This window comes from Hydra viridissima, unplaced genomic scaffold, assembly GCF_058129835.1.
Source record: "Hydra viridissima isolate aposymbiotic clone 2 unplaced genomic scaffold, HvirCarnegie_v1 scaffold_12, whole genome shotgun sequence".
Taxonomy (NCBI): domain Eukaryota; kingdom Metazoa; phylum Cnidaria; class Hydrozoa; order Anthoathecata; family Hydridae; genus Hydra; species Hydra viridissima.
The window spans coordinates 13,343,092-13,415,180 of NW_028324311.1; the positions used below are offsets into that span (position 1 = coordinate 13,343,092).

The 72,089-nt window shown below is 29.5% G+C and overlaps 4 protein-coding genes, 1 long non-coding RNA gene and 1 pseudogene across 8 annotated transcripts in view; 1 reads left to right on the forward strand and 5 right to left on the reverse strand.

The window, feature by feature from the left end:
- LOC145194529 (protein HIRA-like) overlaps nt 1-2,032 on the reverse strand; it is an 11,498-nt gene extending 9,466 nt beyond the window's left edge. For both annotated transcript variants that reach the window (XR_016445455.1, XM_090068270.1), the window contains exons 1-7: nt 1,950-2,032; nt 1,691-1,753; nt 1,083-1,193; nt 826-916; nt 452-546; nt 164-342; nt 1-5 (exon numbers count right to left, since the gene is read on the reverse strand). The exon at nt 1-5 is cut by the window's left edge and continues 241 nt beyond it. Coding sequence is in view for 1 of the 2 variants with exons in the window: in XM_090068270.1 (XP_089924396.1) it covers nt 1-5; nt 164-342; nt 452-546; nt 826-916; nt 1,083-1,193; nt 1,691-1,753; nt 1,950-1,986 (581 nt within the window). In the remaining variant the exon portion in view is untranslated. The remainder of the gene's footprint in view (nt 6-163; nt 343-451; nt 547-825; nt 917-1,082; nt 1,194-1,690; nt 1,754-1,949) is intronic.
- Nucleotides 2,033-14,603: 12,571 nt separating this feature from the next.
- LOC145194528 (unconventional myosin-XVIIIa-like) lies at nt 14,604-37,864 on the reverse strand. 2 transcript variants are annotated; one of them, XM_090068278.1, is made up of 38 exons: nt 37,581-37,864; nt 36,623-36,703; nt 36,368-36,513; nt 35,479-35,670; nt 35,021-35,197; nt 34,485-34,692; nt 34,012-34,154; nt 33,641-33,808; nt 33,380-33,521; nt 31,676-32,148; nt 31,509-31,589; nt 31,074-31,200; nt 29,728-29,878; nt 29,440-29,587; nt 29,146-29,347; nt 28,634-28,734; nt 28,326-28,391; nt 28,099-28,227; nt 27,640-27,783; nt 27,453-27,542; nt 26,559-26,678; nt 25,027-25,120; nt 24,780-24,907; nt 23,752-23,906; nt 23,337-23,553; nt 22,986-23,087; nt 22,472-22,582; nt 21,563-21,622; nt 21,279-21,416; nt 20,940-20,987; nt 16,734-16,847; nt 16,172-16,288; nt 15,909-15,992; nt 15,689-15,769; nt 15,544-15,600; nt 15,168-15,265; nt 14,930-15,017; nt 14,604-14,805 (listed from the first exon to the last, which is right to left on the reverse strand). In XM_090068278.1, exons 1-38 carry the CDS (start codon nt 37,630-37,632, stop codon nt 14,650-14,652), a joined length of 4,989 nt encoding a protein of 1,662 aa, XP_089924404.1. In that variant the 5' UTR covers nt 37,633-37,864; the 3' UTR covers nt 14,604-14,649. The 2 variants fall into 2 exon arrangements, with proteins under 2 accessions (XP_089924404.1, XP_089924403.1); XM_090068277.1 differs by lacking the exon at nt 37,581-37,864 and having other exon boundaries at nt 36,623-37,578.
- An 11,588-nt stretch (nt 37,865-49,452) lies between these two features.
- On the reverse strand, nt 49,453-51,491 carry LOC149881365 (uncharacterized; annotated as a pseudogene). The gene is made up of 2 exons (XR_016446056.1): nt 51,362-51,491; nt 49,453-50,846 (listed from the first exon to the last, which is right to left on the reverse strand). The product of XR_016446056.1 is annotated as an uncharacterized LOC149881365 (transcript).
- A 2,391-nt stretch (nt 51,492-53,882) lies between these two features.
- Nucleotides 53,883-55,406, reverse strand: LOC149881366 (macrophage metalloelastase-like). Its single transcript, XM_090069819.1, has 4 exons — nt 55,197-55,406; nt 54,896-55,099; nt 54,452-54,698; nt 53,883-54,301 (listed from the first exon to the last, which is right to left on the reverse strand). The coding sequence occupies exons 1-4, from the start codon at nt 55,248-55,250 to the stop codon at nt 54,057-54,059; spliced, it is 750 nt and encodes a 249-aa protein (XP_089925945.1). The 5' UTR covers nt 55,251-55,406; the 3' UTR covers nt 53,883-54,056.
- Nucleotides 55,407-67,803: 12,397 nt separating this feature from the next.
- LOC149881367 (uncharacterized) overlaps nt 67,804-72,089 on the forward strand; it is a 7,341-nt gene continuing 3,055 nt past the window's right edge. The window contains exon 1 of the long non-coding RNA XR_016445335.1: nt 67,804-68,107. This is a non-coding gene — a long non-coding RNA (uncharacterized LOC149881367). The remainder of the gene's footprint in view (nt 68,108-72,089) is intronic.
- LOC149881368 (uncharacterized) overlaps nt 69,283-72,089 on the reverse strand; it is a 4,850-nt gene continuing 2,043 nt past the window's right edge. The window contains exon 1 of the mRNA XM_090067981.1: nt 69,283-72,089. This exon is cut by the window's right edge and continues 2,043 nt beyond it. Within this exon, the coding sequence (XP_089924107.1) occupies nt 69,333-72,089 (2,757 nt within the window). The 3' untranslated portion in view covers nt 69,283-69,332.

Sequence of the window (72,089 nt, forward strand, 5' to 3'; positions counted from 1 at the left end):
TCTGCCTGTGTAAAAAAATTAACATATTGAAGCAAAAATTAACATTACAAACATTTTAAAAGGATATTGTTTAACAGTAGGTGGAAAATTAAAGATGTATCAAATAGAGTAGAGTAAATCAATTATAATACTATAAATAACTATTAAATTGTTTTTTTTTTACTTGAGAGGCCAAATACTTCCCAACAGGATCAAATGTTACACCTTTAACCAATCCATTATGACCTTTTATTGAATGAACTAACTGTGGGAAACATTGTGCATTCCAGATTTTAATTGTGTTGTCAACACTTCCTGTTGCAATATAATTATCGTCTGGGGACCATGCCAGATCAAGAATGTCTGCAATATATTTAATAAGTTCATACAATCTTGAAACACTTAAAATCTTTGAAAAATGCTGAAAAAAAAAAATTTAAACAAGCCCAAATTGTTCACATTAACTTATTACCTCCAAGATGACCTCGCAACACATGAATGCAGTTCCAGTTCTCTACAATTAAAACTGTCCCACCAGTTCCAAATAATGTTGAAGAACCCTTCTTCCTAATTTTTTTAAAAAAGTAACACAACAAAATCTATTTTAAAATTTATCAACAATTACTATCCAATATTTGTCAAATTTATTTTTAAAAAAAAGAAAAAAAAAAAAAGAGTTTGAAAAGTAAAACTATGCTTATGATTTAACAAGTTAACATCAGAGGGAGACTGGGGCTAATAACTAATACTAAAATTAGGTAGCAGATATAAAAGTAAATCAAACTAGTTAAAGGAATTTATCATTGATATACAAACTAATAAAAAAGTACTTATGATAAAACAGACATGGAAAGTTCCCAGATCATCACCAGTTTATCATCTCCCCCAGAAGCTAGATATTTTCCACTAGTTGACCAACGCAAGCAATTCACACAACCTAAATTGTTTAACAAAAAAATAATGATAATAGCAATAATATAGGGTTTTTCTTTTTAATTTTTAGCTAGACTATGGACAAATGTTCAAAAAATATTATCTAAAAATTCTTAAATGGTTTTGTATAGTATTTTTCAACCTAGGTTTTAAAAAAACTAATTCTATACCAGTATGATCATCCATTTGACAGAGCATTCTGGGAGTAGTTGGATCAGCCTCTTGCTTTTCATCAATAACTGGTGCAACATTCCATATTATTATAATTCCAGAATCCTCGCCTAAAGAGAACATCTTAATTTATATAATTTGTGCCAAGATTTTGGAAAAAAACTTTCAGCTTTAAAAGTTCCTTCAACAAGTAATTAAATGCTTTCCAGAGATGATGATGATGATGATGTGAATATCTGAGCTGGTGTTGATGATGTTTTAATGTTTTTTGTTTTTTTTTCTGATTTAATGACAATTCCTTCTCTTAGTATCATGGAACTGATAAACATTTATGTCATTTTAAAAAATATTTTTAAATTACAAACTGAGAATTTATTTTACTAAGTGATTTATAAATACTTTTAAAAATTACTTATGTCTTTTTAAAATTTTTAAATCTAAAATTATCATCAACAAATACTAGTGATGATTTCTGTGCTGTCAAAAAAATGTTAAGTTCTTAATATAAAAAATCCTAAAGCTTTAAAATCCAAAAAGTATATTCAGTATTTAATATTCTCTCTTAAGATAGCTTTGTAACAAACAATAAAAAAAGTATAATTCACACCTAGGCCACCAGTTGCAAACCTTGAGCCATCAGGATGAACATCGATGGAAAAAATAGCTTTGCCTGAAATAATATTAATCAATTATGTAATCAAGTAATGTTTTAAAATTGATTTGCTTGAATAAATTAGTACTTCTAGAGCTTCAATTGTATTATACTCTTTTTAATTTTAAGTTACCACTTAAAAGGAATGGACAAATTAGTATGCAATCTAAAAAAATATTGAAAAACAAATAGAGTATAAACAATCTAAACACACCATTATGGTTCACCCAATCAGGCTTTAAGAACTTCATTGAACAATTTTTTATTTTATGTAATCTTTAAATCTAAACGAAGCTTTGAAGTTAACATAAACATAAACAAGTGGTTGGGTTTATTTTATGCATAAATATCAGCATTAAATTTTATCCATAGATATTACCATTAAAGCATTAGGCAATAAACCTTATTGAATTCATTAAAAGTAAATGGTTGTACAGAGAAAATGGTTAAATCTAGTCACTACCAGACTTCACCATTTCCTGTCCTTTAGCTACCAGAAGTATGTTTTTTTTCGTCCTTTAGCTACCAGAAGTATGTTTTTTTTCGTCCTTTAGCTACCAGAAGTATGTTTTTTTTCGTCCTTTAGCTACCAGAAGTATGTTTTTTTTCGTCCTTTAGCTACCAGAAGTATATTTTTTTTCGTCCTTTAGCTACCAGAAGTATGTTTTTGCAAAGAGATTTCTCTTGGAATAAAAAATCCACTAGAACCTAATACAATTATAATGAATATGTTTTTAGGGGAATTATAGTTTTATATAAGGCTTTTTTTCCTCCAAACAAAAAGCTGAAACGGTGGCAAATTGTAAGACATTAAGATAATCGTCTAGAATTTTAGCACAAGTTACTAAGCATTTTAGAGTTTTTATAAACAAATATATATTTAGTTAAGTAGTAATATAATTTTTTCACTTTATAAGGCTTTCGTGGAATAAAGGACATCTTCTTTATCAAAATGTTGGGACAATAATCAGAATTTTAAAGCACTATGTGGTTAGGTCTACCTGCTAGATAATTAAGTACCATTTAAGGATAAAATTGTTGGTTACTAATCCGTTCGTAAATATTTTCGATGATGGCTTACTATAACAGCATCATTACAGGAAATTAACCCGTGGACCCATCACAAAAAAATCTGTTTAAGAAAAGTCTAGGGTAAAAAACTTTAAAGCACTTGACAAGTTCTGATAAACCTCTCAAAACGTGTAAATGTATATATAAAACCATTCTGAACAAAAATTTAATATTTGTCATTTAACATTTAATTAAATTTTAATGATTGAATATTCCTTCTATAAAACATTATTTGCGATCATTTAAGATTATCATTTTTTTCTACACATTATGAATATTAGCTTATAAGAAGACAATTAATATTAAAGAAAACAAAATTTTCTTAAATATTTTTGATTCCTCGATGGGAATATATTGGTAATTCAAGTCATAAACGACTTTAAACTTATGTAAAAACATTGAATCTGTTTTTTGCGGTAAAAAAAATATCTGCATTTTGCGGCATTTTAGCGGCAAAGTTTAAATTTTGCATAAAAAATTTTTTGAAGACCTTTTTTTATTAAATTAAGTAATATAAGTGATTTATATAGAGCAAACGATTTGGTAGCATTTAAAGAAGAAAAAAATTGGAGGGCTGAAGAAAACTGGTTCTGAAAATGTCTTAACTGTAATCGAGGAAGAACAATTAGTTGAATGGCTTGGTGCATTCTATGATTTTTAGGGGATCCTAAAACGAAGGAGGATTTAATTAAGGCTGTTTTAAACGTACGATGAATTCGTAGATCTTCCGATACTCCACCGCTTGAGAATTGACTTCCAACTGAATATAAAATCATTCCTTAAAAGAAATATTGGAAAGTTCCTCCAGACAGCAGAATCAAAGAATTTTTGAAAATGTTAACAATTTTTTAGAATGGTTTGCTTTATGTCCTTGATCATCCAGATGCTTTCTACAATATTGATAATACAAATTGAACCCGATCATGAAGAGAGTTCTTCCAAGGAAAGGTGCAAATACAGTTTACAAAGCTAATTCATCAAAACCTAAAGAAGATATCACTGCCTGCTATTGCTTTGGAGCTGATAGTTCTATATTAAAAACTCAGTTCATTATGAAAGAAAAGTTTACTTCAATGGGAGATTTTTATTATGCTTCTGGAACTAAAAATGGTGATTTTCTATTCACGCAAACTGAATTTATATAGCAAAACCGAAGCTCTTTCAAAGATTATACTCAGAGAATTGATGAGAAATAGAAAGATGTTTCACGCCCTAATTTCATATTCTTTTATTTAAAATAATAAAGACTGAAAAAGAGGAAACAAAATCTAAGTCATCTGAATCTTTATCTAAAAAGAGGCGTGGAAGGCAAGTAAAATTTCAGTTGTATTTAGTGAAACTTTGAATAATTTGAGAAACTAAATAAGAAGTTTTTTTATTCTTATAAGCTAAAATGTAACAAAAGAAATTTAACCTTAATCTTTTTTAAACTTATTGCATTTAGCCTTATAAGAGTTTTAATATGGTCATTTTTAAAATACCGCAAAAAACAATTTCTTTTACCGCAAATCGCAGATTTCATACCGCAAAAAATAGATTTGTTGGTTAGCTTCATTTTTTAGTAAAACTGTTATGGTACAATTAAAATGGGAATAGCAATGTGTAGATTATTTTCTTTACCGCACATATCGGTGTAAGTTTTACTTGAAAAGAGCTTGTAACTTTTGAGTTAGAAGCTCTTTTCTTATAAAACTTGCACCGAAATGTGCGGTAAAGAAAATAATCTACACATTGCTATTCCCATTTTATTATTACTGTAAAAAAGCACTCAATTAAATAATAAAATGCTCATAAAATGACATTTAAGTGATTCTGTGTTTAGTTTTTTAATTTGCATGATTTTGATCTGTAATATATTATATATTTTTTATCATTATCATTATCTTTATTGTCTTTATCTATTCTCTGAAGAAGAATATCAGTTCCACCCAAAAAGAAATTCAGGGCACAACAAATGCTCGATATTTTAGAAGAAATTGATTACAAGGGTAGTGATTTGGATAATGATTCTAAAAATGATGACTTTAAAACTATGGTTCAATATAGATTTTTTTTAAAACTCCAAAGTTAAGGTTACTCCCTCCATATACATTTTTTTGTTCTTAAAGTTGACGTAGTTTGTGAAACGTAGTTTGTTTTTTTGTCTTTTGGCTCAATATACAAAGTTTTTGGGATAATAATTATAAGAAAAGAATGTTAGTAATTCTTGCTGAGATTTATTTTTCCGTTGAGTAAACAGGCATAAGTTTAATTATTAGCTAGTTAATTAAAAGAGTTTATTTGTATACCAATTCGAGGAAGGTTAGAATGCAGCCCAGTCTTTTTGCGACCTTAAATTTTTTGGTGAAGAAACAATCAGTAAAAACCAAGTTGAAAGTGTTTAAGAAATTCAGATTCTTTGATACAAACCTTGCAGATGAAAAGGGAAGAAAAAGTATTGGAATTAGCTGGATGAGCCCCCCTCCTCCCCCCCCCCCCCGACTACAAGAAATCTAAAAGTGCCCAAATTTTCATCAATTTGCTGCAGGAACGTCTATCCAGCTAAAAAGTACAGTCTTTTTTTATACGATCTTTTCTTTCGTGCAAAAAGATCGTGCAAAAAGAACCATATTTTCTACCATAATGAAAAATGCAAATTCCACATGAAGACCACACTGAAAAAACGATCAAGCAACATTTTTATTGTTTTGAGTAAATTAGATTTTAAACTTCAAAACACCATAGCTCACTTATTTGTTAAGCTTTTTTAATCATCTCTTTTTTAGTATCTACTTGAGCAAGGTCTTTAATAAAAGAAAAAGTTTTACTGTCAACATGACTTAGCAATGATGTTGTTGTTATTGTTTTACCGATGGCATACCTTTTTGGTGCTTGATCATTTTTCCGTTTTATACTTTTTTTTTTTTTTCAAAAAATGTTTATATAGTAGTAAATTACAATTGAAGACTCCACGGGAAGAAACGGCAGGGTCACATTTTGAAAGTTTCGACTTTTTACAATTTCTACCTTTACTAACCATAATGGCATATTTTGTATTTGAATTCAAATCAAATAAACGATTTGATACATATTTAAAGTTTTTCTAAATTTTCCTAAAACTTCGAAACTTATAAAGGTTTAAAAGTTTAATAATGATTTATCTCAAAATGAAAAAATGTGACCCTGCCGTTTCTTCCCGTGGAGTCTTCAATTTTAACTGGTGAAGTGTAAAGTGTATGTATCGTTTTGTCTAGAAGAAGAACCAATACAATAAATTAAGGAAAACTTAATCTTTATTAACTAGAAATAAGATGCGTTTTAGTAATGGTGATCAGGATTAATTAAAAAATAAAAGGTGATTATTTTTAATCATCAGTGTCTGAGCTGCTTCCTTCAGAACCGTCTGTGATGCCTGTAACTAAGGTTGAAAGGTTGTCAAAGAATGCATGGTTTTTTTTAGGTCGACAAAAGTGCTTGAGAACCTGGAGATCTTTATACTTTTCTTTGCTGACCGCCAGATCAGTTGGGTAGAGCTGCATCAGCGTTGGAAGATTTCTAAGAACTGATCCCTTCTTCTGGGGTTTTGCTATTATAGAGGTTTCCATTGAACCATTCCAATTATTTCTATATGACACCAATTTGGGATGCTGAGCCTCAAATCGGATTTCCTGCACTGGCCTTGTGGCAAAGGGACATGTTGTTTTAAAGTTTAGTTTCATGTGGTTAGTGAAGCTCAAAAACTGGTTGCGAGAAAAACGAATAAAATTGTATGGTGTTGGTTTAATTCTAGCTTCTTCTAGGACTCTACACCAGTCTTCTGGCAACTCCACATTAGCCTTTTGGTTTACCAGGCCCATGTCTCTGTCACACTCCATGTAAGAGTGTCCTCTGATGGGGAAAATCAGCTTGACAGTCTTGAAGCGCTTGTAGGTGTGGATCATTGTGTAGAAGAAACAAATGATGGTGAAGTTTTTGTTTTGTCCAGCACATCCATCACAAAAAGCCTCCAGGTCAGTGACATTACTCGAAAGATGATTTGTAAAGAAATGATACAACATTGATGCAACGTCATCTGCACCCTTATTTCCTTTGGTCTCGTTGTAGGGTATCCAAACCCTATATTGAAGTCCATAACAAAAACTCTGCGATAAGTTTCGTAAGTTATCTCTATGTCAGGATGTGTTTCTCGGAAGAGGGCGTGCATTTTGCTGATATTAAGCTCTGCTGAAAGATACAGCTTTCTAGTTTTAACAAGAGAATCTCTTCCTCTGCCCTTCCCGTTTAATTAAAATTAGTCCACACTTACTCAAAAAAAATGATAACATTATTAATCCTCCTTGTGGTTGTGCTATTAAAAGTTATAAATTAGTGAATATCTTTCCATAAACAGTCAGCCGTTACGACTACACAGTTAGTCTAAGTTAGTAATGTTAAATTAAAATTATTATTGAAATTGAACTGTTTTTTAGTATGGTTATTAGTTTATTAATTTAACTGTTATAAGTCGGCATTGCTCTATCTGTATAATATAGGTTGCTAGACAGTGTGAAAAAAGGGTGCGATACGCAAACATCAACTCGAAAAAGAGGTTCCACTGGATGTTTAGCAATCGTACGAAAAAAATACGGTATTACTACAGTCTACAGCTAATCTAAGTAATAACAATTTATGATATTTCTGTATTACAAAATTATACGTGACTACATCTAGTAATATGAACTGAATGTGAATCTAGCAATACCAGATCTTGTCATGATTAACTTTGTAACACAGAAATAGCTATATGTAAAGATGCGTTTTCAATCATTTTTAATTATGATAATATAAATTATTATAATAATTATCACAGTTACACATTTTTTAACAGGCATACTTTGTGTAATAATTATATTTTGCTACGTACCTGTTGAGGTTAAAGCTTTTTTGGTGGTTTGTACTCTTCTGTTTGTGATGCCAAACAAGGCAATAAAGGCTTTGAAGCAGACTTTCTGTTCTACATAAGTTCCACCACGCAGGACTCGTACATGATAAGAATAGCTAAATTCATGGAACTGAGTTTTCCCTTCACGACGAGTAGGTCTTCTCTTCAACACTTTCTTTGTCGTAATAAGAGAAGATAGAAATGAGTCTTGTTCATCTTTTGAAGGGTAAGCATTGAACGCTTTAATAAGAGCTGCTCTGTCTTCTAGATTTGTTTTTTCGAAGCACTTCAAAAATGTGCACTGGCAGTTATTGCCTATTAGCTTGAAATTCCAGCTTTTTTGGTATTTTTGGATCTTTTTTATAACCCAATGATTTTCTTTTCTTCGGCTTGTCCGTCACTTGAGGAAAATCAGATACATCCGCCATTTCAACAGGTTTCTTTATAGTTTTCTCGATTCTGATTGGTTTAGCATTGTCACATGTTTTACAGCGAGCAATGTGATCGTTCTTCTAGTGGGCAAATAAACTAGAAAGCTAATTATTTGTGTAATTTGATCGGTTTTCTAGTTATATAGTCAATTATTATATAGTTAAACTGCAGCCGAATATAACAGGGACAAAAACCCAAAAAAAGCAAAAATGTAGTTTGATTGTTTTACCAGTGTGGTCTTCACATGTTGAGGGTCGTATTGAACCTATTTCCAATACGGGTTGGCAACAACTTCCTCAACTTCCTCATCCGTCATATTCTACCACAGAAGCACCTTCGGACTATCACGTCAGTTGATTGCTGAAAAATTTGCTTAGAGACTAAGTTTAAGACAACTTCGGAGATTGCCGTCTGACCAATGTTAACCTCTATGAATAGCAACTGCTTTTAGTCTTGGAATCGACAGACTGCCGCACAGTGAGTCAGAAAGTTAAAAAAAACGGCAAAAATTATATAATCATTAAATATGAACATGCAATACATCAATACTAGTACTTTTGGGTTAGAAAGTCAAAATTTGTTATTAGAAATAAATTTTACGCGTACCTAAGACGAGTATTACGCGCGTTAACCGTTTCAGTGCCATTTATATGCGCAAACAATAGTTTAAATAAAAAATTTTTTAGGATTCTAAGCAAATTTTTTCGATCTTAAGGTGACTTTCTACTCATCCGTTTTAAGGTGAGCTTTCACTCATCCGTTTTAGCTACGGGACAGGGAAAGGGATGGGAAAATTAATCACGTGAACATGCGCAGTTTGTAATTTGATTTTAAAAATTACTCACTGCGCATGTTCACGTGATTAATTTTCCCTTCCCTTTCCCTTTCCCGTAGCTAAAACGGATGAGTGGAAGCTCACCTTTAAATACCATAAAAAACCACGTATACAATATATATCACATTTTTTCAAATAATTTTTACGTGTATTTAAGGCGCGTACTACACACTTGTATGCTTGTTAGAGTCTAATGCGTACAAAGATAGATATAAACAAAAAAATTTGGGTTCCTCAAACCAAAACACGCACATATACTAATTAAAATAAAAAATTTGGATTGAAAATCAATATACCGTATTATCTTATCTCACTATTCTATGACCAAAACAAAAAAAAGAAAAAAATTTATTAGAAAAAACAGCTTCATTTTCTTATTAGGTCATTAAAAAAGACGAAACATCAGGGGGAAGTGGTTTTCCATTTTCAGATTTGTGGTTTTTGAAACCAATGCGGTTAATGAAACTAATATTTTGAGGGGCTACCTTATTTTACTTCTAACTTTACCTCAAACTCGACCAGTCAATTCATTTCAGCTTTAAGATGTTCACTTTCATTTCTGATAAACTCTTTCGTTTCTTTTTGATATTGGAGATGTTGGGGTGCATAATAATGTGTACTAGAGGGCTTGTTATTCAACCATACAGTTTCCTTGATAATGGTTAGTTTAAGTGGAACTACAGCTGTCTAAAAAGGACTATGCTCGTTAACTTGGACGTCGCCAATATTTGTATCATCATCATCATCATCATCATCATCATCATCATCATCATCATCATCATCATCATCATCATCATCATCATCATCATCATCATCATCATCATCATCATCATCATCATCATCATCATCATCATCATCATCATCATCATCATCATCATCATCATTATCATCATGTATCAGTATATTTTTATTTACACACACTTCGGAGACACCATCAAAACCCCCTTTAAAGTGAAGTACAACTTCTCTCCAACTTTCCCCCACTCTCAGCAAACATTCTCATAGAGTTTTGGCATTTAGTAAAAGTTAGTATCCTTGTCAGAGTAAGGCTAAACATGCTCTGTAGAGAAGTTAAAGCAGATATTTCTGTCAGAACTACACCCTCAGGATAACATTTTTATTTTTCATTCTTAATTTCATGAAGTAAAAGGTAAATATCGGCATTCTGTATTATGGATGAATTTCTGATGTTTGCTTATGTTTCAGAGGTTTTGAGAAGGTTCACTCACGCCACTTTTGGTTTTTGAGGTTTGAAATTTAGCATGATTTGTTTGAGTAATTAACACGAAATTTTACATTTGACTTTTTTTAAAAGGTTAAATATTGAATTGGGGAAAGTTCGATTTTTTTTTCTGCTTTAATATATACCTATCAATGGGAAAATGTTAAAACTTACATGGAATCTGGTAGAATTTCTTAGTTTTTTAACAAAACTCAGATTAAAGAAATAAAAAAAAATCAATATGAGGTACTTTTTTTAAGATCTTAGGAATGACAAATCTAAAATCAAAATGCATTGCCAAAAATATTGTTTATAGTTACCAAATATCTGAAATATATGCTTCAAATTAAATTTTGAACTGTTTTTACTTGTATCAACCTTAAAAGAGTAACACCAGAGCGAGCATGTGTGCGAGTTTCGCGATAAAAACTAAATAAAATAATGTTCCAGGAATAGGTGCAAAAATTTATGAATCCTTAAAAATTAACTAAAAAGCAATTATTTCCAGTTTTCTGGTGGTATTAGGTACATTATAACTCAATTTATTAGTTCCTAGCAACTGTTTTTGGGAGTTTTTTGCCAGTTTTTTTGAGTTTTGACTTATTGTGGGCCAAGCACTTTAATTAAACAGTAGTTGAAGTAAATAGTGAATATAATCCGGAATAATCATTTAAAGATGTTTTTGTTAAATATCGCTATTAATTTTATTGAATTCAAATTTGTGTAAAAAACCTCTATCTGTATGTACCATTCTAATAGCCTGAAAACTACTTTAACTTATTGTGAGAAATTTCCGGCCAGATTACCTGAATATCATAATTCCCTTTGACCAATTTTCAAATTTTGTCAATTTGACCCGGGACGTTAACATAATTTGACATAATTATTAGGTTTGACATAATTATTAGATTCGTTAGGATGTGAATATCAGCAAAATTATAAAACTCCTTTTCGTCAAATATTTGCAGTTTTTTAAATTGTGTTAAAATTCAAATTATAGTTTAAACGTAGGAATGCAACAAGATATTACATGCTTTTAAAACATCTTTGGCGTATTTTATTTATAAATTTGCAAACACAAAAAATTTCATGAGCCATCTGATGGCAAGTTACAACTTGAACAGGAAGTTGCGTGTCTTATGAATTGATGCTTTATTACTAGTCTAATATCTACTTTTTATTTAAAGTAGGAAAATGAATTTATAATTAAAGTTTTTATTATTTACATTTTGGTTTTTGTTAGCTTAAGTACAAGTATAATGTTTCATCCAGAAGACTGGACCAAAAGCACTGATACTGCTATAACCAGAATTTTTACTGTTTATCAATGTAAAATATGCTGGTTAATAAGCTTATGTGATAGACCCAGAGCAAAAAAATTCAAACAAAACCTACTAGTCCAACAATACATTAATGCATCTTACTAAAGAACTTATGTATATAAAACGTTTTAAATATATCCCTATATAACATCAACCTCTCTCTTTTAAATGTTCAAATCTTAATTTTAGCTTAACATTATTTTAAATAGTTCGGCAATTAAAGACAAAACCTGTATTGAAGCAAAGCTAAGAAATCCAGTTTTATCCGTTGACTGTGCACTTCATAATTTGTTCATTATAGACTAGCAAGAATTTGACCTCAAGAAAAGAGATTTAAAGGTGAAAAAAATTTCCCCGTAGTTATGTGCGCAAATACTAAAGAATTTGTAAGATTGCTCATTGAGATTAAAGGAGAGAACCAGTTTAATCAAACAGTCTAACTTGATGGAGGAAGAGCTTTCCTGTAGCTAAGTTAAATTTGTATCTTTAAAAATTTGTCGAGACTAAAATTAATTGCGAGATTTAAGCAATGTTACTAATATCTCAACATATATTAGATCTGTTTGAACCTTATCTCAGAGTCGAACTCAACTCTCAAGTCTCAACTCTTAAAGTTCGTTCTCAGAGTCTGGGTACGAACTTTAAGAGTTGAGAAAAGTTATCAAGAAGACGAAAGGTCAAAAAGAATTTAAGATACGAGAAAAGCTCTGTAAAAGAGCGTTTGGTACCAAAACTTTTTATTGGCTTTGGTACCGAATATTCTTAAAAGTCACTACAATGTTTTCGCATTAATGAACAATATTGACTTGGATATCGAAAAGGAAGGAACCATCTAAAGAAAAGACTCTCCGGACTCTTGGTTCCTTAGAGTATCAATATTAAAAACTTCTCTTGGTCAGGGTCAAAGATTAAGACGCCAATGATTTTTTCATTGCTATCAATTTTTTATTGATATGTAAAGACTAATGATCAGTTAGTGATAGACTGCCTATCACCAAAAGTTGTACCGGGGGGAAACATTAATCATATTTAAAAGTATTTAAGAGAAATGTGGTGGTAAAAAAGAAATAGTTTCAACAGTATTGAAAATCATTACAAAACACTTGTTGAAAACTTTGGAATCACTGTTTTGTTAAAAATTTGTTATTCTGAAAGATGTAGTGCTATCTTTTGAGCAATAAGAGGGGAAGGGTATGATGACTACTCAAAGCAAGCTGTAGAATCTATTCAACTACATATTTTTTTAAACAAATCTTGGAATAGATTCAAGATTTTCAATAAATAACAGCTCTTGTCCTGAGTATCAAAAGAAATTTATCAGTTTTAATTGACCTTATAAATGTGGTAAAAGATTCTCGCGAAAGATTCACGTTGTTGCAAATAAAACTTGATGAACGTTAGCAAAATATGTGATGAGTGAGTTGGAAGGCATAAAACTGACTTAATTCAAACATAACGTTTTGTTAATCTACTTTTTATGTGAAAAAGAAAATTAAAAGAAAAATGCATTTAATAAAAATATAATAAACTCTATTTCAGTTATTCTATGTTAGAAGAAGTTACGTGTATTATTCATAATTCAATTATGCCATGGTTGAGAGTAGTAGCATGTGTGGCATTCATAAACTTTAATTATAATTAAAACTTTCAAAATAATTTGCAAAACTAAAAATAATTGGCAAAGAGAAATTTTATGATTTTGCCCACATAACAAATCTAAATCTACACATTCTAACGGATCTGACGATATAGAGGAGACAGGGGCTACCTGGTTACGGTTTTATTTTTGAGCTCTGTGGGTTTCTGGGTGAACTTTTTCAAAGTATCAAACTGCAGTTCAAAAGAATATGAATTTGGCAAGGATGTTCAAATGTCAAACATTACAAAGAAAATGGTTGGTGGCTTAAAAAGAGCCTCCAGAAAAAATGTGCCAATTTATCCCGACCTGGAGTAAGTTGCGTATACTTTAAGGGTACGTTAGCACTCCATATAAAAAGAGGTAAGTTTAGCAAGATTAAGCATCTATTTCAAAGGCATCTTTTTTTATGAGAACTCTTGATAATTTTTATCCAACAATATTTTTTGACCGTAAGTTTTATTGCCTTTGAAATGATTGAACAGACTTTCCTTCTATAAAAATAACATCAACAGCATTTTTTGAAAAATTTTTAGAATTTGCAGGCCTGTCTACTTTTCTTTAATAATTTCGCATTTCTGTACATTTGCATTATTAAATAGCTTTAGCGAATTTACAGCCAAAACAAAAAATTGTAATTTGGCACATATTGCCAACTAGCCACGCGATCTTTGTGCAAACTAACTTCAAAAGTTTTTTGCTCACAAAACGGCCAATAAATCTCCAAAAACGCGATATATTGAGAGACGCAAAATGTGACTGGTTAGAGTGAACCATACAATATTTACATCTATTCGAGTTTACTTGTAGCAAATGCTATTACTTTTTAAAATTGAAAAAGTAATAGTCACAAAAGTTACGAAATTAGTAAAAAAAACACACTAAAATCGCTTATAGCTCTGGTACCTCACTGAAAGATGAATTAGTTAAGTAGGAAGCTTCCATGTGAATCCTGGTGGAAAATTGCAAAGATAAACGCAGTGTGTCAACTTACCCCTGTAGCCAACTAGCCCCGGCCTCCTCTATGTCTTAGACAAAGAAGTTTCACACCGATTCCACGTTTTGGTTTTATCTTTCATATCAAAAAAAGAATAACAAAAATAAGAAATATATTACTAGACACAGCTAAAAACGATCAATATTTTTTTCGTTTGCAACTTAAAAACTTTCAGAGGTTGATAATTATAAAATCTTTACACAATCCAAAAGCATGATTAAAAGAAAATCTCTATAAATAGTGTAAATATAAAAAAATAAATAGTGTGACTATAAAAATATAAATGGCGGAATTATATTAGATATAAAATATATAAAAAGAGGTGCATTGCACTTTATATGTTAGGAATGACTAGAAAGTAATGAAGAACTAGAAATGTATTTAAAAGTTTTTCATTAGAATTTAAAAAAAGGTAAAATTCTTTGAGAAACCAAAAAAAAAAGAAAAAGGAATGGTTTAAAAAAAGACTATTCTTTTTAATCATTTTACAAAGTGTTGTTCAGATATCATCATTTATATCATTACGTAAAATATCATCATCAGAGGAATTGCAATAATCGATTAACTCTTGCAGTTCTCGTATTCGTTTTTCCGTGGCCGTTAATTCGACCTTTTTTCGTGATAATTCATCCTCAACCACTTGTAGCCGGTTTTCCTTCAGTAATAAAACGATCAATTATAATACCGAAAAATAATAAAACAAACGAATGCGCAACAAACACAAAAAAACAAATTAAAACTTAAAAATACAGAAATATTATTAAGAAACAGAAACAAACCAGTTCCTCTCTTCTTCGTTTATGCTCAGATTCCTGAATTTTTGCACTCTCCAACTCACTGCGCAACTCATTACAAAGACGTTCAATTCTAGTAAGCAAAAATATAGCTTTTGTGGTACATCACACTAAAACACATATCTAGAAAAAAAAAACCCGAAACAAAAGCAATGTAGCTTGTAAACTAAAGAATTCTGAATAATAATTCTGATACATTATTAAACTTAAATATTGGTTTTACCTTGACGAATTCTGTTGCGTTCGATTTAAATTTTTTTTAACTTGATCACATTCATCTTGTGATCGTTCGAGTTGGCCTTTTAAACGTAAAACTTGATTCTATAATCATACTTAAAAATGAGTTGTTGCAAAACTTTGAATTAAAATAAAATAAACAATAAGAAAATCAATTTGTCTCAAGTTCCAATTTAAAACTTTTATTTCTAAAACAATATAAACCAAATGTACAAAGCAAAAATCCTCAAAATCCTCAAAAATCTTAATAATACATACATACATACATACATACATACATACATACATACATACATACATACATACATACATACATACATACATACATACATACATACATACATGCATGCATACATAAATACCTCGGCTTTCGTTCGTATAGCTGTTTCCAACTCTAGCTTGTTTTCCGAATCTCGAAGCTGCAACAATAATAACAGGTGCAACAAAAAATAAAACGATTGAAAATGTTTTTTTACAAAATGTGTAAATAAATATGAGAATCCTTACTTTCATTTCAACTTTACTCAACTCCGTTTTTGGAACTTTCGAAGTTAAGTCCGAATCGATTTTTTGGGTTAGCACATCAACCTGTACGTGTAAGTAAAAATAATGACACAAGAAATGATTCACTAAAATAATTCACACTAAAACTTTCTAACAATTTTCAATCGCGGTCGGACTGCGAACCGCGTGGTAGACATACCGTTATATATAATGGTAGACATACCGTTCGAGATAGAGTGTTCTTTTCATCTAACAAATTTTGATAATCTTCTCTCAGCTCAATTATCATTTTTTGAGAATCTGCTATCTAAAAATAAAAATATTAAACTTCATTTGTAAAAGTCTCAAAGTATATAACTCATATATAAAAATCTTAACAAATGTAATATAGATCATATGTAAAAAAGCAAATAACCTTAAAGCATTCATTAATGACTCCATTTCAATTTAATTTCAAAAGCATATATCATAAACGAAATTTAGTACCTGAGAAACTAAATTTTTATTATTTCGAATTATTTCTTCGAGCTCGTCGTCATTCTCCTCCATTCGTAACAAGAGATCAGCGTTTTCGCGTGCTAATAAGGAACACTTCTCTTCTATCTACCCCGTAAAAAGAGAATTTTAATTTCCAAATTATTTCACTTAATTTATGAGTCACTTTTTTCTACGAAATGTTTTAAAGTTTACTACCGTGGTGTGACCTAAAAAAGTCCTATGCTTTAAGAAAGTCCTAAATTAAAAATTGACAAATTTCGTATATGTAAAAGAAACATTTGCGGAAAATAGCTTGTTGTTTTAACTAGATATCTAGTTAGATAAAATATCTAAATTTTTTTCTCTAAATGCTTATTTTGTGTATACGAAATTTGTCATTTCTTAAATTAGGACTTTCATAAAGCATAGGACTTTGTTACGTCACACCACGGTATTTACAAATAAACAAAAAAAAAAAAAAACAAAAAAAAAACAAAAACAAAAATAAAAATAATTAACTTAAAAATAATTAAAGATGATAGGTGGATGAAGAACAAAAATGAAAACTTACAGCCATTTTTGATTGATTAAGATTATCAATTTGATTATTAAGTTCTTTTAAATCATTTTCAACTTGTAATTTTGCTTTAAGCGCCATGTTTTTCGAGAACTCACAATCTTCTAACTGTAATTTTGAAGATAAAAATTTAGATAACAACTTTTTTTTCATGTTGATCACATTTGTTTCTAAAATCTGGAATGATAGGTACTGTATAAAATCTGGAATGATAGGTACTGTATAATATATATTTAGACTAAGTATGTTATCCATGGTTAATTTATTTAAAAAAATAATAATAATCTTGCACAATCTAGAGGATCCCTGGGTGGAAAAAATTGTACCCAGGCTATGGCACATCTTTTTGAAACTGTACAGACCTCTAAAGTAAGAAAATAACACCTAGAAAAAAAATCATCGAGATCCAAGAAAAACATTTTAGTAGAGAACAAAATGTAATTTTTTTTATCCCCACAGGTACCACTTTTCAATTCAATCATATATAACTCCTTCCATTATTTAGTATTTTCAAACCTTATATGTTCTCATAGAAGAGATTTTATTTAATGGGTATTATGTTCTCCAAGGACTAATAGGCACTGTTGGCACCCATTAGTCCTAGGAGAACATAATACCCATTGTCTGAACATAATACTAATCATCATAAAAAAGACATATATGTAAATATACATATACCTTTTTTATGAGTATTATGTTCAGATAGTAGGTATTAATGTTCTCTTAGGACTTTCTATGGCCTTTTTCCTTAGGTCTTTTTTCTTTTCAAAACCAAGATGCCAGTAGTTGAAGTCACAAGGCTAAAAAAAGCTCTAGGGTTAAGTAACACCCAAGCAGAAACTGCTTTTAGTGTTCTTAGGAAAATCTGAGGGAAAAAATTTATTTTGAAGACAACCTTATAGATGTTAAAAATATTCAACTGGATAATCAGAGCATTTAGACTACTGAACAAATGTTTCTGAGCTAATTTATCAACTTTTAGAAAAGAGAGAAACATCCTATAATAAAAATTGGGATCGATGGGGGATTGATGAGGGATGATTGATTCTCAATTTCTGTTTAAGTGTTCTTGAAAAAAAATCCTGCTTTATTAATTAATTTTTTTTTTTTTTAATTTATTTAAATTTGTCATTTTTATCATCAGATTTAAACCAATTCATAAGGCAATTTTAGAGTCATTCATCTTTGATGTAAAATATAAAAGTTTAGACATTATATCTGTAATAACTGTTTTTTGCTGGGTATGATCAGAAAAAAATGTTTATCAGTACAGAAAAGCTTGTGAGATACCCAATCAAAAAAAAAAAAAAAAATCCTGTCACCTTCAAGAACTATGTTAAAAATTCTTTGTTAGATCTACCAGATGATACATCTGTTGCTGCAGCTCTTTCTGAATGGAACTATACCTATTTTCTAAGAACACAATGCTATCAAATACATTAGGATAAGCATTGGATCAAACTATACAAGGATGCCTTTGTTAAGTAGGTAGAGAGTTTGTCTTAAAGTGCATCGACCTTCATGTACCTGAGTTTTTAGATTCAATAATATCCTGGAATAGATCTTGGGTTTCGGTCAGAACAGGCTAAATCTGTTCGCTACAACTTTAAACAATTTCATAAACATGAATACAAATTTCTAAGTTGTCATAAACTTAATCAATCCAAGCTGTTAAGATCTGTTATTGTCTACAACAGCAGATGTGCACATTTAATGATATGTTGGGAACATGGCAATTGAAAACATTGAATTATTTATTAAGTGTAAAAGAAAAATTTAAGCAAATTTGACATACATGATTCTCAAGAGCTGCTTTTGAATCTATACATAATCAATAAATCTTTAAGAATCCACTTTATTTTGAAAATTTATAACTCATATCTACTTATGAGTATGTATCCAAACAGATGATATAAAAAATAAAGATTTTGTTATATGTCATTTCAACTTTAAAACATTATTTATGGGTTTATTTGACCAACAAAATAATAAAAATTTTTTAAAGATTACATTTTTTTCACTTATTTTAAAATGTTTAAAAGTTTAACTGAAAATAAGTTAACATTTCAGAATTTTCATTGGACATATTTGGAGATTGCATCTTTTATAGGATAGTCCTTATAAACTTGCTGTTACCTTTGATAAAAAACTTGGCGATAAACAGTTCTCGGAAAGAATAATACCTAATAAATTAAATCTCTTTCAGTGATAACATATTAGGTTTGTAAATACTTAAATAATAATAGTCAAGAAGTAGTTTATGATTGAGTTAAAAAGCAGTACCTGTAAAAAAACAACTTATTGTTTTCTGTAACAAATTTTTTTTTCTTATATCTCTTTTTTTACTTAGATTTTCTAGATGTTATTTTCTTACTTTAGACGTCAGTACAATAATGCATATAGCTTCAATAAGGTATGCCATAACCTGCACATTTTTTTCATATCTGAGGACCCCTTTCGATAGGGTGTGCTTAGCTTGTTTTAAGCGTACCATCTTTTCAGTTATAGCGTTTACTTAATAACGTAATTCATAGTTTTTGGAGTTATATTAACTGAAAGTTCCCCACAAGTACAGCACACAAGTACATCATGTACCAATTTCAAAAAAAATCAAAAAAAAAAGAGTAAAATCTCTTTTTAAAATGTTTCTGTAATAGCTTTAGGAAACACTAATTTCTGGAAACTTGGACTTGTATGCATTGTTAATATATCAACCTTTGAAATAAAAAAAAATTGTACTCTCTGGGATAAATTAGAGTAAAATAAAATTTAAAAAAACCCTGTTTTTCCCTTTTTTTACAATTGAATTAAGATGTTTGTTTTGTTGTTATTATTTATTGGGAAGACTTGTTGAATTATGATTTTATTGCCGTCTAAAAAATCATAACTGTCTGTTGCATACCCTGGTACAGCATTTCCTGTTGTAAATTTTCCTCTAATGTATACTGGAAATTTACATGAAGTAGCAAAGTCTCCAAAGTCTCCAAGCTCTATCATATTTAACATTTTATTTATAATATCATATATTTAAATTCATTTAAATTTATAAAAGCTGCTTAACAGACTCTTATTTTGCTGGAAAGAATGAAAATTTCATAAAATTGCAACTTTAAGTTTGAATTCAAATTTTTGAATTGCTTAAATATAAGCTTTCTAGCTTCTTTACAAAACCTTGGCCTGAAGCTACAGGTGGAATCAAAGAAGCCCAAAAATTTTTATATTACTATTTACATAAATTTTTTATACATATAATTTACATATAAATACAATAATTTACAACAAATATGATGAAAAGCAGTCTAACGAAATGATAAAATTTAAAATCAAAAGAAACATATACCAAGCAGAAAAGTTATTTTTAACATAACCTTAGACAATGGTGGAACAAGCAATATTTATTCAAACCAAAGAAAATTACAGATATTCTTCAAACTTTTAATGTTTTTCTGAAGATGAACTGCTAATTGAAGTTATTTCATTTTCAAGTTTTAATTAAAACAACAACATTTACTTTGTTGTTGGCAGAAGTTTTAGTGAAAGCTCCATAGGTCAGTGACTTATGGGGTTTCTGAAAAAAAGCATTTTTAAAGGGTCAATTTAGGCAATATCCACACACCTGATTCAATTTCTACAAATAGTCAGTTTCTGAAAAATAGTGACTTATGTAATATAGATCATAAATTTGACTTAATAGTGGCTGATTCATTTGGGTTTTTACAAAACTACTTCACCAATTAATAAAACCATTGCATGAAAAAATTTCTAACAATTGTTAAAATAAAAAACCTATCACATATAACATCATAAAAAAGTTGAATAAAAATCTGATAAAAAAAAAAAGGTAACAACAGGACAACAATAGGACAACCCTTTTCTAAAATGTTCATTTTTTAACTTTCTAACAAAACTTTTTTTACATAGCATTTAAATATGTTCCATCAGAAATATTTAAAAATTTTCATTTAAATTTTATTGAGTCATGCTGGAAAGACTTCTTCAAATCTTTAAAAACCCACATATCACATTGGTTTATATCAAGGCTATAAGATGATTGACTGATCAATGAGACTATTATGAGTTTTTTGCTGTCTATATTAGGCGGCAATAAAATCATACTTTAACAAGTCTTCCCAACAAGTAATAACAGCAAAACAAACATGATAATTTCATTATTTTAGCAACATAAAATTAAGTTAGTACCTGGTTTCGAAGAGCCTTTAACTCAGTGATATCACTATTTTTCATACTCTGAATGAAATTTTAAAAAAATATGCACAGATTTTTTCTTTCAAATAAATGAGTTATCAAGTGGAACAAAAAAAAACAACCTTTTTTTAAATGAAAAAAGTAATAAAGTATTTTTTTAAAATTTTACATAAAATATACAATATTATCAACCATAAAAACAAGATATTCTTTGCCATTAAACACTTATCATTGATTATTGATAGAATAATTACTTTAATAATAAAAACTTAATAAAAAACATTTGAATTATTTATAAAATATAAAAGTAAAATTTAAGCAAATCTGACATACAAGATTATCAAGAGCTGCTTTTGAATCTTTATACATAATTTTCATTTTCTTCAATTCTTTCTTCAGTTTCTTTTCTGCATCTGATTCAATTTTAGAAGCTTGCAGTTGAAGAACAAGGTTATCTGCCTCTCTCTTAGCCTAAGCATAAAAACAAAAAATATAAACTAACATTATAAAATACAAAACTTGTTTTAAGATTAAGAAACAACTATAAAAATTATGAAAAATCATAAAAAAAATGCATAAAAACATAACAAAATAAAAAATAATAGAAAATGATTAACTCGTTGCAATTCACATTTTGTTTGTGTTTCTTCTTCAAGTTGATCCTCAAGAGCTCGAATCTAAAATAAAAATTTTAAAAAAGTGAAAACTGTTTAGGCAATAAAAATATTGCCACTGTACTATTACTATGTATCAGTGGAACTGAAACTCAGCAATAAATTGGTATGTAATACTACTTAGTACCAGTCTTGAATGTAATATGCCAGGTATTTTTAAGTAATGATAATAACTAATAATATATTTGGATTGCAAAAAAAAACTTGCTTACACTAAAAAAAGAGTACTTGCTTACACTAAGAAAAAATTCATGTTTGTTTACTTTTGCTGTAGCTGGATCAGGATTGTGAAGAGGCAGGAAAATGAATTCATCAAATGCATACATATATCTTTATTTATATTTATATTTGGACACTACTAATGGACTTAGTTTCGACTTTCATGCAAAAGATGGTTTTCTATTACAAATAAAAGCAAAAGTCTATCACACGTTATTGTTGTTGAATTCTAGCAGCTACACAGTAGCAAAATTTTAACATAATAAATTTGAATGAGAAAAGTGAGAGTACAATGTTATGTTGAATAAAAAACTGAGACTTTGTTTTACATAACTTTCATTCACCAGAATCAGACTTTATTTCAGCAGAAAAAAGTTTATTGAAACAGAAATATATCAAGATTATAGTACATAACAAAAAGATTTATAAAACAAAGATACATTACTAAACAAGCATAGATACTATTTTACCATCTTATGATCAAAATAATCAAAAAGACCAAAAGACCTTTAAAAGAGCTGGACACATGTTAAATGCTATTCAAATGACAAAATATGGGAAAATTAAGTAAATTGTTAAATATTATAAATTCTATATATTAAAAAAGAATACGTAACAAAAGCATAAAAATACCTTTTTAAGATAATCTGATCGCAGTTGTGAAATTTCTTCTTCTTTTAATTCAAGATCTCGCTCATATTTATGTTTTTCGTTGTGATTCTGCATTTGAAGCTTTACTTTTGTCTATAAATTAGACTTTCACATATAAAGTTTCATTATACATTTTAATATGCAAATAAATTATATCGTCTCGCCAATTTTTTTTTACTTTGTAAAAACATGTTTTTTAAATTGAAAAATATACAAACTTATAAGTTCTTCTTTTTAGAAAAGATTAGGTGTTATTTATAGTTTGTCAATGATTTTTATTATTTTATAAATTAGATATTTAATAATATATAAAAAGTTATTATTAAATATTTTTAATTTCAATGATTATAATTTCCTATTATAGGAATAAAATTAACTTTTTATAGTCAAAAACTTTGTCTTTTTAATAGCTAAAAAACACAAACTTAAAAGTGTGGGTTTTCACAAAATATGTCACAACAATCAGTAAATAAGCACATTTTTAGTAAGAATTTACCTGCTCTAACTGCTGAATTGTTCCTGCAAGTTCATCCATTTCCTCTTCCTGATCTTGAATCTTCAGCTCATTTTCACGAAGTTTTTTTTTCAAAAAGACTGTCTACAGAGATTAATATCACAAATAAAAAAAAATTGCATTCTCGAACTGCAAAAAGTTGTTGGAGAACTTTTTTTGGTTTAGTTTGTAAATATATTTAGTTATATAAATATATAGTTAGTTGTAAGCTTAACTTAATGTTAAAAATATCACTTGTTTTTCCCCTGGAGAAATAATCAATGAACTTCTGCACATAAACATATTTTTGGAATTAAGAAATTTCAGAAGTATAAAAATCAAAGTTCAGCATACATCATCTATATTATCATGTGAAGAATAGCCATCAACATCTTCACACAAACTTCCAATCTTCTTTTTCAGCTCCTCATTTTCTTCATCTTTTAAAGACAGACTTCTTTGCAGGGAATATATTTCTGCATTTAACATTTCCTGATCTTTCTGAATACTTTCTTTGAGTTTTCTCTCTTGAGCTAGTTCTTCTTTTACATTCATTATCTCTTCATCAAATCTAAAAAGGATAATATATATAAATATTTTATGTTTGTAAAACTATTCATATAATTCAAATAAAGTTGTCTCTAATTTTCTTTCATTTATTGAAGTAAAACTATAAATGAAACTTCACCACAGAGACACAGTTTACAAATAAATTTTTATTGATAAATAACTTTATGAGAAATCTTAAAAAAAGAAAAATTAGACAAACTTTTTTTCTTTCTTCTCAAGTTCAAAATTTTTAATTTGTTCAGTTTCCAACAAAAGCATTACATCTTCCAACTTTCCATTCAGCTTGGACATTTTTTGTTTCATGATTGTCATTTGCTGCTGAATTTCATCACAGTTACTTCGCTCTTCATCAAGCTAATGAAATGTAAAGAGAAAAATGAAAATTGAAATTAAGAAAATTTTTGTTATATCACTTGAAAAGAAAATGACATTTTATGTATCATTCAATTTTGACAGGCTACTTACACTTTAGAATTTATAAAAAAACAATATAAAAAAAAAAAGAAAGAAAGCTTAATATATATATTTTATTTTTGATATGTATAACTTGCTGTTATGTTATAAAATAATATAAAAAAAAAAAAGAAAGAAAGCTTAACAAATATATTATATTTTTGATATGTATAACTTGCTGTTTCATAAATTTTTGACAGGCTACTTACACTTTATACAGTTTATAACAACTAAAAAACTTTTTTAAATATGAAAGAATATAATTTTAAAAAAAAAAAAAGCTTTATATATATATAAAGAAAAAAAATTTAAAATATGTGATAAAAATCATGAACATTACTTAGAATTTAGAAAAAGCATAAAAAATAGATCAAATTTTAAAAAAGCTTTCAAACCATAGCCTAAATATCATATACCTAATTTAATATGATAATATGTGATATGAATAATAATAATAATAATAATAATAATAATAATAATAATAATAATAATAATAATAATAATAATAATAATAATAATAATAATAATAATAATAATAACAATAAAAATAATAATAATAATAATAATAATAATAATAATAATAATAATAATAATAATAATAAAAATAATAATAATAATAATAATAATAATAATAATAATACTAATAATAATAATAACAATAATAATAATAATAATAATAATAATAATAATAATAATAATAACAATAATGATAATATGAATGATGATATGTAAAAGAATAATTAAATCAACAACAACAACAAAAAAAAAACCAACTGCTTTTTCTGCACTTCGCTTTTGAATAGAAAGCTCCTCAATTTCTTTTTCATGTTCATTTATTAGAGATCGTTTTACATTTTCACAGTTTTGCCATACAGCTTTAAATTTCTCTTTCCAAATATTTTCTATTAGATAGTAAAACACTAATTAGAGTAAAACATAAAATAAGAAAAATATTGATAAAGAACAGATATATTAAAACTAAATATAAAAATGATTAACACTAATTGCAATAACCTCATACCATAACTTTCATCACTAGGCTCATTAAGAATATTTGCTGGCAATATCTCCACTTGTTGCACATCCCTTTGTTTTTTTAAAGATTCATTCTCCATCTATATAAGAAAAAGAAAAAACATGAATTAAAAAAATAAGAGACATTTAAAAAAAAATATTAAAATACTAAATAACAAAACATTTATGTAAAACAATATTTTTAATGTTTTGTAAAAAAGTTCTAACATTAAAAGCAATTATGACTAAAAGCAATTATGAGCAATTATGCAATATTATTATTTAATATAATAAAATAGTATTAAATAATAAATATTTAATATAATAAAATAGTATTAAATAACAAATATTTAATATAATAAAATAATATTAAATAATAAATATTTAATATAATAAAATAGTATTAAATAACAAATATTTAATATAATAAAATAATATTAAATAATAAATATTTAATATAATAAAATAATATTAAAGCAATTATTTAAATTAAATACCTTGTACAGATTAGAAAAAAAAAAAAAGAAATTGCGTAACAATTGTAAAAAATGCAACAAAAGTTGTAAAGTTGTGATAAAATATGATAAATCAACAATTAAACATAAAATACATAAAAAAATATGATAAATCAACAATTAAACATAAAATACATAAAAAAATATGATAAATCAACAATTAAACATAAAATACATAAATAAATATGATAAATCAACAATTAAACATAAAATACATAAAAAAAATTAAAAGATAACATAAAAGTATAAAATGATTAAATACATAAGTATAAAATGATTAAATACATAAGTATAAAATGATTAAATACATAAGTATAAAATGATTAAAGAAACATTGTTTAAAGAACCATCATTTAAAAAAAAAACATTCAAAGAAACACTGTTTAAAGAAACATCATTCAAAGAAATATCCTTTTAAAAAAAAATATTTAAAGGAACATTATTTAAAAAGGAAAGAGTTATTAAAGTTAATGGCTTGTTGATAAATCAGTCTAAAGAGATAATTTAGGATCTTAATAGAGCATTTGAATAGTTTAGTTTCATGATAATGCATAATGGTGTAGAAATAATTTGTTATCATGAATTTACAACAAAAAAAATAGAATTTATGTAATGAAATTTAAATGACATAAACCTAATATGATTTCCTAATGTTTTTACATGACACCATTTTGACACCATAATGCTTAGTATAAAATAAAACTAATTAAAAATATTTTTACTTGTTGTTTGACATGAACACTAATTTTAAATACTTTTAATAAAAATATAACTTAACAAATATTGATGTTGATCATCTTAATCTTCTTTACTTTAGGAGAATAATTTAGGTTATAATTTACATGATTACATTTTTTTATATATTAAATAAATAGTACTATTTAAAATTTAGTGTTTAAGGTTTCCTTCCAGAGAACATAAATATGGTCTTGTTATATTCAAGTGTAACTTATGTTACATGAGAATCCATATGATATAAATTAATCTTTAATCTTGACAAAACACTATTAAAAATTAACCTGACCTTAATTTTAGTTATTTTCTCTTCCAGTTGCTTTCTTTTATCAGATTCTAAATTAAGTATTTCATCTGTGCCTGACATGGCTGACTGAATTTCTCTTAACTCAGCTGTTAGTTCATGAACCTAAAAAAAAACTTTTCTTTTAATTTGTTTGATTAATACATAAGCACTATATATAACCAACCACTGTTCTCTAAGGTGTTTTAACTTAATAGCACTTAAGATTTTAGTTTGCAGTACAATCATGTTTGTACAGACTTGTACATTTTTGATTCAGCAGAGTAACTTTAACCAAAAAAAACAAACTTTTAAGTTTATTTTTTTTGGTTAAAATTACTCTGCTGTCCAAGTCTGTACAAACATGATTGTACTGCAACATTACCTAATGTAACTAGTACCTAACGTACCTAACATTACCTAATGTAACTGGAACTCTTATGATTTTAACTTTTGGTTTCTATGAAGTTATTTAAAACTCTTACTTCCCTTTACCCTTAGAAAGATATGTATAAATAAAATAGCTGAGTATAGATAGATAAAATAATAAACTACTACTACTACTACTACTACTACTGTTATTATTATTATTACTATTACTATTACTATTATCACCATCATCATTACTATGAATTTAGATAAAATCAAAAATATTTCAGAAATTATATCTGGTTATAACTTTACTAACAATAAGATGTATTTCCTACAGTGTTAACACTCCACAGGGGCTGCTGGGCTCCTTACAGCTCTTTTTCAGTCAGATTAATAGTAACTTAGCATTATAAAAAATTAAATATCACAAAGCTCAAGTTAACAAGTGCTTATAATTTTAATTTTTGGTTAAATTTTCTCTATTATAGTTACTTGATAATCTTGCAAACATCTTAATTACTTTCTTACTTTTTTCTTTAATTGCAAGTTGCAAGTCTCATACTCGTGGTTTTCTTTTTGGAGCTGTTCAATTTTTGAATTTAGTTTCAAAAGTTGAGACTAAAAGAAAAAAAAAAATTACAAAAAAATAAATTTTACCGATAATTTTTAGAATTGTAGAAAATTTCTTATAACAAAGAAAATCTTAATTTCATACAGTTTTAGATTGAAGCTCCTCTTCAGTTCTGTGCATTTGAAGTAAAGGCAAAACTTTAATGTATAAGCGCCACCATGACCAATTTTGAACACTCATATATTTGCGAACATTCCTTTGTATACATTGGATTGCAACATTTTGAAGCTTTGTTTTAAATACAAAAAAAAAACAGTATTTTATTTAATAGTAATAATATTTATATTGTAAGTACTATTAAGAATACTTTAACAACGAATCAAAGTTAACAATGTGCCTCAATTAATCAAAATTCAATGAATCTTATGTAGAATGAAAAGAAAAAAAACCAAATATAAAGTGCATATCTTTTTTACTAGCCAGTTAAACAAATTCATATTGGAGTATGAAAGTAAATAGGAATGAATAATCAAGTAAAATATTAAAATTTTTAGACAAAATGTATTGCTAATGTAGATGCACTATTACTCAATAAAAACATACAACTAGCTTCTTAAACTTGATGCGTGCAAGAAAACCTTTGCAAAGACATTGGAAATCAGATATGATAATACTCAGTTGATCATCACGAATGTCTTCTAAGTGAGCAAGACAACCAGCACGAAAAAATATCTAAAAAAAATTTTTTATAAAAAAAACTTAAACCAAGTTAGCAAAAATAAAAAAAAAAAAAAGTGAAAAAATTGTGTACAAAAAAAAAAAAAATGAACCTGACTTAAACCAAGTTTATAGCTTTTTTCATTTAGATCAAGCTTTGTAACCATTTGCAAAACTGCCTGGAAATGATATATTACAAAAAAATTGAAAGTTCAATATATATACAATATATATATATATATATATATATATATATATATATATATATATATATATATATATATATATATATATATATATATATAATATTTAATATTCATAGAGTTAATTAATATATTGATCCAAAATGATGCTCAAACTGAGACAGGAAAAGCAAAAACAGAGATAAGAGAAGTAAAATACAGCTAGTAAATATTTGTACCAGTTTTTCATCCAGCACAATGCCTAAGTGCTGATCTTCTTTTTGAAGTAGGATGTTAAATCTTTGCCGAAACTCAGGGTATGGTATATGTTCAGGGTAACCTAAACAGTTTTACTCTATTAGAAATTATCCATTTAAAGTGAACATTTTAATACTACTTTTAATGTTTTTAAATTGATGAACATTCTTTGTATTTATCCATTAAATAATCAAACCAGATTCTTTAATGCAGCCTACTGATTTAAAAAAATGCATGCTTATATATTTGAAAAAATAATACTAGATCTTTTATAAGGTTAGATTTTTTTGCTGCAAAGCTACTTCAACTACATCAATAAAAGACACTGAACAATTTTAAAAAACTGACAAATCATTTTAATTCATTGTATTATTGTTATTATACAAAATGCTTACTAAATTTAAGCTCCTCAAAGTTTCATAGTAAAAAAAACTACAACGTTTTAAAAGTTAGTTGAAAAAGCTTATTTTAAGTATCTATTATTTTAACTCACCTTGCCTATGGAGTCTCATACTTTCCAAAAGATGACAACTTTGCAACTGTTGTCTTATAAAAGGAACATCAAACATTTGAGTCTCTCTAACATTTCCTTCCACATGATTATTTAAAGGATCAGTAATGCCTGCATCTTTTTCAGGTAGTAAGCAAAAAACAAACGAGACATGAGATGTCTCAAGCAGCTCTATTAATTTGTCCTAAAAAATGTTTGATTTGAAAAGAAATAAAAAACCATAGTAGAAAAATGTTTAAAAACTACTGTTTTAAACGTATCAAGGAAAAAAATTACCATTTGTAATTTCATTTGCAAAATCATAGAGTTTTTTATTAAAGAAGCTGGCTGATTTGTTAATCGCCTAGGATTAGCAATACTTCCTAAAGATGACAACTGCATGACACCACTTGTATGACCTGCATACAATTCTGTGACATGCGTTCTACAAAAAAAAAAAAAAAAAAAAAAAAAAAAAAAAAAAAAAAAAAGAACAAAAAAAAGTTTGTTTGATTGAATTAAAAAATTTTGTTGAACCATCAACCTATAAAGCATTTTTAGTTTTTTTTTCAATCAAATACTTACTTGGTTGATTCAATAAGGACCCCATACGCCAATTTAGTTGCAGGATGTTCTCTGCCTCTTTGAAGCCAACCACTTGCATTATACTTCAATTGGACAGTGTTTTGATAATGCAGAATCAAGAAATATTCAGATGAAACAGCAGTAACAATACCTATAAAAGTATTTTTTGTGTGAGCAATTAGCATGTTAACTTTTCCCCCAATAAACATTTCCTCTATGTTTCTCAATTTTTCAGAAATTTCAATTTTGAAAAGAAAATCATGATCGTCATAAAATTTTCTACAGAACTGACTATTTTGTTTAGAAAAATGTAATTTTATTTTCAAGAATCCTTTTTTTTAAAAAAAAAATTTTTAATAGGATATTAATTTTAAGTTTACTGAGGCACAAATAAATTTTTTAAAATAAATTTTATACCTTTAGATAAAAGTTTAAAGACTTTTTGTTTTAACATTAAATAAATGCAATTTACAGGTAGCCTGTTAATTAATGAATAAAATCATTCATAAAGAGAATTAAATAATTCATTGTTAGATTTGCAAGTAAAAAAAGGAAGAGGGCAGAAGAAGGTGCAACTGTTAATAATTATTAGGTGTCAACTAATAATTGAAATTACAATGAAAGTAATTTAACTGATGATTCCAGAAACAACAAAATAATAACAAAACGTGAATCTAAACGTGAATCTCTTGAGAGAGTAAATTTATTCAACAAGTCTGCAAAATCCTCATGTATTATGGCAATGTACGAGGACATGTTATTTCTCCTCTGTATATTGTCTACAAATCGGACTCAATGGTTTCACTACAGTTACTTTTTCAACTGGTTTGAATCTTTATTTTGAATTTAAAAAAATTTCAGGTACATTTATTCTTATTAGAGACAATTTGTTATCACATGTTTATCACATGTTCTGTCATTATGTAAAAACAATATTAAATTAACATACAACATCTAGTTGAAGCAAGAGATTAGACAGAAAGTATTAGTTATTATTGGGGAAAATATTTGATTGATATTACTAATATACAAGCAGTCAGTTTGAATAAAAAAATCTAAAAATTAACTGATGTAAAAAATTTAAGATAACCATTTCCAAACAGCAGATATGTTTTGATTAAAAATTGTCTGACAGTAATACTTAGTAAAGATGTTTATGTTTTACACTTGCAACGTTTAAATATACGATTTAGTAATTTAGTCCAGGCTCTTTTTGAAAAACTTTAATGATACACACACATATATACATAAAGATAAGTAATGTAAAAGATTAACTAAAATATTAACTAAAAAAACTACACAAAAGTTTAACAAAACAAAGGTATATCTTACATTTAAGTACTCACCTTTGTACGAGTTGTTTAAATTTATCTTTTCCAACGCAGCTTCAGTAGAGTTTGGGCCGAGTTTCTCTTCATTGGTTAAAAGTAATCCTTTCTCATCTAAAATGCTACTTCTTGAAGAAATGTGGTCCTTCAGATAATTGAAAGTTTCATTATTAAACTTACAGAACATGTAGATAAAAAAGTGTTAGAGGAAGTTGCTTATCTTTTATACCATAAAATTGAGTAAACAATATGTATGTGATTTATTGAACTGTGTATAACAATTAAAATGAAAAATGATAATTTTTAACAAATCTGTTTTAGTTTACAAAAAAAACATCTACTGCAACATTTTTAAGTGCAAATGCAGGAAAAGTAGATTACTTTATTCCCAATACAAATCATATTTTTTATGAAATTAGGACTAAAAATTATAATTGTTAAAAAAAACATTACAGATGTTAATTTTTCCAAAGCAGAAATAGTAATAGCAGGTGATAGAAGACTTTCTATATCAAAGCTGCACTCAATATTCTCCTAAAAAAATTGAAAAAAAAAAAAAATCAAAAGCAATAAGAATTTAAAAACTGAAAAAAAATTGAAAAATTGAAAAAAAAACTTACCCGATTATACCTTTCAAGTTTTCGGGTAAATCTACTTAAATGGCTGAACCACTGCATTTTTTCACAACAATAATTTATACACATATCCTGAAAGTTGCAAGATTCTCCTATCAGTGTCTTTTCCTGAAAACCAGGCATATCTAAAACATTGATTCTTGAGACAACTCGGTTAGATGTGTTTAGTGCACGGTTAATAAGTCGAAATAAAGCATTAAATGATTCAATATATAATCCAAAACAAAAAGCCTCAAGAGCATTCAACAATGCTTCATATGTTGAACTGTCGTTATCTGAAGATGAAGAATTGCTTTTAAAAGAAAGTTTATCAGCACCATCTTTGTTTACAACAGAGGAGTGTTTATGCAGTGGCAAGGAAAAAATTATTCTTGCAAGGTTCTCTTCTGTTGTTCCAAGTAATGAAGCTGCACGAAGGGCTGATGCCGCATCCAAAAAATAGAAACTTGAATCAGTAACTAAAAAAAAAACATCAAAATATATTTTTCCAATGTTTCTGAAAAGAAAAACAATTAAAGAAGTGTTATAATCAGAGCTTCAAAGACCTTAAGAAATTTTGAAACTCAACCCTCCAGATTTTTAAGCACCAGAAGTTTAAGTTTCATTCATAAAAGATATATAAATTTTATTTTAAGTTAAATCTAATAAAGTAAAATCTAAAAAATTTATTCAATCTGTAAAAATTGTTTCAACTCTGAGCTTTGAGAAGAAAAAAATATATAATGGGTAAATTCAGCAATATTTTTACATTGGTGGAAATTGTTGCAGGTTAAATTTATCAAATAAACAAAAAAAAAATGTCAAAACTTGTATTTTTTTTTGGCATTCAGAACTCCACATTTTGGCATCCAGACCTCCACATTCGCCTTCCATTTTTCTGAACTTCAACATTTTACCTTAACTAAACTCTTAGGTTATAATTTTTTTTGTTTAATTTAACTGTTTTTTTTTTTTTTAAATAGTCAATATAAGATCCCTGCAGTGTTTCCCAACTGATTTATATTAAAATCTCCCCATAATTCTCAATAAAGAAAATGAAGTAGTATTTTATTTTTAATTTATTTTATTTGCATTTCATAATCAAAATTTAAAAATTATGGTTTCTTGAACACAGCAGGTGAACTTCGTATAAAATGAAGTTGTGCAGTTATGAAATTAATCATTTGTAATACTCTTTTCTGTTAACTATATAATTCCTTTAAAGTATATAATTGAATAAATTTTAGAGAAAACCATGAAATGGTTTTTAATTTTTTTTTAAAAAAATTTTACTCATTTTCTTTCTTTTTAATGTCTGATCATAATAAATTATACTTATTTGCAGACTTTAACATAAATTTAAAATCTTAAATTAGATCTTATCAATTTGAATTTTTCTTTCTCTAGTTTTGTTTTATTTTTTTTTTTTTCTTGGAATAAAGTCCTCTGAATTAAATCTTCTAAAAGTAAATTTAACTTAAATTTTAATTTTAACTTAAATTTTAATTTTAACTTAAATTTTAATTTTAACTTAAATTTTAATTTTAACTTAAATTTTAATTTTAACTTAAATTTTAATTTTAACTTAAATTTTAATTTTAACTTAAATTTTAATTTCAAATTATTTTATTTGCACTTCATTACCAAAATTTAAAAGTTATGGTTTCTTGAACGCAGCAGGTGAATTTCAAATAAAAATAATTTACTTACCTTTTGAAATACCTGCTGCTCCAAGATGTAGTATGGCTGCAAGAGGTGCAAATATTCCCATAATTTCATCATCTGAAAAATTTAACATTTGCATGGAGCAGTGTAACTGATTCCAATTATCTACATTGAATCCCCCTGCAGACTGATTAAAAGTTGAAAGACATTTATCACTTTGTACGTAAATATTTTAAATACAATAATGTAAATAAAACAAATACATTAACATTTTGTATAAACTTTTGGATCAACTCTTTTACTTACCACTATGTTTTTATTGATCAGTAAATTAATTTTTTCAGGTAGAGCATCAAGAAGTAAATCAGCTTTCAGTTTTCCATTACAGCTGAAAAGTAGATGATAAAAAATATGATAAGCAGAAACTTTCTCTTCTGCTGTGTGTGAAAAGTAAGACTTTCCAAGGAAGATGTGCTGTTAAAGAAAATTAAGAAGGTATCACTAGAAGAAATAAGAATTTTCTAATGACAACAGTCATGTTTTAATGCAACTCATAATGAAAAATCTCTATTTTTTGCAAGCGATTTGCTTACATTTTATATAAAATGTATTAGTTAAAAAAATCCTAAATTTTTCTCACAAAATATAATTTAAAAGATAAATTATTTACAACCCACATGCATATTACAGCCAACTATAAATCCAGAGGAGCTATACTCTAGAGTAACTAAATTTCGAAAAGTTGTTGCGTTTGTAGAAAGATTTGTCTTCACATTTCCAAATGCTTCAATAACTGATATGGCTGCTTCTATTTTAGAAGCTAAGTATGAAAAATAAATTACAGAAATAAAAATCTAAAACTTAATTTCAAAAATACATGTTTATGTAAAGTTTATGCAATAAAGATCTGTTTATCTGCATATATTAAGATTTTTTTTAAGTAGAAAAAAAAGTTTTTTTTGCACTTTTTTTTTTGAAGATTTTAAAGCATAGATATCCTATTTATTAACTTATATATTCTATTTACATTAACTTGTAATAAGTGAATTTTACAAAGCAACAAAACTTAAAAAGTTATTAGATTTGTAGATCATATAGTAAAATTTAAATATTAATTTTGTAAATATGTTCAAATGTTTTTTTTACTTACCGGTCAATTTGCTCTCTTTTGAAACTGTTGTACATAAATACTGTACAACCTTTTTAAAGTTAAAACTTTTTCCTGAACCAGCATTTCCCCAGAATAAAATTGATTGGTTTGTATTTGAAGCCACCATGTTTCTGTATGCTGATTGTGCAACAGTGAAAATATGTGGTGGCATGTCTTCTTGCTTACACCCTTGGAACATTTGCATTACCTAAAAAAATTTTTAAACTGTATAAGATTTTAAAACATTTAAACAAGACAGAAAAAAAAATTCTGTTTTAGCAAATAAATGTGCCAAAATTTGATGAAAAATAAAACATGAAATTTCTAGTTAAATATGAAATTTGTAGTTAAAATGGTAACAAAAAAAATGTTGCTCATAAACCATCTCACATGATTAATTTTAATTTCTGAAAAAATCTAAAAATATCTTCAAATTTATCTTCACATTTGTCTCATAATTTTTCAAGAAAAACTAAAAGGTCTTTTAAAATGGTTGTTTTTAAAATTCTGATATAGAAAATCTTTTAAAACATCACCTTTTCTGAGTAAAGTTCCATTTTCTCTTTTGGTTTTATAATAATTAAACTGTCATCAGCAAATGTGTGGATAAGGTTAGCTGCATATCTTTGTCGCAGTGTGTGTAAACAACTAGATTCATTCAAATAAGGCAATGAAGATAGTTTTTCACATTGGTTAAAGGAGGGAGGATTTACCTGAAGTAAAACTAAGTTTTTTTTTATAAGTAAAAAAAAAGCTTGCTACTTTTTCATTTGTTTACTTCATACAGTAAACTATGGCAAAATAAAACTGATTGCATCAATCTAAACTCCTATTAAAAAGTAAACAAAGTATTAATTCACAAAGTAAAAAAAAATCTCTACATATTTATACTTGTGTATAAATGTGATAAAGTTAAAAAACCTCATCCAGTGTCAATAAAAGTAATATTATACAATGCACAAAACATTTTTTACATAAATTCATTTTTAGTAACCTGCTCTACTAGATGTTCCTCAACATCAACAATTTCACCTCCATTTTCCAGCTTGACATGGTACTTATTCATTGTTTGTGAAAGATTGTTCTCTTTACAAACTTGACCAGCAAAATAACCATTAGGATGAACTAACCATACATTTTCAAGATTCAGTAAACTCTTAGGTAGTGAGTCTTCATTCTTATTTTTCTAAATATAAAATAAATTTACTTTTTTTAAACTTTTCATATGAACGCCAAATTGAACACCAAATCCACTTGCATATTCAAAATTTGTAGTGCATCTTAAACACCTTATCATTTACTTTTATCTTTTATAAATAAATATACTTTATTATTATTCGAGATTTCTTATTCATTTTTCCAACAACAGTAAAATGATTAAAAAAGTTTAAGTTGAATTTTAAACTTACAATTTTTCAAAATTGTTTAATTGAATTGTTTTTTTTTCTTAACCTTTAAGTTTTTGTAAAGACAGGGGAGTCTTATTAAGAACTCTTCAATTACTGGAATATTTTGTCAATCTTTCAATTTTTTGGTAAACTGATAATATATTTTTACAAATATTAATATACTATATTTAATGCTCTTTTTAGAGTTAATAAAAGTATGAACTTTAGTGAATAAAGTATTTGTAAACTCTTTGTTCTATTATTTATGATTTTATAATAAAAAGAGAGACATGAAAAAATTTCAGTTTCAAGAATTTATTAGTTTTATGGTATCCTTTTTTGATGAAACATTGTTTTTAGTAACTTTTCAATAAAACATTGTGCACTATGCACTTGTCCAAGTTAGTAACAATTTTCTAAAATTGCCAGCCATCATTTATGAGTTTAAACTTTAAAACTATCTTTTCAGTACACTCTATAACTGAGCTTTATTACCTTCAGCATTTTACTGTGAATACTTGCTGATCTAGCTAAAGAAGGTGCACTTTGTGGAATTTGGCTATGACTCTGTGTAGCAGAAGATCGTGAGCTGAGTTCAGCAAATTCTGGTATAGGAGCCACTGTAAGTGCAATGGTATTAGCTAAATGAAAAATTACTTTTTGTGTGAATAAATATAAATTCCTAATTCAAAAAGATTATTTACAACACTTTTAAATAACTATAATTTACAACACTTTTAAATAACTTACCTGATGATGCTATCATTCCAAGGATATCCTTACGACTAAAGTTTTCAACATTTATGCCGTTCAGTGCAATTAGATGGTCACCTGGAAGTAATCCAACATTTAAATTATTAGCTGATGGTTCTACTAAATGAATCATTTGTTTGTCCCCTTTTTTTACACTTGATGATCGTCGAAGCACAATTCCAAAATCACCTGCCTTTGTTCGAGACACATTTATTGTTCTTGACTCATTATCCATAGAATTAATTTGTAGGGTAGGTAATTTTAAGTCTATACTATGTGACCTATTTCCTGTGGCAGATGAAATACTTGATGAAAAGCTGTGAGAACAAAATGAGTCTGAGTCATTTTCTGTTAAAACTGATTCAGAAAAACTTACAACATCATCTGTTAGTTTTTGATGATTCTTTACAAAAGCAGGAGAAATTTCAAGTTTAACACTTTTAATTTCAGAGACTTTTTCATTGAACACATTATCCAGATTATGAGATCCTTCTAAAGGTTCACAAGGATCATGTATATCGTGTGAACTTTGAAAAGTTTCATCAATTCTTATCCCATCAGAATCTGGTGATTCTGGTACTTCAAAATCTGGAGAACTTTTTTCTTTTTCCTTTTTGTTAAACTTAAAAAAATTGAAATTTCTTTTATTTGTTGTTCCTGCGAGCTGTTCATTTGATCCTTGCACAGCAACACTGTCTGAACTTACAGTATCAATATCAGAAGATAAACTTACTTTTTTCTCTTTATCACGCTTAGATCTACGAAACATTTTAATGTTTGTCTTTTTAGCTGTTCATAATGCCATTTATTTTTATTACTATTAGCTGTTACTACCATGTAAGAAAAAAAAGACGAATTTTTGATAGTAAATTTTAAAAGTGCACTATTTATAAATGACATATGCATACATATACTTAATGTATACAAAAGATATAATACATGCTAAATGTTATACCGGTAGCTATATAATTATACTCATGGCTTTTGATAAGCTGTCCGCCCGTCATAATTCTTGTTTTGAAATTAATTCTGCTTTAACGATCAATTAGATTACTTTTTTATCTATACATCTTTACAGTTTTTTTTGCTTTGAAAAATGTAATCAGCTTAGAGGTTTTCAGCCAACACATTTTACTCCATAAGGTTAAATACTTGAGAAAAGTAAAATGCTTTTTACTTTAATTGAGAAAATATGTAGTTAAATATAACAACTTCTCTAAATACGCGTTTTTCGATCCTAACGGAATAATATTAACATGAAGTTTCTTAGAAACGGAAAACAAAGATTCTGAGAATATTTTATACAACGCAGTTTAGATGTTCAATATAGGAAAGCTTGGTGGTCAAAACATGCATATATAAACATTTGGATGCATTTTGTTTATATCTTTTGGTCATTAAAAAGACTTTAAATAGAGTTTCAAGTTTGGAGAATTTATTATCCCTGTTTGTAAGGTATATAACGAATGATAACGGAAAAATGTGACTAACTTTGATGACATATTCTGTTGTTAAAATGTATCATTTATTGCAGCGTTATTAAAAACTTTATAAAGCATATTTAATTCTTGATTAAACAGGTAGATTGTATAATTTTATTATTTTAGATCAATGCATAAAATGAATGATAAACAAATCTTTGAGAGCGGATATACAAGTATTATTTGGACAGTATTTTATTTGGATAGTAAAAATCTGAAGGCAGAATGTTGATGGTGAAACATTTTAAATACGAGAAAATCCAAAAAAGTATTATTTATATAATAATTGGATATGCTGAGGAAGGATTTACGTTACGAAAAAGTCCGTGAAAGTGGTTGGATGGTAAAATTGACTACAAAGAACAATCGGCTTTTGAAAGTCATGTTTAACCAAAGATAGAGTTTCACAACGCTAAGCAGCTCAAAAATTCAAGTGCACAAAAATACGTATATATCCAAAACGTTGAAAAATAAGACATTCAACAAAAGAAAGAGGATGCAAAAGATTCCAATGCGAAGTGGTGAACAAAAAGCAACAGTCCAAACAAAATGTGGCGGTCTGTAAAGAAACTCATTTTGAAAATTGATCATCTTGGACGACGAATCTTATTTCTCTCTATCACACAGCATAATAAGAGGGAATAACAAATTCTACTCAACCGATGTTTCTTACAGTCCTCAAAGTGTAAAATATAGGTTATGTTGTTAAGTTTGATTAAGTACTGCCTGTTTATATCTGCATGACTTATCTCTAAGCACGCCGATGATCGAAAAAAATCATTTTGATGGCGAATATTTCAGCTTTTTGATGATTAGTGTTGGTCGATTAGAGAAAGTGGTTATGCAGTAAATCAGGAAATCTACTTGAATGATTGCATTAAGAAGAAAATTATTCTTTTCATCGAAAAAAATCATTTGATAACGAATATGTCAGTTTCTTGATGATCAGTGTTGGAACAAAATGATAAGAATGTCAATTTCGTGGAAAAAAGGATAACCTTGCAAACTTCCCAGAAATTCGTGCTATTGAAGATTTTTGGAGGATACTGAAAAGAATCGGTAAACTAAAAATCTCAATCAATTACACAACAGAAAAAAAAAGATATTTCTTGGAAATTTTGACGATAATATTGAATTCGTCCATTTTTTGAATTTCATATAGTAGGTTCTTAAATTGGAGTATTTTCTGGTCCTTATTGTATACTTAGTGAGCAAGTGAAGGGAATTGATTAAAATCAATTCGATTTCAGGTTGGCCAGCTAATTTACAACAGGATGAATTTAATTTTTTTTTCTTGTGAGATCTTTTTTCTCTTCTTTTTAAAGTAGTGTGTTTTAAAACTCTAAAGAATTTATTGAAGATGTTACCATTATTATAAACACTACAAATATTAAAAAATAAATACAATAATTGAATAGTTCTCATTTTTTGTTTTGTTTTTCCATTTTGTAGTTAATACTTTTTATAAATAAAATATTTTAGTGTTGGCAGTGTGTCTTTTTCAGAAAATTTATCTATCTTTCGGCAGGTGTCCGCTGTACATAACAAATTTTTTTTCAATCCTATTATGAAATGAATAATTTTATTTCAAAATGTTACACAAAAATAAAGGTTAAAATAACTGAACAGATATTTTTCGTTTTCGTAACACCTACTAAATTACTTTAATAAGAAGATTTATTGCGAATAATATAACAATTTATTAGTAATAATGATAATATAATAAGTGATGTTAATCACTGTAAAGGATATCAAACAGTTAATAAATATAACAGTTAATAAATATAACGAAGTTTTAACTGTTGATTCCTGAGATATTTTTAAAATCAAAAAAGATTGCTTGAAATTTTTAAAAATTTTAAAACATAAAACTAAAAATAGATAATTAATGATTTTGGGAGCAATCTTACAAACTACATAATATAAAAATTGTCACAAGGATATTTAAGAGCATAAATAATGACGTTATTTCCTTTTCTTGATAATAAAATAAGTTATTTCGTTTTGAAACAAATAAAAAAAAAATGCATGTGCATTTGAGTAAAAGTATAAAATGCCACAGTATGTTCATAAATTTAATGCCACAGTATGTTGCCTTGTTTCTAATGCGGTCAGTATGTTGCAGTCCGGATGTTGGATTTAGTACCTCAAGAGAGTTTTGTGATGTGTTATTATTTTATCGGTAAAAAATAAATAAATGATTTTTCAACAACTTGATTATGAATAAAATGTTCCATAAAAAAAAGCTGTTAACGCAACAGACAGTAATAAATTTTCTATTCTTATTCACTGACGACGATCAATTTCTTTGTGTCTAATTTACTTTTTTTTTTCTTAGTCTCTCTTCATTTTAAACTATAAAACTTTATAATTTAACAATAACTCCCCTTACTCTAGTAAGTTCTGTTTCTTCGAAATGAAAGAAGTCTTAATACTTTTGAAATCCTAAAACTAAAATATTTTCCACAGAGAAGTAAAAATTTTTTATAAAATATCCATATATTGTAGTATCTTTGAAGTCGGAGCAGCCAAGCTTTGCAGCACCAGATTAAAACTTATATCTTTATAGGAAGCACGTTCCTTACACCGATCAAGAATTAGTTGTGATTAGAAGAAGAGCGACTTTTTTTGAAGAGATAGAACATCATATTAGCGCTCAATTGTCACCAACCCCAGTTCCGGATTTCATGAGAAGTTTTACAAGATCAAGAGACTCTGCACAAACAAAAAACTCAACACGTTGTTGATACTGATGATGATACTGATGATACTGATGATGATACTGATGATACTGATGTTGATACTGATGATGATATGTATAAATAGACGAAAGAATGTATTCAATCTAGTCAAAGTCCGCAAATTTACTTAAAATTTAGGTTCACTTTTTTAACAATCCCTGGTTCAAATACAGCTTCACTAAACCTGCCATGGTGACATTCTGTAGCAATTTTGTATTTTTTTATATCTTTTTATTCGTTTCTTTATATTTGTTTTGATTTTTATCAAGTTTTCAAGAATGTTCTTTTTATTTATCCTAGGAAATTATAGTGCACACATGCTTATAACATTCTATTTGTAAGCACCGAAGTCTCGGAAGTGTCGTATGAACGTTACTACCATCAACGATACTTCGAAGTTGATTTCGCAAAAATTAGTCCTTATGAGACCGATCCCAATCCTCTATCGGTATTGTAGGGTGGGTATCATAAAAAATGATCTATCCAGTGACTACACGATACTTTCCGTACCGAGATTTTGTTGCTTACTTATTTGTTCCGTTGTTGCTAGCTTTATCAGTTAACTGTAATTTATAAAGATATCAAAATATTTAATATCGTCTTGTCATTCTTTCAAAATATTCAATGTCGTCAATCTCACCGACTAGTTAAACTAATTTTAGGTCCTACAAAATGTGTCCGGAAATTAAAAAATAAGCGAAATACATCAACTGAATATTTATTAAAACGCGACTTGTTGGTGTCCAATCGTAGAACCGAATTTCAATAATTTTAGTAGAACCGGAACTGTCTAAAAAGATGGAATATTAGAAAGAAAAAAATTTAATTAAATCGAATTTTTCTGAATTGAAATTAGAATGGAAAGTTTATAAACTTAATATCATAGAAATGTTGATAAAATTGTTATAATCGAGCTTAATAAAATTTCATCTGCAGAAGAACCCCAACCGAATTTATTTTATTAGTATTTGTTAGGGTTCGGAAAAAGTGTCTGCGCAGATCTGCGCAGACGAAAATATGCGCATATCTGCGCAGACGTCGGCGCCGACGTCTGCGCAGACACTTAAATGGAAAAGAAAAATTTAAATTATCTGAATCAAATGTCTGAAATTATTTTTACATAATTATCTACTTTTTACGAGTTTTTCGTTGTTTACCTGTTTCTTTTTGGTTCGAGCTACGTATAATCAATCGATATAAGCTTTTGTAAGTTTTTCTTACTTCAATTTAAAGTGATTTAGAATCAAGAAATCGTGTATTTTCGTCATTCAAAGTATTTAAAATGGAAAACATCAAAATTTCGAATTATTTGACAAATGTTGATCGAGAGAAGCGTTCTGGCACATGTTTAGCATGCAACAAAACTGTTCAATGGTCGAAGGAACGCCTTGCAGCGCATAAAAGATCAACATGTCCATACGCCAGTGTCGAGGAAAAAAGATTGTTTTCAAAGCGTAGTTATAAATCGTCACATCTAATCAATGATTCTCAGCAAGTTCCGTCAACGTCTGATTCACCGACGCAGCGTCTACATCCACCAATTAATGAAGAACTCAAAAATGATATCGACACGAAGCTTGCTAATTTCTTTTACCGTACGGGTATATCATTTTGTTTATCCGAATCGGAGGCCTTTAAGGATTTCGTTAAGTCGCTCAAACCATCGTACGCATCTGTCATCCCGAATGCTAAAGCCTTATCAGGATCTCTGCTCACAATCAATACACAAAATGTTCTACTTCTGTAAATGAAATTTTGAATTCTGAAACAAACTTAACACTGATGTCTGACGGCTGGACGAACATAAGAGGCGATCACATAGTGAATTTTTGTATTAAAGATCAGAAGCCTTTTTTTTTACACCCGATCAGAAGCCATTTTTTTACACCTCCATAAATACATTCGGAATCATTCAAAATTCATCTGCAGTTGCCGCGGCAATCTTATAAGTTATTGAGAAGATTGGCTCGCAAAAATTTACCAGTTTCATAAGCGACAACGCTCCTGTTATGAAATCAGCGTCGAGGATCATCGAGGAGAAATATCCACACATCTCGGCTAGCGGATGCGGAGCTCATGGAGTCAACTTGCTTGTGAAGGACATAGTTTCTATAGCTGGGGCCACAAAAACAGTCAAAGATGCAGAAAAAATTATCAAATGAAGGAAATTCAACCAAAGAATACATCTGCTGATGTTATGGCGTTGATAAAATCTAACCCATTTTTGGACCGTCTCTCTAAGCTTGTCAAAAGCATTGAATTTCCTTCCAACGTGATCGGAAAGCTAGAAAGTGATGAAGCTCCTTGTCTCTCGTGTATGATTACTTTGGTCAAATGTACAATTCATATATGGACGATAAAGACATACAACAAAAAGTGCAATCTCGCCTCGATTTTCTCTTTACACCAGGTATTGGAATTCCTTTCATATTAACGCCCAAAAATGCCGCAGAAGGTTTATATTTGAATGAAGATAAAACCGATTTTATCACTGCAACAGTTGAATTCGCCGAAAAGATAAAACCTGAAATTGCTGACACTGCTGAGGATGAATTGATTGCTTTAATAGGAGAAATGGCTGCGCTGCCTGAGAGAAGAAAGGAAACAATATTCAAGATGAACGCGCGAAATTATTGGAACATTATCGGTCGTGATAATTATCCTGCTCTTTACGAAATTGCTAAGCCTATTAACGAAATGATCTGCTCATCGGCTACAGCAGAAAGAGCTTGGTCTACCTTTCCATTTATTCACTCGCGACTAAGAAATCGTCTTACGAATGAGAGAGGTGAAAAGCTGGTATTCTTGTATACCAATATCGTGCTGATGGACACAAATGACAAGACTGATTACATTCTTGAAGAAGGTGCAATTCTCAATGAAATTGAATGTCAAGAAATCACCGAATAGGCGCCAGCATTATACTTTTTTATTACTGTAAGAATCTTTGAAAACTCCTATTGTTACTAATCACCAAATTTATAATAAAGTTAAAATATTACTTAAAACATTTTTTAAGTTTAAAACTTTTATTTGTTGATTTCAAAAAATCGTCTGCAGAGCAGTAAATTTTGTCGGCGCCGACGTCTGCGCAGACGTCTACGCAGACAAATTACACTGTCTGCGCATATCTGCGCAGATCTGCGCAGACAGTCCGAACCCTAGTATTTGTATAATGGGAAATAAAATTGAGTTTTTTAAACATATTTTAGAAATAACAACCTAATGATAAAAAAATTTCACATTTCAATCGATTAGACGCTAATATATTCGTGTAGCTTGTCGATGAAAATACAGTGGGTTGCATAAATATAAAGTCACTAGTTTTTTTATGCGAAATTTTTGTTTTTATCAAAATTCTCTTTGAAACCAACTAATTAATACGATTAAAGGCGTATTACATGTGTTAATTAATTGATTCTCTATCGAATGGTATATAATTCGAACTCGTTAAGTTAACCAGTCTTGAGTAATTATTAATTCAATAAGAACATACCTGTAATTCTAATGTAGCAAAAATAAAGAGTCAACTAAAATTTAATAACTTAAGTTGAAATATCTCAACGAAATGTTATCCGAGCAATCTAAAATTTGGTGGTTGATTTCGAGATTATATCTTGAGTTATTTGCATTGGTATATATTTGGGAAAGTAAAAAGAAAAAATTGGGCAGAAAAGCTGTTTCAGTCAACATATGATGGCAATTGTAGGTCTGCTAAAAGATAAAACAAAAAGCTAACGATAAATAGCTCGAATGTGCTTGGTAGGCTTTTAAAGCTAACTTCAAGAGACCAAAGTTCTTAGTTTATCTCAAAGTTTATCTCTATCGAAATGACCCTAAAATTTCTTACCGCGAATTTGCTGAAGGGTTCACAAATATGCCTGGTAACGTTAAAATTAGTAGATGGACTGTACGAAAATGCCTAAATAAGAAAGGCTTAGATTGCTATGTCGCTGCTCGAAAACTACTTTTGCGTGTCTAAGATCGCCATAAAAGATTAAAGTGGTGTAGAGAAAGACTTCACTGGTCTGTAGAAGACTGGACCAAACTCGTTTTCAGCGACAAATCCAATATTGAAGTGATAATTCGCAAGTCAAGATTAATTATCAAGAGGCTGTCTGGTGAAAAGTTCAAAGAGCGTTTTTGTGTACCAAGGATACAAGGTGGAGGAGGATCAGTTGGAATATGGGGATGCTTATCCCATAAAGAAACAGGGTCATACAACATATTAATAACAGCAGAATTAACCAGTACAACTACAAAGAGACCCTCGAAACTTATGCCAACAGCCAGAGCTTTTTACGGAAGACGACAACTATGGATTTTTCAGCCCAATGACGCAACAACTCACACTACAGTCTTGGTTAAAGAGTGGCTTGATCGGAAAAACATAACGGTCATGCCTTAGCCAGCTCGTTTTCCAGATCTTAATCCCATCGAGAAATTTGGGCTTTGATAGACAAGAGATTGTTCAAAGAGAGCATGGCCAGTGTTGCACAATTACAGCAGGCCTTAAAAAAGCTTTGGAAAGAATTTCCAGGAGAATTATGCATCGGACTAGTTGAATCTATGCTTTGACGTGTTCGTGCATGTGTAAAAGTTCGTGGTGCGCATACAAAATACTAAAATGCACCCTGACTCTATATTTTTCGCTCCGTTTTTTTGTTTTTTGTTTTTTTAACAGTTGTTTATATTTCTCATAAAAAAACATCTTAATTTTTTTTTTGGAATTAATTTTTTTTCTTATTTTGTTTATAATACCACTGTTAACAAAATTTTAAACAATTTAAATTGTTAACCTTTTTGTTTGCTTTAAATTTTAAAAAACTTAAAAAAAAAATCATTTATAAATCAAGTGACACTATATTTATGCAACCCACTGTATTAATACAGCAAACACTGAAAGTAATTTGTATTCCTAGAACTCCTCTGATGTTGACAACGAAAATGGAAAAAGCTGAACTGTTTACTGCTAGAAAAAAATAAATAAATGGGACAGCAAAAAGATGTCAATGTGAAGTAGAAAATTTGAAAACATGTAGCAAACTAGTTTGAACAGCTTTAATTTGATTTGTTTTGTCAATTGTAACCATATGTAAGGTGTAACATTTACGTTTTCTTTACATAGGACCGACGCACAGTGGAAAATTGTAGAGCAACAGCATATCATAAATGTTTTTTACTAATGTCGCTACTGTCATTATATTTCAATTTTATTTAATAGTTTAATGGTCAATCATTACTATAATGCAGGAATTTCACATAATTTTATGTAAAAATAAAGGTTTTGAAGCCATATTGTTTATTACTTTTGCGGATGTTCATTTCAAACCTGTTCGCTTCATCACTTTAAAAGTGAATTTTCTATAAAACTTTCTAGGAATAAGTATAAAGTATTATACATTTTTGAAAAGCTTATGTTATGGAGATTTTAAGAAAATTATACATTTTTACTTATATGGTTCAGTTTAGGAGTAATTATTTGAACAATAAAATAAATGAAAAAAAATAATATTCTTCAAGTTCACTGAGACTTTTGGCAGTTACCCACGCTTCCCCATGCTTTACATTTAATGTAGTATTGAAGCCTAGGTGTTTATTAAAAACATGTATAAGAATGAGTTGCAGAATGACGTGCGGTTTCCGAAATTATCGAGAAAAGAGTGATAAATGTAAAAAAACAGAAAACCGCTTTTTATCGTGGTTTCAAATTTTATTCATTTATAACAAAAGCTTGGTATATGTTTTTTAACTTATTATCAATTTTTTATTGATACCATGGCATTTTGTATTTTTGCACTCATTTTGTGGTGAATGTACACTGCCAATATATAAAGAGTTGAAACATTTATATCAGTATAAGAAATTCACAGTGGAAATTAAACCGATACGTTTGACTATTGAATATTACGTACGTTACTTTTGTGACTTGTTAAAATGACAGCTTTTAAGTGTTCCAAATGTAAATTATTGCTTTCCTATATTGATGGAGGAAGGACAGTTGAGGCACTGTCAACAATTTTAAAAGAAAATTATCAACTTTCTGAGGACAACTTGTGTTTCATAATCAGTGATATTCAAATGCACATTATTCCGTCGTTTAATAAACGATGGATAAAGACGTCACGGAAAAAGGAAGCTTTTTTTTTTTTTTTTATCTAAGAACAATGATTGGTTGGATTCTGAATATTGTGTATCTTTACCTAACTCAGAAGAGGCAATTACCGACTCCACGCCATCTACTTCTTTAGAAAAACGCGGAAGGCCGTGCGTGTCTTATGGAGATTCGTCAGAATTCAGCAAAAAAAAAAAAAAATTCCATGTTACTTAAGGAATTTGGATTCGAGCACATCTTTAATACATATCTTCAGCCGTTTCGTTTAAAAGGAGAAGAAGCAGAAGCAAAATTTGTGGAATCATAAAGGATTGCTGATAAAGACAAAAAAAAATTAATATCGAGTTTTATGGAAAACACAAGCCAGAAAAATATGCTAACGGATGAAGAAGCACCCAGCGTGTTTATTGATTATATTTAACAAAAGCACAATATTCTTACATGAAGAAGGTGACAAATGAACGAAACTGTTCCATATTTCCACCATATCATAAAATTCAAGAAATTAAACAGACCTGCTATCCACCATCTTCTGCAATAGAAATTACGAACTGGCGCAGTTGTTTGGCAAAATCCGGCACCTTCATCTGTTCATTTTGGTCAACCTATATGCATAGAATTTTGCAAAGAGACTCCCGAGAAAACTAAAGCCATCGTAGATGAAATAAAGAGCCAAATAAACTCTTTGCGGCCGTCTATAATTAATAAAAATGGTAAAAGTGTACAAGTAAAACATGAACTTTTTCTGACAATGATATATGGAAAAGTGGCTCAGGCATTAATGGATACGCCTTCTGGGTTTACATGTACAATATGTGGAGCTACTCCACGGCAAATAAACGATTTGACCAAAGTGGCTTCTAGGCCTGAAAATGAAAGTTCTTATCAATACCGATTGTCTACATTACATACCTGGATTCGTTGTATGGAAATGATATTACATATTTCTTACAACCTCTCTTACCAAATATGAGTAGCCACAAGTGAAGAAAAGAAACGGCTAAAGCAAGAGAAGAAGATCTTGGTGCAGAAACGTTTTTGCGAGGAGCTAGGGTTGATCATTGACAAACCAAGACAAGTAAGTGGTAATACCAAAGAATGTAATACTGCCATAAGATTTTTTTACAATGCAAGCTGCTCTGCTGAAATCACTGGAGTGGATGAAAATTCGATTAAGCGATTTTACATAATTCTGCAAGCTCTCTCCTTAAGTGTTATGATAAATGCTGAAAGTTTTGGTAGTTATGCTGTAGAAACTGCCCGAATCTATGTGACCAATTATGGATGGTACTGTGTGCCATCTTCAGTACACAAAATCTTACTTAACGGAGAAAATATCATAAAACATTTTGCAGTACTTCCTACCGGTCAACTTTCAGAAGATGCGCAAGAATCCCCTAATAAGGATTATAAAAAATTTCGCCTTCATCATGCCAGAAAATTTTCTCATTCGCCGGACAGTTTTTACTAAGCATTTTAATAAACTACATTACATTTTTGAACTGTAATCTACTGCGATTAGAATTTTAACACAATTCTTGTGTATTTTACGTTTATCATTTTTTTTATTGCAAATTGCTTTACGAGATTTCTTGAGATAACTTTTGCAAGATAGCATTTAGGAAATAAGGAGTATTAATGCCTTTTTCCTTTTTTAAACGTTTTTTACATTTGAAGAGTCCAGGGGAAAAAACGGCATAGTCACATTTTTGTAGTTTTGAGATATTCGATTTTTAAAGTTTAAAATCGTTCTCAACATTACTTTTAATCAAACATTTAATTTTTTTTCACCGATTCTCAAAAATGTCCATTTCTTTAAGCAATAATGAAGTTAAAATGGTTCTGGCTTAAATATTTAAATTTTTTCGCTTCATACTTGAAGTTGGGTCCAATTGGACATTGCCGTTTTTTCCACTGTAATTTACTATGCAAGTTTCATCCTTGTTTTTTATTTAAATTTTAGGCACCAACTATCTAAAAACTTATAACTAACATTAATTTAACATATATATTTTTATTTTAGAATATCTGAGAGTTCCTTAAAGCATTTTTTTTTCAAATTTATTCTTCGAAATGTCTATACAATAACGGTTCTGACTGTTTAAATGCAGTGCACAATATTAAAATCATCTTTTTTTTTGGTAGCTGAATCCAATAATTGCTCATGGATAAAAATCCAACAAATCCTGTGTTTACTCATTTCTAAAAATCATGATTTTTTTCTTTTTAAAATAATGTACACTCAAAACAAGTTAATGTCTACCTAACATCAGATGAAGAAAAGTAAAGATAAATGGTCATTGTATTTTATTATATAAGTTGGCCACATAAAACTGAACCCTTCTTACCAAATAGACTTTTACTTTTAGGTCATAAAAATTAAAAGGTCAATTTAAAAAAATATAACATTACTTAATTTGAACTAAGAAACTCACATTCATTCATACAAATTAACATTCTATAAACAAGGACTATACAAAATAACAATGATTTATAAGGAAGATAAAAGAATTTTATTTTATTTCAACAGAACTGTTTAATAACATTAATTTTTATTTAGTCAATATATATAGTTAATATAATAATAGTCGAACTCCTCTTGTCCATTAACTTCATTTTTATTGTTATCATGTGGTAAAGAGTCAAAGTAGTCAGGTCTATTAGTGAACTTTTTAAGATTGATATGCACAGTTTCTCAGAGTATAAGTTTAAAGGTTCACATGGAGAATTTTTGTTTTTGCCTCTCATATTTGAAGTAATGGTGCTATTTAAAAAGGCACCATTCCAAGAGTCTCTGTGATTCTTTGTTCCTGGATCATTTTTGGAAAAAAACACTTCTCTAAGACATCTAGTTGGAACAGGACATCCAACCTTATAGAAAGGTTTTAAAATTTGTGTCATATTTTTCACCATGTCCTGCCTGAGCTCCAAAACATTGAAAGGAGCTGGATTCTTGCAAGAAGCTTTAAAAATATCAATCCAATCAGAAGGTATATTGACCTGTGATTTGGTGTTAATGAGACCCATGTCTTTATCACACTCCATGTAAGAATACCCTCTTTCAGGAAAGAAAACCTTTATTGAGTCAAATCTTTTTTTATGCTGAACTAGATAATCCAGAAACCGAAAGACTGTATAATTTTTATTTTGGCCTGCACAAGAATCACAAAATAGCTCTAATTACCTGACATCTTGACTTAGGTGATGAATAAAATAATCATATAACAAAGATGTCACCTCCTCTGCCCCCTTTTTGGCTACAGTTTCATCATAGCCATAGATAAACACATTTTTGCTCGATAGCATATAGATATTAAAAGAAAGAAATGAAAGTTTTCTTCTGTAAAAAAAATGATTGGTTAAGTTATTAGGGACATTTAAATTTCTTTGATAGTCGAATGCTATTGCTTCAAATGTTGAATCATTAATTGCTTTTATCCTAGATTCTCTTTTTCTTCGATAAAATGTTCCTGCTTTTCTTTGATGCAAGTCCCTTTCAGTTTCCAACTCTTTAAGCTTTGCTTGCAAATCAGGGTTCATTAAATTATCTTTAGCAATGAGATTTATTCTCATTTTAAGCTCATCACACTATGAACAAGTGTCTGTACGAGGATATCCAAAAGCAATGTTAAAATCATTGTTAAATATTGTCCTAGATTTCTTGTAAGAAATCTTGCTATCTGGATAGATAATTTGAAACATGTTAAACATTTTGTTAATGTTTAAATCCTCAGATAAATATAGGCGTCTTGTTTTATCGTGCGAGTAGTGAGACTGCCTACCCCTAAAAGATGAAATGTGATCTCTTATCTTCTGAACCATTTCACTTGTCAGCTTATGAGGTCTATTTGTATGTTGACCTCTTCTGTCCTTTGGTGGCTCACCTAAAGATGAAAAGATGAAAAACAATAAGAAAATATGCTAAATAATTTCTGTTCATAAAAAACTAAATTAAAGATTATAATCTTAAAACAACATGCTTGATAAATAATTGAGAAGCTGTTTCAATTTATTTACCATTTCATATAGATTAGTCCCTTTTATTTAAATCTACACTAAAAGCTTAGGCTTAGGGAAATACTATGTTAATAAGAATATTATTGTTAATATGATTATAATAGAGACTAGTCCCTTTTATTTAGACTAAAGCCAAGGCCTTTCTAATTATTTTTATAATTTTAAAATTATTCAAGATTTTAAGCATTAGATAGGTCTACAGTCTTTTAGTCTAGTAGGCCTATAGCCTTTAATAGAGCACTAGACTAGTCTAATCGAAAGTAGAGGCCTAATAATGTTTGCACAATATGAAATATAATGTAAGGATAGCTTTTGTTAATTAAATTATATGTAAAAACACTAGATCTTATTCTATGTATTATAGTCTCTATGCTAGTCCTACCTGTAGTTGATAAAATCCGTTTTGTTGTCTCGACCCTGCCTTTCTTGATGCCGAAGATGGAAAGAAAAGCTTTGAAGCACACCTGGGTAAACTTATCATCAATATTCTTAAATACTTTGTTTTTGTAGCTGTTATCATTTAAATCTTTTAAGATAATTTCATTTTTCCGCGACCTCCTTCTTGTTAGATTACAGACTGTAATAAGGCCAGCCAGAAAAGAGTCTTGGTATTCTTTGCTCGATAATGCATTGAAAGAGTCCAAAAAACGAGCTCTTTCATCTACTGTTACAACTTCAAAACATTTATATCGTGTACATTTGCAGTAAGGTCCTGTTGTATGAGACGAAAGTTTTTGTTTTTTTAGTATTTCCTTTATTCTCCCTGTAATTTTCCTTTTCTTGGGTCTATTTGTTAATTCACAGTGCTCTTCGATTTTGAGTAAACAGCATTTTAAAGATGGCGTTAAAATGCTGTTAACACAAAATCGACCCCTCATTGGACGGTGTGATCATGTGACTAAAAATATCACATGACATTAGTGACAGTGCCGTTTTTTCCCCTGTAAACATTGGACCATGCCGCTTTTTCCATTGTATAGAGTTTTTTCTTTTTTTATCATCATATAGACATTTCCACTTTTTTCTCTTGAAATTTAGTTCAGTACAAACTATACAAGTCTATGCATAGGGCAGGGGCAATAACTAAGAAAAACCAAAATTGTGACTGCCGTTTTTTCCCCTGGACTCTATATATATACATATATATAGACCATGAAGGTCAAGAAAGAAAAGGGCCTAATGAAGTTGCGACTTTTTTAAATGATTATTTGATCTCACTTCCAACAAAGTGTAACACATTACGTTTGTTTTTGTGACAAAAAATCTTGCATTTCTTCAGAAACCAAAGGTAAAATTACTCCAAAAGAAAAGAAGGTTCACTTTTCAATTAGTAACTTATTTCATTTTGTATATGAACATGATAAAAAAGGCTACATTAAAGCATTCACCAATATTAATGTCCAACACATTTTTTATGTCCAAACATACGAATACTGTACTACAGGTGGATAGTTTGGCTTATCCAAGTGGCAAAGTTACACTGAAAAGAGCGAAAGTGGAAGACCTTAACAAATTAAAACAATTCATTCCTGAAGAATTCCACGAGTTTTATAACGAGCTGTACGCCTGGCCAACTAATGAATGTGAGAATCTCCTTCATTGTGACTTTGAGGGGGAACTGGAGTAGTTCTTACTGATAGCTAATTTAGTTATATATATATGTATTATATTTATTACTGGGACGTTAAAACATTTTTTTAAAGTACATAGTTGTAGTTCTTACGGAGTTTTAATTTGTTTTCCTTCCTGAAATATTCGATTTTTTTTAAAAGGGCCAATTTTTGGAAATTTTATACATAAGTTATTAACAAACGAAATGTTATAACAATTATCAAAGTGTACTAAGATGTTACTCTTGCATATATTTTTAAAAATATATTACACAAATTCTGCATATTTAATATAAAAAGATATAAAGAGTTTTTAGTTTTCTCAAAAACGGGTTTTGAATAATTCAGCCCTTTTTAAAAACACTTATTCATATATATATATATATATATATATATATATATATATATATATATATATATATATATATATATATATATATATATATATATATATATATATATATATATATATATAATATGTTGGTAATGATGGCTATTTGGCAAACAGCCAATTCTCAGTTGATTAGTCAATGCTATGATCAATTTTAAGAAGATTTTTTGCAATGTTGGTTGTTCTTTTAATCTGAAAATAATAGTAATGAATGGGTTTTATAAATAAAGTATATAAATTATCATTTATAAATATATAAGATCAATATACCTTAAATTAAAAGTGCTGCTGAGCTGTAATTGTACAAATTCAAGGTAACCACGTGTTTTTATTTATATTAATTTAAAATAAATGTTTATTTCGTTAGATTTTTAGAATTCGTTATTCTTATAATTATTTTAGAATTCATTATTTTTATAATTCGATTTTAGAATTCGCGAGACTTTTGGTGTATTTCAATTAATTTCGGTAAAATAAATTAAATTTTTTATTATTTTTTGGTATCACACTTTGATGATGTCACCCAGTGCGGCCCGCACCCCCCTAACGACGCCTCTAACAATATTTATAATAATAATAATAGTAATAGTAATAATGATAAAGATAAAAATAATAATTGTAACGATAAAATTGTTAACTAATATTTTTTACATTATAGTATGACGTATTTATATCACCAGTGCTCAATGAAAGGGAGAGTCTTTTTTCAGGGCTGAATGTTTGAATGACTTTTATTTCTTTGAGAATTGAAACAAGGCAATGTCTTTTTTATGACTACTAATATAATGATCATTTACTAAATAGTAGTTTTTTTCCTTACGTGTAGCTACTGCAATCATTTAGATGCAAAGCATCCAAAATTAAAACTCCTGAGGAAAAATTGAGGAAAAAAAAAAAAAGTCTTCAAAATTTTAAGACGATCATACAGAAACTATAAAAGCAATAAAGACAAAGTAATAAAATATATAAACAATCCATTGTTTAAATATAATATTCATATTGATCTCCCATATAAAAGGTCAATGGCAAGAATATTAATCAGTAACGCTCAACGACATCATATTGACCATAGTGTCTCACAGCGCCGATGAGCGAGGGTTACCGTATAAAGCTTGTATCAGTTTGACATCATCTTCAGAGAGTTTAAGATTTGGATGGGAAGGTGATTGAAATGGATACATAACGGAGCTTCTATGATATGAGTGCCCCAATCCTAAGCTGTGTCCAATTTCATGGAGAGCTACGTGCAGTAAACTAATACCATTGGTTGAATTGACCGTAAAATTATGAGCGTCATTAAAATGGATATTACTCACCAGCCCTAATAAAGTAACGTGTGAGCAAAATACGTCAAATAGCATTTCAAAAAATATATTAAAAAATCAGTTTGCTTTAGCAAAAATTTAAATAGAAAGTAAAGTAAAAAAAATATAGCAGATAAGAAAAGTTTAATAGAAAGTAAAAGGATTACCCTCTTTGATCTTTAGCAGAAATGTATTTGAGTGTTCATTTATTTTAATCAATTGAATACTATTGTTATGACTACCCTCCACAAACAAGACTTTAATGTCAACTTTTTTGCTGCTATTTACGCTTGACTTTTGAAACTTCAAGTTGCTGACAGACTGCCACATCGAAAATGCCTTTATAAGCGTATTCTCCACCTCATCTCGTGATAAACCATCGTTGTTGTCATTTAAAAGTTTCCAAGTAAGTTCCTAAATATGCGAGAAACAACGTTAAAAATGAAAAGCCGACAAAACTACAATCGACTAATAATAACCAAAAAAAAAAATTTGAGGAAAAGAAATTAAGAAACATGGTCTAAGAGCCTCCCTTAATGTTATTCCTATCAGTTACTCCTGATGACAACAGGCTAAGGCTACAAACAAGAAGAACTCATGTAATTTCTTACTGTTTTATTCCACGTTTTCTCTTGGCGCATACTTCTTCTGTGTATTTTTTCACTAGCTTTTTTAATGACAAGCTTTCTATTTATTTTCGAAACAGGTGCAGCTGGAAACTTTGAAATTGGTAGTTTATCAAACTGTTGTATATTTTCAAGCGGTGCTTTGGTTGTTTTTTCGTTACTCTTAGAACAAATCTCTTTAGGGATGTCCTAAATAAAATCCGAGCGAGTTCAGCAATTCTTAAAAGAAGAATTAATTAGAGATCTTTATTTTAAAATGGCTCCTCAATATTAATACAGCTCTTACCTCTGTAGCAACCGTAATTAAAAGGAGTTGCAACCCTATAAATTTGATCTTCATAGTTGCTTCTGACAAACTCAACGTAAAAAAAAATTATTTTTATGAATGTTTCTTCTGTTTGATGGATGCTTCATCAACACTTTCATACTTTTCTACAAAAAGGAAACGGCTTTTATTTAAAAAATATGTTACGCAAGTTTCTTCGATGCAAACGAAGTTGACGTCACAAGTTTTAAACAATGTTTTTTTTTTGGATTTTTGTGATTGACACACGGATATGAAAATATGACACGTATAAGTATAAGGACTATATATAAGTATGATAATATATAATAATCTACGCCTTTTCAACAATATTTAGAATGTATTATAAGTATAAGCACTTTTCCAAATATCACTTTAACATTCGTTTATTCGCACAACAAACGAGCTCTTAAGCTCTATGGTTGTGCGAACAGGCAATTAGAGTTGCCATACAACTCTCCTGCTTCCTCAATAGCCGTTCAAATATTTTAACAGTTTCCACAGCATTGTCATATATCAGACCATCGCATTCCGATGTTAAGTCATATATACAGTATAATATGTAGTATAAATATTGTAAGAATACATTTTAACAGTTATATGAGGTGTATTGCTCGGGACATTTTTGTGTAATTCTTTGACATCTTTGCTCTTTTATTTTATTAAGTCAAAATGCTTTTTAGATGTTGTAAACTATTAACATAATAAAATTACTTATAATATTGTAATTTACACTAATGCACCGGTTACACGTATCAAATGACATTTTAGCTTCTGTTAAGACTTATTGAAAATGTGATTTCCCGATTTAGGAATAATTTCTTGTACTAATTGAAAAAACATTTCTTTTTATGTTTACCTTCAGTTGTATTACAAAGCAGAAAGACACTTCTCTCTCTGCTCACCAGTGAGGCTGTTTCCGCCTTCATCAAAACGTGGTTAAAAGATTAACCAGATTTAATTCCCAAACTGGTTTGATGTTTTATCGTTATCTTAAATGCCATAATAATAGTAGGCAAAAAATATTGAGATAAGAAGAATGCTAGTTTTAGGACAACAACATTATTCGAGATATCTATCAAAAAGATAGCAATTGCTAATGATTTTTCTCCCATTCCTTTTTTTTTTTTGACAAGATACTGTCATTGGTTAATGACATAATACGCATTTTTTCGGAAATAAACTTATTATCACATCACTTGTATTCATAAACTTAAGATGTAGCAGCTAAACGGAATCCTCCGAGCAATATGATTTAGAACAGGACAACTAAACGAGTTCAACCTGGTTTACCATTAAAATTGAATTATGACTTTCTTAGTACAATTTTAAATCACTAAACAATGACAAATCAACCTAGAGAGCGTAGTAAAAAAGAATCCTTTTAAGTGAATTATTGTTAAAGGAAGCAAAATCATATAAGAAGTTCCACTGTAACAGCAGTTCTAGTTTTTGCATTTAGATAATTATTCTCTATTGATTTTTTAGAAAAAGAAATCAGAGTACAAACTTATCCACTCAAGATAAGAAACTTGAGAACTGAGGTCATCAGGAAATGCGTATCATGTTTATGATAGAAATCTAACATACAAAACAAGTTTCGATATCCATTAAATTGCAGGACGTGTTAGAGCAACCGTCAAATCTTTTATTACTTACTAAACTAAACAAGTAATAAATCTTAAAAAAAACCAGCCAACTAAAACGAAGCACAAAGTGGAACCGCTGAGCATTTTTCGTAATGCCGTCTTCCTTTGCGTCATTTGCACTCGCATATGATGCAAACAAGTCGATTTTTCGGTATAAATGCAGAGTTCATTTCAGTAAAAACAAAGTTTTGTTAACGAATCCTCTTTTAATTACATGCCAAATTGCACTCAGCATACTTTTCTTAATGCTGAATAAAAAAAATTGTGAGCTGAGAATGAACATCACAGTTTTTGAAAACGGATTTTCTTCTCCGTTCCGTTGGTTTAGATTCAGAAACGAAGAAACTTGGTTTCTCTCTATCTCATAACAGAATGATAAAAATTAAAATAGCTCTAAACTAAAGTCGCGGAAAAATCTAACAAGCAAGCTTTATTATTAGAGAACGGGTAGGAAGTAGAACTAAAACTGATTCTCAACTTCCAAAAATGATATAGATTATGGAAAACGACTTGAAAACTTTTTCAAAGTTAAACGTATTAATCTAAGTTTTCGTCCCAATGCCACAAAGTTTTTTTCAGAGTTCATAAGTTTTTTAAAATTTAAAGGTAACTAATCTAAACTAACTAAAATTTAAAGGTAACTAAAATTTAAAGGTAACTAATCTAAACTAACTAAAATTTAAAGGTAACTAAAATTTAAAGGTAACTAATCTAAACTAACTAAAATTTAAAGGTAACTAAAATTTAAAGGTAACTAATCTAAACTAACTAAAATTTAAAGGTAACTAAAAGGTAACTATTCATAAATTAGACACTTAAAAAGATAATCAATCTTTTCAAATAGACACTTTCCTAACCTATCAAACATACGGCTAAATTTAAGGAGCTATCAACGAATTAATACAACATAAAGTCTCTATTACATATTGCAAAAGCTTTGGAAAAAGCTTCAGAATTTTAGCTCCAATTTGGACCGATTTTAATAAAGAAATAGAAAATGGTATCGTAACATAATACAAACTATGCACCACACATTGACGATATAAAGTGATTGACATCTAGCTTTAGGTATCGTCTGAAAATTGGAATTAGAGCTAAAGCACGTCTAGAATTTAGTATGACCTTTTTTTTTTAATTTATTATTGAAACTTAAAGTAACAGTAAAGTGTAAACCAACCAATCATCTCGCGCTTCATGTGCTGTTTTTAGATAGCAATATTTGTTATTGAAAGAAAACCAGGGTAAATGAGTATTACTGGCACACCCCCATCAGGAATATAAGTTTACTAAAATAGGTTTTTAAACATATAAAAGAGTCTAAATCCGTCTAAGAGTGAAAATAGTTTTTAAATTTTTTGCTTTTCATAAGCATATAATAAACAAAAAAACATTCAAACACTTTTGTAACCAACGAATTGCAAAAGAATGTCAGAAAAATATTTGGATAAGAACTTACTGTAATATTATATTCAAAAGCTCTTTTGAAAAGCTTAAGAGCGTCGGAGACGTTCGCTAAAACGTTCGATAAATAAATGACATACGTGAAACTACTTGTGCTTTCTCAATATCAATATCAGTAAATGTCGTGTTAAGGATTTTACAAAAAACAGAGATCGTTACAAATAGTAATTCACTAATAAAATGCAATCGCCTAAAAATAAGGTAGAGAAAAGACAAGAGAAAAACATAATAAATTAACTAGTCACTTAATAAAAGTAGAACTTTACAAAAATTTATAAGTAACACCTATAAAACAGATATTTCAAAGAGTTAAAACATAAGTCAAATAGTTATTACAATGTATTCACGTATACATACGTATATACACATATACAATAAGATAGTATAAAATATACCTAAACATAAAGAAAATAGTTATGGAGGTAAAGAATAAAGTTAAGCATAACTTTTTCAGGTAGAAATAATTGAGTGACTTTAAGAACATATTCTTAGACCTAAAGATAAAATCTGTTTTTAGGTGGTACGGAAGGGTGTTCCCAGAAAAGATACACTGATATGTAATGGAACTTATTCCATGTTTAGTTGTCTGTTCTTTAAGGAAGGTTAAGCTTTTAAAAGTGACTGATCTTAGGTTTTGCCAACAATTTGTCCTACTATTTACTTTGTTATGAAATATGGAAAGAAGGAGACCGTGTTGTTGACCCCCAGAAAAAAAAAAACTATTCAATGAAATTTCAATCTAATCATTTAGAAATCGGATTAAATCATAGAAACGAAGAACTTTGGATGTAAGATACGGGGTGTCAGTAGGGAAGTGTCTTGGGGAGAAATTAATCATTCGTATTGCTCTATTTTGAAGCGAAATGATTTTAGAAAGACAAACGGCTTTATATCGTCCCCAAACTTGGCATGCATATTGTAAGTGTAAACCAAAAATTGAGTGATATAGGTAGTAATGTTTCAATATTAACGCATTGTTGAATTTTTGCTAACATACCGTTGGAACGGTTTAATTTGAGAGTAAGGTCATTTATGTGTGTTTTAAATGAAAATTTCTCATCTATCACAACACCAAGATAAGTTATTTTACTAGACAAAGGCAGCTTTTTTAGTATTCGATGAGATTTTATTTGGTCTGAGCCATTGAACAAGACTGGCCATACCCTCATTAACATATTTTAGTTTTTTTAGGGAGTTTGTCATTAACTGAAGATTTGTATCATCAGCAAAATGACACGTATTTGAATGTTTGATAGAAAGATTAAGAACATTGATGTAAGTAATAAAGAGAAGAGGACCGAATATGGTTCCCTTAGGAAAACCAATGCAAACGCTTTTAATGAGAAGGTGCCATTTAAAGTAACAAAATGTTGACGATTGGAAAGGTATGATTTAAACCATTGCAAGGGTATGCCGCGTACACCATAGTATTTAAGCTCTGATAGGAGAATATCATGGTCTACGGTGTCAAAAGCTGTTTGTAAATCAATGAAAACCCCACAAGCAAAGTTTCCATTACCAAGAGCAACTCTTATACTTTCTGTAATTTTGATAAGAGCGTGAGATGTAGAATGCTTTTTACGAAAACCAAACTGGTGTTTATATAAGCATTGATTTTGGTTTAGGAAGTCGTTTAATTTATTGTGAATAACTTTTTCAAAAATTTTGCTTAAATTAGAAAGAAGAGAAATTGGACGATAGTTGATGCAGCCGATCGTAGATCCTTTTTTGTGGACTGGACTAACTTTTCCATTTCAGATCACATTCAAGATTACTCCAAGATCACTTTCAGATTCTGTTATGTTTAACTTTTTTTCATTGATATAAAAGGGTGATTTTTTGTTATTTTGGCCAAAGTGCATGAGCGTACATTTTGAAATTTTAATTTTCACTAGCCAGTCTGAAGTCCACTTAAAAGCTGAATCGAGATCTGATTGCAAATAAAGAGTTGATGCATTGGAAAGCATTTCATTCATAATTTTGGTGTCGTCAGCATATAGCTTTGTTAGATTTTTTAGAGTTTCAGGCAAATCGTTTATAAATAATACAAACAAGAGTGGTCCAATTACTGACCCTTGTGGCACACCACTGGTAATTTCTGCCCAAGAGGCTACATTTTCGCCTATCACAATTCTTTGTTTTCTTTTTTTTAAGAATGCTTCAATCAGTTGTATTTTCAGACCAGATATTCCATAAGCTATAAGTTTAAGCAACAACTATTTATGTTGTACTGTGTCAAATGCCCTGGCAAAATCCAAAAAACAACATCAACAGGTTTACCATTCTCTAAGGCGATTGAAATAAAATCAAGTGTTTCAAGTAGATTCGTTAACCGTGTTTTTTTTTTAACAAAACCGTGCTGTTGCTTGCTTATTAGTTTAATACAATAATTATGGGTTTTGGTACATTTTTAAAAAATTGTTATTTTTTATGAACACAGTTAAACAAATACTTACAAATAATTAAACAAAGTTATTAGTTTGCACTTTTAGATAAACTAAATGTTTGTTTTCATTTTTAAATGTTTAGTTTGCATTTTTAGTTTAATTAAATGGGTAAAATATCTTTAACAGAGAGACAAAAGCTTATTGTGCTTCACAAAGAAGGTTATTCGCAGCACCAAATTTCGTCCAAAACAGGATATTCAAAGACTGCTGATACAGAAATCATTAAAAAGTTTAGAGAAACTGGCTCCCTTGAAGATAGAAAAAAAAGTGGTAGACCTCTTAAGCTAACAAAAGAAATTCTTTAAGAAACTCTTCTTTAAGAAATAGGAAAAAAAAATTAACACAGCAATTGGGAAAAATGTCAGCTCTTCTTGTATTCGACGGCACCTACTCAAATCGGAAGTGTAAATGAGGATGTGTTGCAACTCGAAAACCATTATTACGGCGGGGCAATGACCCAAAACATTGTTTCCAAGTGGCAAAAAATTATTTAAATTAAATGGCAAAGGAAGGAGTACTGGAATTGATGATTTGGCCTCCCCAGAGTCCAGATTTAAATATAATTGAGCGTATTTGGGATTACCTGGACAGAAAGAAGGTCGAACATGTTCCCCGAAATGCTGAAGAATGTTTTGAAGTACTTCAAAGAGAATGGCACAACATAACCCAGGATTTTATAACTAATTTGTATGAATCTATTCCCCGGCGAATATCGGCTGTAATTAAGGCAAATGGATGACATGGTAGATATTAGGAGTTTTTTATGAAGTTCGACATTAAAAAGTAAGTTATTGTTCCATATTTTTGTGTGAAATACATGACATATATAATACATGACCAAATACATGTGTTTAATAAGTTTATAATATAGAACTACAAATTATTGTAGTTCTATATTCTTGTTTTGTCTGATTTTTCATATGAAAATGGTATTGATATTTACTTCTCCTTCCTCTTCTAATTTTTTAAACTTACAGTAAACTTTATCTTTTGATTTTCGATTGAAATATTTTTTCCGGTCTCATTGAGATTTTCACGAAAGTTTTTTAACAAAAAATTCTTTTTGAAATTTAGTGCCTATGATGGCATACTTAACTTTAACGTTGTTCTGAGTCATTACCTGAAAACTTAAAAAAAAATTTTTGACATGGGTGTATTCCTTCTAGCATGCAGAATAATAATGAACCTCAGAATTTTTACTATTTGACTTTTTTATAAGTTTCTACCATTAAAAAATGCAAGTATGCCATCATAAGCAACTAACTGCTCCTATGATGGCACACTTTAAAGAAATTAGACAAAAAAGAATTTTTTTTATTTTTTAAAAATGGAAACACAACTTATCAAAAAAACAAAATCAAAAATAAATATTTGGTCTATAAGCACAGTTCACATTTAAATTTTTTTCTACTTCTCTTTATGCTTGCACATAAACAATGACACCAAGACCTGCATTTTTGACAACAAATCCATGGTTCTTTAGAACAAGACAGCGAATAAAGTTCATAACAATACAAAAATGCTGTATCAGATTCGAAATTCATTTTATTATTACTTCCTTTAATCTCCTCACTGCAGTATTTTTCTTCAACAGTCGTCTTTTTGTTTTTCTTAGGGTTCGGACTGTCTGCGCAGATCTGCGCAGATATGCGCAGACAGTGTAATTTGTCTGCGTAGACGTCTGCGCAGACGTCGGCGCCGACAAAATTTACTGCTCTGCAGACGATTTTTTGAAATCAACAAATAAAAGTTTTAAACTTAAAAAATGTTTTAAGTAATATTTTAACTTTATTATAAATTTGGTGATTAGTAACAATAGGAGTTTTCAAAGATTCTTACAGTAATAAAAAAGTATAATGCTGGCACCTATTCGGTGATTTCTTGACATTCAATTTCATTGAGAATTGCACCTTCTTCAAGAATGTAATCAGTCTTGTCATTTGTGTCCATCAGCACGATATTGGTATACAAGAATACCAGCTTTTCACCTCTCTCATTCGTAAGACGATTTCTTAGTCGCGAGTGAATAAATGGAAAGGTAGACCAAGCTCTTTCTGCTGTAGCCGATGAGCAGATCATTTCGTTAATAGGCTTAGCAATTTCGTAAAGAGCAGGATAATTATCGCGACCGATAATGTTCCAATAATTTCGCGCGTTCATCTTGAATATTGTTTCCTTTCTTCTCTCAGGCAGCGCAGCCATTTCTCCTATTAAAGCAATCAATTCATCCTCAGCAGTGTCAGCAATTTCAGGTTTTATCTTTTCGGCGAATTCAACTGTTGCAGTGATAAAATCGGTTTTATCTTCCTTCAAATATAAACCTTCTGCGGCATTTTTGGGCGTTAATATGAAAGGAATTCCAATACCTGGTCTAAAGAGAAAATCGAGGCGAGATTGCACTTTTTGTTGTATGTCTTTATCGTCCATATATGAATTGTACATTTGACCAAAGTAATCATACACGAGAGACAAGGAGCTTCATCACTTTCTAGCTTTCCGATCACGGAAGGAAATTCAATGCTTTTGACAAGCTTAGAGAGACGGTCCAAAAATGGGTTAGATTTTATTAACGCCATAACATCAGCAGATGTATTCTTTGGTTGAATTTCCTTCATTTGATAATTTTTTCTGCATCTTTGACTGTTTTTATGGCCCCAGCTGTAGAAACTATGTCCTTCACAAGCAAGTTGACTCCATGAGCTCCGCATCCGCTAGTCGAGATGTGTGGATATTTCTCCTCGATGATCCTCCACGCTGATTTCATAACAGGAGCGTTGTCGCTTATGAAACTGGTAAATTTTTGCGAGCCAATCTTCTCAATAACTTGTAAGATTGCCGCGGCAACTGCAGATGAATTTTGAATGATTCCGAATGTATTTATGGAGGTGTAAAAAAAAGGCTTCTGATCAGGCGCTTTGATACAAAAATTCACTATGTGATCGTCTCTTATGTTCGTCCAGCCGTCAGACATCAGTGTTAGAATCAGTTTCAGAATTCAAAATTTCATTTACAGAAGTAGAACATTTTGTGTATTGATTGTGAGCAGAGATCCTGATAAGGCTTTAGCATTCGGGATGACAGATGCGTACGATGGTTTGAGCGACTTAACGAAATCCTTAAAGGCCTCCGATTCGGATAAACAAAATGATATACCCGTACGGTAAAAGAAATTAGCAAGCTTCGTGTCGATATCATTTTTGAGTTCTTCATTAATTGGTGGATGTAGACGCTGCGTCGGTGAATCAGACGTTGACGGAACTTGCTGAGAATCATTGATTAGATGTGACGATTCATAATTACGCTTTGAAAACAATCTTTTTTCCTTGACACTGGCGTTTGGACACTTTTTCCGAACCCTAGTTTTTCTAACAAATATTTCCTTTTCTTTGTTATCTTTTTCTTTTGCCTTATCTTTTAATTCTTGAATATCCGGTGTGATATTCAGAGGTCCAGTTTTTATCCCCTTTTCAATTCTATTATAGGGGTTGCTAAAGGCACCGGACACAACTTTTGTATACTAGATCTTATCTTTTCGTTGAAACAGAAGATCCAATCCATATGGAAGCTTCTGATGGGGGTGATCTCATTTCCAAATGTGTTGGTTTCTCAAACTTTCGTATTTCATCTTTGTTCTTAGCCTGATCACCTTTTTATGAGAGCATTAAAACTACAACACCACATGCGAAAATTTATGTTTGTTGATTACAAAAGCATTATTTATGTCTGAGGGACGAACTTTTACCAGAGGTAATGATTTACTTATATACACATGTTGGTTTAATCACTTATGCACCAAAAATAATATTTTTGGAAATATGACCAGTGTGCCATCATAGGCGCTATGCCATCATAGGCACCTTTCCCCTACATCTTTACTTTTTCCTTCTTTTTCTAATACGATCTTTTCTTTTACAATCTATTTTGTCCAAACAATCTTCTATTTTAAACTTAACAAGCTTCTACTTAGTTTTTCCATTTTTCTTCGCCGTTAAAAAAAAATACGTCTGCCATTTGCGAAGACATTTTTGACATTTTCAATATAGCTTGATTAAACATAACAATCGTAACGCAGATGTTCAAGCCTATTTAATCAAAACTTATAATAACACCATACAACAACAAGCAAAACATTCATTACCAATTTTAACTTCTAGCTTTGAACTAATTTGTCATAAATTTAGAAATGACAATCCATCTTGAATCTTTCACATGCGACAAAACGCGATTGCACCCATGACAACGAACAAAACCCGTTTAGTTTTTGACACCCAATTAAATACTCGATACCACTTAATACTTTTTACACTTAATGAGTATTTCACGCACAATTCGATTTAAAGCTTCAGCATGCTTTGATTTAACGTTTTTGAGTGTTTTAAAAGTAATTTTTGTTTATGGTCTACATTGAACATGCTTTATTAACATAGGAAACTTTTAACAGTTACGATATGAACGGATTTCGCGAAACTTATCTGTTAAATAACGCACAACGTAATAACAACCTGTAATTAAATATTTAATTACAGGTTGCGGAGTGTTGCGATTACATTTAAGAAATCGTCAGACGATTGAACTACGATGGACCAGTATTATAGACGATTGAACTACGATGGACCAGTATTATTGCCTGATTCGGTTCGTTATAGTAAACTGATTATGGAATGGAACGAACAAAATGATGTAAACTTTGGGCCTAAATCGTCTTATCCTCATAACTATCCAGAACTGATGGTCATTGAAAAGTACTGGGGAATCATCATACAAAAACTGCAAAAAACATCAAAGATTTGATATTTTTATGGAAAAAGGATTCAATTAAAAAGGATTGTAAAGTGTGCGCAAGGTTTTGGGGAGTACCAAACCAAAAACTTGAAACTTCATGTGTGCGTACGAATAATTAGAATAATTTTTATTTTAGTAAAAATTATTTGTGCGCACATATTTGTTAATAAAATTTATAATTTTAGATAATTAGTTATAAGCATTATTCAGTTTTTGTGGTAGCTTGATTCACTTCACATTTATTTCATTTCCACGCTTCATTGTTTTATCAAATACAAAAATCTTTCTCCTAGAATCAGATTTTGTTGTTAAACTTCACTATTTTCTTATCTTTCTTGTTAACGAGATTTTAGTCATAACTACATAACCTACAACTTTTATGATTTTAGGTCCCATTTATGAATTCAAAAGTTCAGGCCAGTATTTTTTCACTTCCTCTTTTCATCAGGGTATTCGATTTCTATTTTCGAGAGGCGTTTCCCATCTTCCAACTCCTCTGTATATTAGATGGAATCACAATCCAGCTCATCTAAAAATGAATTGTATTAGTATAAGGCGAATGGCTCAAAAGCTCGTGGCGTATCTCTGCCATCCGAAGGATGGATTTTATAATTAAAAGACTTCGGTTTTCTAAAACGAGTTTTCTAAAGTTTAAAACATTATTAACGTGTTTATTAAAGCACTTAAAGTTGTTTATAACATTTTGGAGATAATATAACGTTACATTTAACTTAAAGAGTAGTCTTTTAGCAATACTTGATTTTCGACCGCCAAAGGGAGCATTATTATCCACCTTACTCGAAAGTGCTCATATCAAAGCTTCATACAAAACGAGACTAGACGACTTGTACAAATAAATACATGCAAACACCATATAAAACTTATGCATAATTTAACATTAGCAACCTTTTGCAAGTTTTCTTGTTCTAGAAATAACTTCGCTATTCTTTCGTCAATCTTTGCTTAACTCTAGAATGAAAAAGGTTATGGTGCGCACATTTGACATACACTTGGATTGGTTAAAAAAGCATAAGAAAGCTTAAACAATATTGAAAAACGGTACATTTACATAAATTTACATCAATATACTAAACTGATTGTTAAACGGTAAACTCACATGAATTCAAATAAAAAACTAAGACGAATATTGACACTACGCCAAAAAGCATTAAGAATAACTAGAGAGTACGTGACGTCAAAACAAAACGACAACTTTAAAGTAAACATAATTACTTTTGCAATAAAATGCAGCAACATACACAAAAAAAGGAGTGGAATTTCCATTTTTAAATAAAGCACTACCAAATTGTCATGCAAAACGCTAAAAAACTATTACCCTTTGAATAATTCTTGCTTTTTCTTTGTTTGCAGTAACAAGTTCAGTAGAAACCAGCCCTAGATTATCATGATTACAATAAATAAAATATGTTAACAAAAATTGTTCCTTAGGTGTTGTTTTTTTTTTTTTTTTTTAGTTTTTTACCTTTTAACAAGTTGGACCATTTCTTTCATGTTTTGTTAACTTGAAATACTAAATCCTACATTGATTTTCTTTTAACTTTTTTGTCTTTTTGATTTCTTTTGCCAAAAATACTGGAAACGAAACTAATCATTTATTTATGTCATGAGACATCTCAACATCTGATTTTTATTGCATGAATAACAAAATGCAGAAAGTATAAAAACCAGAACAAAATGATAATTCAGCTGATAACTGCTCTTAAGGTAAATTTAGAGAAAGCTGTGAGTATCTTAAAACTACAACAAACTTATTCTAGATTTCAACCCTAATTAAATAAAATAAAACATGCATACCCTAATAATTGAAAGACAAGAAGAAATCCTTTTTGGGGGGAAGGTGGATGTGATTCTACACTTTACACTGATAATCTAATACAAATAAAGGAAATTCAGGAAAAGTCACTCTAATGTTTTTGAGCAAGATTTACCCCATAAGTGCTTAAAAGATGAAAATTATCTTTGTATTGATCAACGTGTTTTTAAGTTCAAGTTCAACAGTTACTCGATTTTAATCCACAGGGCATCATAAAATTGTTTAGAAGATTTAACTGTCACGACAAGATATATAGTTTGTTTTGCTTGAAGCAAAAAATGTAATTGTAAAAAACAAATGAAAGAAAAAAAGAAACACGTTCCTCTTGAATTTTACAAAATCTCATTCTTGTAAATGTTTCCGTGTTCATGAGCTACCCAGTAAACACGTTTTAGTTGGTCCAACTGACGGGCCAGTATTGGCTACAGTTGGCTAACTGTTGGCATTTCTTGCCAACCATTAACCGACTGTGTACCGCGTGTTTTTGAATCGTAAAAGTTTCCCGTAAGTTAAATGTATATTATAAATATATTCACTTAGACCATGCGACTAATTATTAAAATTATTCAAATAGATTCATTCAATGATTAAAACTATTCAATAGAGTTAGTTTAGTTTGAAGCTTTTTATCATTTTTTTTCTTTCAAACGCTTTTTTTACCCTTTAATTAAACTTTTAAACTCAAACTCTCCTACACCTCTTAATATAACCGTTACGCTGGTAAGTACAAATATTTTACATTTATCCATTAGTTACACATTCAGATATAATTTTTGACATTGGTTGAGTTTTTAATTTATTTTTATGATGACACCATCGTTGTATTTGTATAAGACATTTTAGCTCTATTTTAACTATTATTAAAAGTTGAAATACAGCTAAAATGTATATGTGCGTGTATAGTAGTATGTTTATGTGTGTATTTCTGTATATATATATATATATATATATATATATATATATATATATATATATATATATATATATATATACAGGGTGTCTGCCAGATCAGGGGAATTCAGGGAAAAGTCAGGGAAATCAGATATCTGCAAAAAATCTAGGATTATCAAGGAAATTAGGTTGAATTTTAAAAAAATCAAGGAGAAATCAGGGAAAATGGCTCTTCATCAAACTTACATAACTTAAATAAGTTGTATATAGTACATGTAATATAAAAGTTTATTTGGCAGATAGTTTTATGAACTTCACTTGCATCAAGCGAATCTTGAATCTTCACTTGCAAAAATGTAAACAATAATACAACCCATTTTAAATGTATCAATACTTGATACATTTAGATTGGGTTGTATTATTGTTTACATTTTTGCAGTTGAAGAGCACTTTTCTAAACGAATCTAGGTCAATTTTTGTGAAATTGAATTTGGGTAACTTTAAATTAAATCAAGGAAAACAGGTAGAAGATCAGGAAAATATCAGGGAAAAAACAGAGAAATCCACCTAAAAATATTGACAGACATCTCTATGTATTTTGTATATATTGCATATAATATATGCCATATACAATATTGACAGAATATATGCAGTATATGAATAAATGGTATATGCAATTGCATATACAATATGACATATACATTTCATATTAAGCATATATAACATTTATATTATATTATATTATATATATATATATATATATATATATATATATATATATATATATATATATATATATATATATATATATATATATTCATATAATGCATATAATTATAGCATTTTATTAAAAGGGACATCGATAAACAAAAGTTAATTGTTGTTCCAGATCATATATATTATCTTAAACAATGTTAGTTTCTAAAGATGAAATAACAGTAAATATAAACAACAACAATATAATAAAGATTATAACAAGAAATGATTAATGTCATATTTCTACATCCCCTTCCATGTTTTTAAATGTCAATTGATATAAACATAGTTTTCAGGTTCATTTCTTGAATTCGTCCAACGTCAAAGATTTACCGGATTCAGGTTGGTAAAATTTTCTCGGGATACGTATTCTTGTTGAGCGCTTTAACTTATGATCCCCGAGCTTGGTATCCAAAAGGGGTGGCATTGCTATTTGCGATGTGTTTGTTGATGGAGACGTTGGTGTAGATGGCGGGTGGTGCACTGATGCTATTGGTGGAGGTGATGGAGTTACTGTTGGTGCGGATGTCGGGGGTGGTGACAGTACTACGGATGGTGCTGATTTCGGTTCAGATGGTATAACTTTGTTAGGTTCTGAGACACATTCTGTGATTTGTGGTGAATCGGTAGGATTTTCTTGGCAAAAGCTGGTTTTTAGTGGTTTGGTCAATGCGACTTCAGTTTCGTGTGACTTTAGTGGGTTCAGAAATTTTCGCAAAAATTTTCTGTTTCTTACAGATAGTCTACCTGTTCCTTCAACTTTAATGACATATTGGTCATTTTCTTTACACTCGACGACTTTCCCACTGCGATCCCATTTTTTAGGGTGGTGCCCTACTTGATTTTGTATGAAAACACTATCTCCATCATGTAGTGGTGCAAGGGAACGTGTATGTTCTTGAAGTGATTCAAGGGTCCTTGCATATCTTGTTCGTAGTGCTTCTTCGTTTTCTGACCATGCGTGTCTCCATGTTTTTAGGAATTGATCATTATCAAATATAGGGATTCTGTTTTTTATCCTGGGCATTGCGTCGCGAATGGGATGGCCAAATAATACTTGAGCAGGGGACAACTGACAAATAGGGTCTGGCGTGTTTCTAATTGTGAGCATTGCCCTTACAAAAGCGTTATTATTGAGATCGCCATTCGGTCCCACATTGTTTTCCAGGAGACGTTTCGTCGATTTAACTGCGAGTTCCGCTCTTCCATTAGATTGTGGGTGATGGGCTGATGAAATGCGGTGAGTTATACCCCATTGTTGCAGAAACTCTTTTGATTCACCAGAAGTAAATTGAGGACCACCATCGGTAGATAATTCTTCTTGGACTCCAAATGTTGTAAATAATTTACGAAAGCACATGATTAGTCCTTTTGCACTTATTTCTGATGTTCCTGATTTTATTCTGTAGGCTTCGGTCCACCCGGAGAGTCTATCCCCAATAAAAAGATAATTCCAGCCACAAAATTCAAAATAGTCAGCGAATATGCATTCAAATGGCGTCACGGGAATGTGAGGTTGGAAAGGTGGTAGTCGCGCATTAGACGGTGCATTTCGATTACAGCTGCAACAGCCGTCGCGTTTACTTTGTATGCTGTAAGTGATACCCGGCCAGAAAACGGTAGCTTGAGCTCTGGCTATCATTCCTGACACTCCTTGGTGGGCTGAATGCAGTACATCCAAAATATCATTTCGTAAGGCTGGTGGGATTACAATTCTGTCGTTGTATATTATAACTCCATCTGACACCATTAAGTCTTTGCGGTAATCCCAGAATGGTAAAAGGCTTTTTTCGAGATTCTTTTTATCATCTAGGAAACCGTTTTCTATTGCTAATACTAATGCTTTAAAGTCAGTGTCCTTTTCTGTTTCAACTTTGACGCTTTCCCAAGACACTGCAATCATTTTATCTATGTCGTTTCGTATTGAGGCTATTATTAGAGATTCCATGTTGTCAAAATCGGTATTTTGATCGCAGGTGGCTGTACTATCAAGTTCCTTCATGCTCTCTGTCGGGTAACGAGAAGTAGCATCCGCTACCAGATTTGTTTTTCCTGGTTGGTGCTGAATGATAAATTTCCATGGCAAGGTTCTTTGCTTTAATCGAAAGAGTCGTGTGTTAGCGATTTCATCTAGGGTCCTGTCTCCTAATAATTTAACAAGCGGTTTATGGTCAGTTACTACCAAGAGGTTATTACATCCTTGTGTGAAATATTTAGTCTGCTCTAGACTCAAAGCCACGCCTAGCATTTCGCCTTCAACTGGTGCGTATCGTTTTTCCGTAGATGACAAGAATCTGGACCCGGCAAGAGTGATTTTCCATCCGTCTATACAGCATTCTGGGGAATCTGATTCACATTTACAATGTTTTTGGCTTAGGTAATAACCTATGCCCAATTTTGACCAGTCGCTTCTCAAGCAGGTCTTCATGGTGATGTCGAATATTTGGACCCCATTTTTAATTGCGCTGATGATCTTTTCCTTTGATATATTGAATGAAGTGTTAAGAACATCCGACCAATAGAATTTTGATTTAGGGCTGAGGAGAGCTTTGAATGGGGCCATAACTTCTCGAAGTTGTGCGTAATGTGATACTTGGTTAACTAAATCGAACCAAGATCGGATATCAGTTATTGAAGATGGTATTGGAAATGATCTGATTGCGTCAATATATTTAGGCAGTGGTTCAACTCCATCTTCAGATATTCTAAAACCTGCAAAGTCTACTACTCTTTGAGCAAATTGGAATTTTTGGGGGTTTAAAATAATTCCAGCTTTACCAACGAGCTCAAGGAATTCGATTGTTCGCCACCAATGTTTAACTAGTTCATCGTCGTAGTGGATGGTGTCATCTACACATCTTTGTTTGCAATTAAAGTCTGCGACGATTTCATAAAAACGCCTGTTGTAGCCGTCCCCACTGGAGACGAAACCTTGAGGAGCTCGAATGTATCTATAGCGTCCATAAGGTGTAATGAAGGTGGTAAGATGTCTATCTTCGATACGTATCGGGACGCTATGATAACCATTCCATGCATCGGTTACAGTTTTCCATGA

Coding starts and splice junctions, on each gene's coding strand:
- LOC145194528 (XM_090068277.1), bottom strand. CDS start 37,394: ATGTTTCGTAGATCTAAGCGTGATAAAGAGAAAAAAGTAAGTTTATCT. Junction 20,988..21,278: donor AAGCAGCTCTTGATAATCTT/GTATGTCAGATT, acceptor AATTTCATTCAG/AGTATGAAAAATAGTGATAT. Junction 14,806..14,929: donor AACGAAGAAGAGAGGAACTG/GTTTGTTTCTGT, acceptor TTATTACTGAAG/GAAAACCGGCTACAAGTGGT.
- LOC149881366 (XM_090069819.1), bottom strand. CDS start 55,250: ATGAAGATCAAATTTATAGGGTTGCAACTCCTTTTAATTACGGTTGCT. Junction 55,100..55,196: donor TAATTACGGTTGCTACAGAG/GTAAGAGCTGTA, acceptor GATTTTATTTAG/GACATCCCTAAAGAGATTTG. Junction 54,699..54,895: donor AGAAAACGTGGAATAAAACA/GTAAGAAATTAC, acceptor TCGCATATTTAG/GAACTTACTTGGAAACTTTT.